The sequence below is a fragment of the Cryptomeria japonica genome, chromosome 4 (genome assembly GCF_030272615.1).
Source record: "Cryptomeria japonica chromosome 4, Sugi_1.0, whole genome shotgun sequence".
NCBI lineage: Eukaryota > Viridiplantae > Streptophyta > Pinopsida > Cupressales > Cupressaceae > Cryptomeria > Cryptomeria japonica.
In genome coordinates this window covers 503,175,544-503,247,632 of record NC_081408.1, presented here as the reverse complement: position 1 = coordinate 503,247,632, position 72,089 = coordinate 503,175,544, and the positions used below count along the sequence as shown (strand labels likewise).

General features: G+C 35.6%; 2 protein-coding genes across 2 annotated transcripts; both read right to left on the bottom strand.

The window, feature by feature from the left end:
- Nucleotides 1-46,426: 46,426 nt before the first annotated feature.
- LOC131053453 (uncharacterized) lies at nt 46,427-47,155 on the bottom strand. Its single transcript, XM_057988062.1, has one exon. The coding sequence runs from the start codon at nt 47,153-47,155 to the stop codon at nt 46,427-46,429; it is 729 nt and encodes a 242-aa protein (XP_057844045.1).
- A 189-nt stretch (nt 47,156-47,344) lies between these two features.
- Nucleotides 47,345-50,689, bottom strand: LOC131053454 (uncharacterized). The gene has a single exon (XM_057988063.2). It carries the CDS (start codon nt 50,687-50,689, stop codon nt 47,345-47,347), a length of 3,345 nt encoding a protein of 1,114 aa, XP_057844046.2.
- Nucleotides 50,690-72,089: the final 21,400 nt, after the last annotated feature.

The window sequence follows — 72,089 nt, the reverse complement described above, 5'->3', positions numbered from 1 at the left end:
CTAATGCTAGCCAAATCTGGTGCTAAACTTCCCCAAGATTTTGATGTGAATAAATTGACACAAGAGAAAAGTGACCCTCCCCCTAATAATGAACAATAGGAGGACATCTTTGGTCTCCGCATGAATGACACATCAATTCCCAATAACACCATAACCAATCAAGAAACTGGCATACCTAGAAGAGATGAAGTAGAAATCCTAAATAACATTCAATTCAATGAAGATACAAGAAGAGCTAGAGATGAAACAAGAAGAGATCCCAATCCTCCTAGAATGCAAAATCATAGTCACGCAAGAACAAATCATGTTGATAACCCTATCATGACTCTCACACAACAACTACAAGCAATGCAAACACAAATCCAAGAGATGCAAAGAGGAAATATTAGACGATAGTCACTTCAAGAAATCTGTCTATATCCTTTTGATAGAAATCTAAACATGATACCATTTCCTATAGGTTTTGAAACTTTGAGATACGAAAAAATATGATGGAAGCACTGACCCTTAAGATCATATACGAGAAGTTTGCACAATGAGTATGGAGTTTGCACATGAGGATACCTACTTAATGAGACTATTTCCGAAAAGTTTAATTGGACTAGCTATGGAATGGTTCTCCAAACTTACACCTAGAATTAGATCATTTTTAGCATTGGTGGATAAGTTTGTTTCACAATACTCCTACAACATACAACATGAAGTAAGAATGCTAGACATATGTAACACTAAACAAAAAAGTGGAGAACCCTTCATGACATTCTTACAACGATGGAGACGCCTAGCATCACGACATCCTCATACATTGCTAGAGTACGAAAAAATGGACATATTCATCGACAACTTAAATGATCAAATGAGTTATTACTTAAAAATGCAAGGAAATCAAAGCTTTGGAAAAATGGTTGATAATGGAATCAGAATGGAAGAAGCCATGATAGAGAAGGGTGAGTTGAAAATATACAAAGAAGGAGTCCATCCTCCTAACAACAACAATAATGACAATCACAATGATAAGCCAAAGTTTTGGAATAGAAATCAAAATGTCGTCAACGATGGAATAGTAGATAACAACAATGTGAAACTAAAGCAATCGGTTTTCAATTTATCTACTCACTCAGCATCATCACAACAAAAAAACAATCACCAAAGAGCAACTATCAAAACTTTCTTTCGAAGACAATTCACAAACATTGGTGAACCCCTTGGATCAACACTAAAGACACTTCTTACAAACAAATTGATCACTTTACCAGAAGAAAGGAACTATGAACCTCAAATCAAACCACCTTGGTGGAATGATAATCAATATTGCGATTTCCATCGAAACAAGGGACATCTCACAGATAATTGTCAAAAGTTGAAACATGTCATACAAGACTTAATTGATAATGGCGTAATAACTGTGGATGGACATACAACAAATGAATCTCATACCGCCTTTAAAACTCTACTTCCAAACTATGAGAAAGGTGAGTCTTCAACAACAAACAATGGTAAGGGTAAAGCAAAGGTAAACTACGCGCATACATATGACAATGTGGTGAATGTGATTGTAGTTAAAGAAAAACAAAATCAAGAACATGCTCAGGCTATTACAAGAAGAAAAACCAAAGTTATTTTGTCGGGTCCTGTAACAAACACATCATCCGCTACAAAAAAACAATACAACCTAGTGGAGCAATTGCAAAAAACACCCGCACAAATATCCATCTTGGAGCTTTTAAAGCTTTCACCCGCACACAAGGAAATTCTTGAACGAGCATTAGTAGATACCACAGTATCCAAAGATCTCAATATTGATCAATTCCAAACCATGGTGGGACACCTCACAACCCCTCATTGCTTATCATTCACTGACAAAGATGACATGTCCTTGCAAAACCCTCACAACGCTCCTTTGCATATTGAAGTCCTTATTCACAAAATGTGAGTTAAGTGTGTTCTAATAGATGGTGGAGTTGGCCTAAATATTTGTTCATTAAGTCTTGTTCATGCCTTAGGATATTCAGAAGATGCAGTTGATGTCTGGAAAAGGATCACTATAAAAGCCTATGATGAAGAAGAACGTTCCTCCAAGGGAATTGTGATATTACCAATCAGAGTGGGACCTCTAAAAAAAGACACAGCATGCCAAGTTCTAGACTTGGACCTATCATAAAATGTGCTCCTAGTGAGACCATGGATACATGACTTGCAAGTTGTCCCATCAACCTATCATCAATGTGTAAAATTTCCCTACGAAGGACAAGAAATCACAATATCTGCAAATGCAAACCATTCTAATATTGCAGCAATCTAAAAATGGGTCAAGAAGTAATTGTTCCACATAACAGGGAGGTATCATCTTCGAGCACACAATCCAAGGAACAATCATTTGCATGTATTTTATCAAGCATGGAAAAACAAATGCAGCTAAGAGATCAGGGGAACGGAGAATACTCAATATCACAATTACCACTTTCTCCTAAATCCTTGGGAAAACCATCAAGCTCTAAATAACAACCAATTGTAAAACATCTTCCGATATTTGATGGAGCATTTATTAGTGTTGGAACCTTATCAGAGGAGACAGAAGACAAAGATGTATTGCAATGGCTATACAAAGATGAAAAAGTTCAACAAAAGGTCAACAATGTCAGAATACCTACAAAAAAATATGGAAAAGGATTCAACATTCTTCGAAGGATGGGATACACTAGAACAGACCCTATAGGAAAAAGAAAAGAAGGTATCTCAAAACCTATTCAACCTCATATGCAACAAACTACAGACAAAATAGGTTTAGGGTATGGACAAGTCACTATACCGAAAGACACGTCTTTTAGTCAACAACAAGAGGAATATGAAAATAGACAACAACAATTGGCAATTGAAAGGGAATAAAAATTTGCTTAGCAACAAGCACAAGCAAATAAAAAATGGCAAAAGAAGCAAGCTTCAAATCAATAAGAGAAACAAACTAAAAACATCTCTCAAGCAACATTAAATCTCAATCAAAGTAAACATGAGCCTAGTACTAGTTCAAAAGAACTCATAGAAAAGTTGACAAAACTCAATCTCAGTCCTGAAGAGGTTGAATATGAGAGAAGGAAAAGTATAACCAGAAAAGCAGAAAAAATGCTATATGACCAAATCTGTAGACTACAAGCTGCAAGTGATATAAATTCTAATGAATGGGAATGGGATTCCTATCACTCTGAAGAATCAGTTGAAGAAAAATGCTTTTAAGGAGATATAGAAGTCGATGTAGTTCACATGTATGCAGGACAAATGTTAGGAACTAGTTCACTTGAATTAGAATCACATTTGGCTGACTTAGACTTAACCGAGGATGATCAGGAACTTCTTATGTGAGATCATTCTAATGAGAGTACCATTCTAGACATCGACACACATATTGAAAACTTTGATACATCCATCATGACCCTTGAAACCCTCGAAGCATCCCAACCTGAAGATCCCCTACCTCTAATCCACCCTGAGCTTATTGATTAGGAAAATGAAGGACATACCGCCATTGATACCTTTCCAAATGACCATGCCATATATGTATATCTTAATGCAATCAAACCTATAACAACTCTTACCAGGAATTTCAGCAACGCATCTTCCAATCAAGTGGGTGCCAAATCTCCTAGTCACAAAAGTGAAAATAAAGAAAAAAATATCAAGTCTAATGCTGAAAACCATTTATTGGCAACATTAGATCAGAAAAAAGTAAAAATAAAGGATGCATCTAACGATGAAAACCTCCTTGAGGTACCGAAAGATGGGAGATTTGACACTTTACCTGAGCACTATCAAGAAAGATCATCCATTTTGATCGAACCAACAGAGGCAGTTAATATTGGCACAACAGAGCAACCAAAGATTCTTCATCCAGTGACATATTTATCAGAGGTAGAAATGCAACAATATGTGGAATTCTTCAAACGACGGCAAATCAATTTTCCCTGGTCCTATGCAGACATGCCAGGGTTAGATCCAGAGCATATTATGCATCACCTGAATGTTAATCCAAGAGACAAACCAGTTAAACAGAAGTTAAGGAAAATGCATCCTCATATTGCTCTCCTAGTCAAAGCAGAACTAAAGAAATTACTGGATGTCAGATTCATCAGACCTATAGCATATCCTCAATGGGTATCCAACATCATTCCTATTTCAAAACTAGATAAAAGCATCAGAATATGCACAAACTTCAGAGATCTTAATAACGCATGTCCAAAGGATGACTTTCCTTTGCCTAACATCGACATCATTGTAGATTTAACTATGGGACACTCCATGTTTTCTCTAATGGATGGTTTCTCCAGATACAATCAAATTAAAATAGCACCCGAAGGTCAAGAAAAGACAGCTTTCAAATCTCCTAGTCGCAAAAGTGAAAATAAAGAAAACAATATCAGAAAAAGTGCAATAAAAACAGACGGTGAAAACCTGGCAAACAGGCACTATCTGTCCGCTATATCTTCCATCTATTAGTTCATGCATCTTTTCACTTGCATTCATTTTCCATCCGCGCTGACCATCATAAGCCTTTTTACATACCCAGACATCCCAGGTGGCTTCTTGCCATGGTTTGGATCATTGGATATATCATAACAACTTTGTTTCTAGGCTTGGGGCAAAATCCTACACCTAGCTGGGGGCAAAACTCTTGATCATTTTGAGCTTAATCAAACAGGTAGACCAAACAGTTAGACAACTCTTACCAAGCAAGAAAACTGAGACACATCCAACATTCAACACGAGATCAAACTATCAACTATCAAGCTATCACAAAATCAATCTAAGCACATCACACGCTTTTTAATGGATAATATCTTTTTGGATAATGATTATAACATGATTGTTCAACTTTTCTATATTGCTTTTCGCTATCATGATTTCCGAGTGACTCCAGGATGTCATTGACTAGAGGAATAAGGAAGGAACATGATGTTTTTCTTGTCTGCTGTCTAAAATATTAATAATTAATATGTGCAAATTTATCTCGGGACATGATCATCGAAGTATCATTGAAGACATTTCCAATTTGTGTATTGAAATGATTAATACTGCTTTTTTTATGCAAACAACACTTAGGTCATCTCAGTTCAATTATACCTCGATGGTTGTGCTAACTTGCTACATCAAAATCTAGGAAAATAGTGCTCAGGTCATCATGGTTTAATTATACCATCGATGTTTGCACTCACTTCCCACATTTCAAAAGCTCAATGATGACAAAAATGCAAAATAATCCAATGACTAGTCCGATCGTAGCTTTGCATTCCATTGCATTTCATTTGCATTTTAGCTTGCATTTCATTCTTGCATGGGATCACAAAAGCTCCTTTTATCCAAGGTTAAATCTATCACAGGAATCATCAAAGTATCATCACAAGTGTATACACAATCAGAATGATGACTCATATCTTTCCAGATATTGTCAACCCAACATAAATCTTATGCTATCTCTCTCAATAGAATCAACAATCACAATATCCAAAAAAAATTGTAACTTGATATCAACAAACTATCAGTTCTTTATCTAATCAACCTTATCAAATCAAATCAATCAATCAAACCTAATCAATTTTGATCATGTCTTATACATGATGTATCCTTCCTGAAACCAGATGATCTGATTCTGATTCATGTCTTATACACGATGTATCCTTCTTGAAACTAGATGTTCTGATCATGTCTTATACAGGATGAATCCTTCCTGAAACTAGACGCTTTGATCATCGTTGTCTTATACAGGATGAATCCTTCCAGAAACCAGACTGAATCTTGATCTTATCAATCTAATCAATCAAGATTTTTCAATCTTACCATCTAAGCAATCAAGCTAATCAAAGAACTCGCATTTTCATTGAAACACAGTTGCACAAATCAAATCAAATCTATCAAGATATCAATCTCACAAAAACTCCAAGGATCAATTATCTTAATTGATCTCCTAAGGGGGCATCATCATACCATAATTTAGCAATCAAGAGCTGGGACATCCTATCAAACTAATATCATCAAAATGAGATTATTCTTTGAATCAGTGTGTTATCACACCTAGCTTCAAAGAGGGGTAAAATGTATACACCTAAAAATGGTTTGAAGATAATTAATTAAAAAAGCAATTATTTAATTAATCTCCCTCACCAATTTAATTGAATTCACTAAGCAATTTGATTAAATTTCTCTTTCATCTACTTATTAATAAATGTAAGGATTTATTTAATAGGTTCATTTCATTTCACCCCTTTAATTAATTAATTCAAATTAATTAATTTACTCCATCCAAAATCATTTCTTCTAAATCCCCCAATTAATTAAAACAAATCAAATTCATGAGTTGTTGAGATTAATTATCCTTTTCCTATTATTTTCTCCTAACTTATACCACTCCTAAACCTAACCATTCCTAAACCAAACCCATTCTACCTACCCACCATGTCCCCTTTCATCTAACATCTTCTAGAACCTTTGTGACACTTGTCACTAAGTGTTCCCTTTCATCTAACCCCTTCTAGAAGCTTCTTGACACTTGTCACCATAGAGATGACAGATGTTCCCTTTAATCCAACCCCCTTTGCCAACTTCCTCCAATTTAACCATTGATATCTTCAGATCAATCTTGACCATTGATTCTTGCCACCTCACCCCTAGCCTTCGAAATCCTATAAATAGACCTCATTTTGAGCAATACGGATCCCATCTCATTATCATCTTATGCATTGTTGTTATAGGCATCTAGCTTCTAGTTTATCATTCTTAGCAATGCTATCATGTTCAATTTTAGCTTAATTGCATCTTAATCTTAGATTGTTTTCTAGATCAATCATGAACTCATATAGCTTAATCATTCTATTCTTGCTAGATCATGCATTTTCATCATTCAAATCCTCCATCTAAGTGTAGTCAAGTCACTGGAGTGTGCATAATCAGATCTGAGAGCATTTTTCATACTCGCATTTACTAGGAGGCAATAAGTCGATTAGCTATGGTTTTGTCTTTAATTGTTTCAATTTACTAACCATTGCTTGTAATGATTTATTGAGTGCATTGTGTTTGCAGGTACAGGTATACTTCATAGAGCATGACATTTTGGCGCGCACTTGACTGGAAGATGCATTGCTGAAATTCCTGGTAAGAGTTGTTATAGGTTCGATTGCTTTAAGATATACAGATATGGCATGGTCATTTGGAAAGGTATCAATGGAGGTATGTCCTTCATTTTCCCAATCAATAAGCTTAGGGTGGATTAGAGGTAGGGTATCAATGGCGGTGTGTTGTACAATAGCTAAATCCTTCTCGTACGAGTTTCTGCTTTGGAATTTCCTAATTGTTCTAGCTCATTTCTGTTTCGTACAAGTCAATTATGGTCCTTGTGTGAAATCTCATTTTATGTCATACTAACTGGAAAAGCATGTCGTACGAGTCTCTGGCTCTGTGATTTTTTAACAGACTGCATGTTAGGGTTTTCTGATTTTAATGCGAACTTCACTAATGCTAACCTTGACTGGTTTGTGAGCTTTTTGACAGCATAACTCTTTCCTCTAGAACAATTGATGAAGAAACGCTTGTCAAAGACAAATTTCAAAAACACAAATGACTACTAATGGATCTATTTTGCAGGTTGCCTAAGGATTGAACAAAAACTTTTTGTATTCTTTAAGATTTTTAGGCACACTTCAATTTGGGCTTAAAGAAATGAACAACTATGTCTTGCATGTCTTTGATGATAGGCGAGTATGCTCTCACCTTGCTTCGGTGATCAGAAAGCTAGACTCATCTTTTGCTTTCATTAGTGCATTTCTTTAGTAGGCCTGCCCTCTCGAGGAGTAATAACTCTTAGCCATTAAGGTCGATGAGAGGGGAATGACCTAAGTGGGAATTACTAACGCCAAGTAATCCAACCCACTATAAAATAAATGTGTTTTAGATAAAAATCAAAGCAACGATAGTGCTCGGGAATAGCTCTCCTTCGTACCTTTGGGTATATCAAACCTTGGTTTTCAAGGCTGCGAGACCTCTTAATTGAGTTTATACCCCGACGCGCCGAACGGATCCCTTACTAGTGCCAGTTAAAATAGAAGCTACCTGATTCACCTCCAAAAGGGTGATAATCTTTGTGCAAGAGAGATAGTAACTCTCCCAAGACACTTGCCATATCATGCCCCCATTAGCATTGGAGTCAGATAATACGGCGTTGAGAATCCATTGCGTGAGACTCAGCGATCGTATTCTGATTAGCTATTGGGTGTGTACCTAAGTCAGCAAGCAAAGGTTTTCATTCTTAGCCAACTTCCTTAGGAGTAGTTTTTTAGAGTCTGGTGCTTCGTGATATTTATAATGAATGCAAGTCTCATACATACATATAGTTGATTCTTAAAAATCATGAATATGATTACTTAAATAATAATAATAAACTCACATTAAAGAACATTTAGATATGGATTTAAGAGATTTTTGTCTTATCTAATTGTCTATAAGAAATCGTGTAACTTATTAATTCCCACTAAGCAATCCTTTTTTTTTGGGTTATTTTCTCGTCTATGTAAGATCAATAATTTGGGTTCTTATCATAATACAGGTCTAGACAAGAAAAAATTAATACTCAACTTTTAATTATGCAATACAAAAAATGCCAAATATTTCAAATATTTATTATTATTAGCATGTCAATCACCTTTGAGACTTAATATTAGAACTACTATTATATTTTATTTGTTATTATTAACAACTGTCTAATACATTTATCATTAACTTATTTATTTTCACAATTTTAAATTTCTATGTTTTCGATATTAAATTTTTATCATTTTATGTTTTTAATTTTAAATTTTTATGTTATGTCAACATCTTTCATTATTTATTTATATTATAAATATTATACTCACTTTCATAAATAAACTAATAAACTATTTGTTTAACAGCAAAAAAATATTATTCTTATTATAACTAGGTAGCTAAAACAAAATTTAATCACTATATAATATTTATTATATATAAAATAAAATTTTAAAATTAAATTCATATATTTAACAAAAATATAATTATATATATAGAGACTAATAGACTTTTAATTATTCAAAACAAGTTACTATCATTAAAAATGAAAATAAATAATTTAATATATCATGAGATTCCTATGTGACATCATATAATAGCAAATAATATTAAGATTAACATTTTAAAAGTGGTTTGATAGAACATGAGATCAATAAAATAATTTTGATAAATAAATATCTTGTAAAGATGGTAAAAGACTATACACAAGATTTGCTTACATAATCTTGTCTAAAAAATATTATATAAAATTTAACATATCATTAGGAAGATTATAATTCTAGTATTCACCATACACTAATTAGCACAAATCCCCTCTCTCTATCTCCTTATCTCTCTATCACTCATATATCTCTATTTCTCCCTCTCCCTCTATATCTATCTCTTCCTCTCCATCTCTCCCTCTCCCTATATACTTATCCATGTTTTTATGTCTTTATCACTATCTATATCTATTGCTCTACCTCTTCCTCTGCCTCTACCTCTTCCTCTCTATCTCTCTTTATCTATATCTCTCTATTCTTATCTCTCTTTACCTTTCTCTCTATCTCTCTAATATATTTTTTCCTTTTGCTTTCTTCCTCTATCTTCATCTTTACTTTTATCTCCCTCTTCCTCTCACTCTATTTGCATCTGTAGTTTTATCTATTTGTATCTCTTATCATATTTATATTATTATATTATATTATATTAATATAAATGTTATATTATATTTAGACTAATATATATCCATATACCCTTACGTTAAGTGCTTTCATTACAAGTCGAGGATATGATCGCTCCGTTCAATAGTTCTTCTCCTCCATATCAACCCTCTCCCTATCATAAGAGTGCCTTCGTCCCTCTCTTCCCTGCTCTCCTTTCCTCGAGTCATTAATCTTCCTTTTGTGCCCTTCAATATATTATTCACCGGCTAATCTACTGACGTAATATCATTCCATAGTGATCTCAACTTTCAGTTGCCGCACCCCCCCTAGGAGTGAAGCATGCTTTCTGGCCCCAACAAGCAGGGGGCAGGTGTCGTCCCTTCCAGCCAATAGATAGAAACTTGTCCCTTGTCCCTCCCCCCCATAGGGGGCAGGGGGGCCTGGGCCCGAGGTAGGTGTCACTTGTCCCTTTGTCCCTTCCTTCCAATTAAAAAACTTGTAGTTTCCTAAATGTCCCACCCTTTCATCATAATTATATTGCGTTGTGTCGTTGTTTCACCTTTCACATTTCCACTGGCACCACCAACATAATAGATTAGGCCAAATCTTTTTTTTAAAAAGCAATGATCTTGTAAGTGAGATGGTTTTATAACAAAAAAAAAACTCAATACAACCATAATAACAAATTGATCATTCTAATAATTTAAAAACCTCTAATAATATATACTAGCTCTTGCACCAAAAAGAGGTGCAATAGTTACGTCAATAGTAAAATATAATTTGAATAGTATAAATCACAAAATATAAAATCTGTATTTGTGAAGTGACAATTATTTGTAATATAAACAAATTGATTAAATCGAAAAAAAAAATGACAGTGGCATTCATTAGAGTGGAATTTAAAGAAAAAATGTAAAATAGCTCATTGAAATGGAAAGTGGTTTCCAACAACATAAGAACTCAGTTAGAGGATTCATAGACAAAATGATTTATTTATTTTACCATAATGACACCATCCAAGTTGAAGTCAACATAGTCAATTACAGATTTACACGATTGGCAATCCTTATGAGCAGAGTCTCGTTACCTTAAGTTTTAGAAAAAATGCCAAATTTGTTCTATTTAAAGACAACTTTCTTCTTTATTAAAAGGTTGAACAATATTCCCGTAGAATTGTAGGGGGGCTTAAAATAGTAGTAATTAATTCGCACAACAAAGGCAAACTGAAAGGCAAGCTTCATTGAAAACTTACTATTGGAAGAGCGTGGGTATTTATTGTTTGTGTCATGCTCCTTGGTCGGACAGTCTAGTTTCTCTTGGATCATGTCCAATTAAGCTAGCACGGTTCATTTTAACATACCAACATTAAGAGGGTTTTCCCCGGCCACCCTAATTCCCATGAATATAGATGTAAACCCTAAATATAACATCTACACAGAAACCACAAAATTACTGTGTTCTTCCCTTCTGTTTTCTTTTCCGTCGTTGTGCTTCATTGCAAAACTCTCTACTTTTACGATTTATTGTTTATAAACTCATATTGGAACCGTCCTTCTGAAATCTAGTACCACTGTGCAAGGAAAATACAAAAATCTCAAAATCGTTGCAGATTCCTCGTGATGATACTGTTCCCTTATTGTGTACGTGTGTGTAGATCTTGGGTTCAAGTCACACATTATACCACAAGTAAGCTTTCTCAATCTAACAAACGCTCCAGGAAGTAAGCAATGACTCTAAAGGAGCTAGAAAAGAAATAGGAGAAACTTCGCCATCAAAGCACACAAATACTTTTCTAAGATAATTCTTTTTTTCTCCTCATGTACCCGTCAAACATCTTATAAATTACTTACTTCTTTTTCCTGCTTTTCATTTTCTTTTTAAATTGATTTAAGACTCTTATAACATCACGGTCTACTTTAGTATAATTCTTCTTTTATGTGCTTTTCATTTGCCTAAGGGTTCGAATGTGAAATTTAAGCTGGAAGCCCCTGTATACAAAATCAGAATCCCCAAAAATGCTTCATCACAAAAACTTATCCATCCCCGCCCTCGATCTTACAATAGGTGAGCGTTAAACATGTATTTTAGGCAGACAGTTATGTTTTACTCAAATCTTTGTGCAACACATAACTATTTTTCCTCACTGAAACTGAATATTCAGATTTACCCCTATATAATCTCGCAAATGAAACAACTGCTTGCAAATTTATCACGAAAGAAAATCTTATTTCGCCACAAAAAACGTATGGAAACCAAAAAATAAAGAAATATAAAGAACAAACAAAAAAAGCACATCTTTGATTTTTTCACTGCAAACGACGCAGAGGTGATGCACCAGCCATGAGCAAAACTAGCAGCAGGGACAGGTCATTATTTTGATTATTACCGGCCCCCGCGGTTGGGGGGAGTCGATCTGTAAACCGATTTGTTAACAGTACACGTAAACGGCTATTCCTGGCTCCCGGTTTTTATGCTTACTCCAGAGATGAAAGTGAACACATTCACACAGCAGCAGCCATTACAGACTTAAAGAAAACAAGGAAATATAAATTATAGGTTCGCTTATATGGAAATTATTACATATAGTTCTTCGCTTGTTTCAAGTCTTTAATAGTCGGGAGAAGAGTTAAAAAACAAGAAAGCATGCAGATCTCACACGACTTCTTGCGAAGAGGAATTTTCAATGCTGACGGATGGCGAAAACCGGTGGGAACGAATTTTTCAGCGCGACTTTCCCCGAACGCACGGCATTAGATTTTTCTGGCTGTGCGCAAGACATTTCCGGTGGGCAAAGCCCACGTAATACAAGCCTATCGGCTAAAAATAAAATCTCTAAACGCAAGACTTAATAGTTAATTAATAGTTAAATATTAAATACGTCTGACAATTTTCTGCACTGTGGAAGAACGGGAAATGGGGTTACAATTGGATTGCAATTTTGAGGGGCCCACATTAAGTGTCCAAACCTAGACTGTACATAGATAGTGAGAAACTCGATTTCATGAAAAATAGCTTAAACAAACAAATATAAGAATGAAACCCCTAGGAAAGCGGAATATCCTCTAAAAGATGGTTCATTGTTTTTCTTGCAGCTTTTGTTGCATCTATAGTTGTAGTCTTTGCTGGTCCGTTTTGTAGTTGTTTATTTGCAGGTCTACTCTCTAGTCTCATAATTTTTTAATTGAATTAAGAGAATAAAATTACAAAGCTGCAACAGAAGAAAAAAATTCACGTTACAGAGCTGCAATAACAGCAGATAGTTTTAACTGGTCTATTATTTAGTCTCATAGTTGCTAGTTATTTCATGCAGTAACAGAGCTGCAATAACAGAAAATAGTTTTCACTGGGCTATTCTTTAATCTCACAATTGCTAGTTATTTCATGCAGTTTTTTACTGCAGATACTTTGTAGTCACCATTTATTCGGTGAAAAAGAAACTTCAAGTGTCTCGTTTTTATTTGCGTTTGTCAAGAGTATAGTGAAATTACACTACATTAGTTGTATAATATTATTCCTATACCGTTCATGTCAACAAACTCAACGCTTGGAAGAAGTCTTTTTGTAGTCATTCTTGGACCTCTGCCATCAATGACGGACGGAACCTCAGCATAAAAACACACAATTCATTTTGGACAATAATCCCATGGCGATTAAAACAAGATATCTGAGATGTCTTAAAGAATGTAGTAATTGCTACTTAAGAAAGGTATTACAAGACGAGCTTTGGGAATTTACTGTACATAGCAAGATTGACGCTCATACCACTTTACAAGCTTAATCGCTTCCGATTCAAAACCCAGATAACCTTTTTGTGAAAATATGTAATCACAAACACGTATAGGCTAAAATAAATCTAATACAAATCAAATAGACAAAGGAATAGCCTCCGAAACTTCATAATAGAGTAGGATTCATTGATAGACAGTAAATAAAACAGATTCACGAATATGCATTTACCTGAATCCAAGCTTACTGCATCTGAATCCCTTCCAGCCGATCGAACGCTACCATCACATTCCCAGTGTTGGCAACTGAAAGCTTACGATGCTAAACTTCTCGGGGCTAGAGAACTATGTATAGAACTGCACACTTTATGGCACTAGCTAGGTAGGTAGACAGTACCATAAAATATTACTCACGTTGTTGAGAGTTGTTCCAATGTCGCTGTCGATCCTTCTATGAAATGAACGGGTTAACTTTTTTAATCAATGGTCAATATCGCGTAAGAACCGATGCAAGACGATTGCATGTGTTTGTACTGTCCGATGAGTTTCTTGCTCCACGTAATATGGTCGACTGGTGCATTCCTTTCCTGCTCCCGACGGTACACTGCATTTGCCTCCGTTGCTTTTGTCCATGATCTCCTCCGTTGATTTTGTCCTCCCGCAGCTGGCTGTACGTGCAAATACGCCATCAACTCCTAAAAAGTTATGTTTAACCTGTAAACTTGTGAAATACTTCATATTAAAAAATGACTTTGGTAGAACATTTTTATTACGTTTCAAACTTGTTTTATGTGGAATTTGAATGCTTGGTTAAAAATCTTAAAATATAGGTAGTCGGATCTCCTTTCCCATGTCAGCCATTTATATTATGTACGTCATTTGTTTTATTTGCCCAATGTGATGTTTTTTTAAGCATACAGTTAATGAATAATAGTAGAAATCCTCAAACTAATGTTGAAATTTTAATCAAATATATCTCATATTTAAATTTTGTATGTATTGAAGCATCTAGATAAAAAAATATATAATTGTGAAAGAAATAAAATTTATATATATATATAAAAAAAATTTAATAAAAAATATAATTATATTATTTTATTTTAAATATAAATTTAAATTCTTTTAGTATATATCCAAATCTTTTTTCATTTATTTTTGTAGTGATTTTATAGATTGATTACTTAAACGTTATAATAAATGTAAAATGTAAATAATAATAATAAAATTGAGGTAAATAAATATTAGAAAATTAAATGAAAAAAATGGATATCAATTTACATAATCTAAATTTATTTAATATAATGCTTATATTCATTATTATATATATATTTTTTATTACAAATTTATATTATGCCGATTGTGAAAAACTCAAAAGTAAAATTAGAAATAGACATTTGAATAGCATAATGAGATAATAAAGAATTAACTTAGAAAATACGAGTTGTGTTGTGTGAACAACATAGGCTAAAAAAAATTGATCTGTATTATTCATTGAAAATAATTTTATGTTCAACGTACATATATAGAAAAATTACTCTCAATCTTCACCGATCAAGAAACTTATAAATTAGTAGTTCTAAACTTAGAGTACCATGCTTTCATTTTTTTTTAGTCTAACACTGCATGAGTTGTAGTCTATCGTGAGTCCCTATGACCTCCTCTATCTCTCACTTTTGCCCCCCTTCAATTTTATCTTCACATCTCTCCCTCTCTCTCTATTTATATCTCATTATCTACCTTTCTCTCTTATTCATTGCATCTCTCCCTCCACCTCCCATGCTCTCTCAAAGCTACATATATATGCATCTCTCTCTATATATATCACTTCACATATATCCATCTTTCTATATCTCCACATACCCCTAATTCTCTCTCTATTTCTATCTCTATTTTTTCCTCTCTCTTCCTCTCCCCTTCCATCTACCCCCCCTCTCTCTCTCTCTCTCGAGCCTCTCTCTTTCTATCCATATCTCTCTACCTCTCTCATTATCTCTCTCTCATCAACTCCATCTCTTTTACTCTCCATATCCTTCTCCATATCCGTCTCTATCTCTCTATATCTCCCTCTATCCATATCACTCTCTCCCCTCTCTATCTATTAAGTCATCTTTCCCTCTCCCCCCCTCCCTATCTATCTCTATCTTTTCTTACCTCTCTCTCTCTCTCTCTCTCTCTCTCTCTCTCTCTCTCTCTCTCTCTCTCTCTCTCTCTCTCTCTCTATTTCTACCTCTCTCAATTTCTCTTCCCATATATCTCTATCTCACCTTGTTTCTATGTTCCTCTATATCTCCCTCTATTTCTCTCAATCTCTATTTGTCTATCTCTGTTTCTCTATGTTTGTATGCATCTCTATCTATCTCATTGTCTCTCTCTTTATCTCTCCCTCCCCCTCTTTGTCTCACCCAATCTCTACCTCCCTCTATATCCCTTATTTATATCCTATCTCTTCCTCTCTCTCTCCCTCTCTCTTCCCATGTATCTCTATCTCTCTCTTTCTCTTTCCATATATCTTTCTCAAATCTCCCTCTTTATCTCTACTTCTCCTTGTTTGTATTTCTCTCTATCTATCTCTATCACTCCCTTTCTCTCCCCCCCTCTCTCTATATCCTTATATCTCTATTTCTTCATCACCCTACCTCGCCATCTATATTCCTCTCCCCGTCACCCTCTTCCCCTCCCCCTATATATCCACCTCCCTCTTCCTTTATATTTCTCTATCTCTCTATATATCTATATCTTTATCTCTCCTAATGCCTCTTTGCATTGATTTTTGTCCCTCTTTCTCTCTCCTTCTAACTTATTTTCTACCGATATATTCATTTGTCCCCATATCTCTAGACATGCCCGCTCTCTGTTTCCATACATTTATTTCCCTGTGTCTCCCTCTTCCTCCTTTTTAGACATTTCAACAATATGATACCACAATCTTTTATGTAAGACATTAATTGAACCAACATTAAACAAACAATTTGTTTGCATTGTAAGTGTCATTCACATTTAATGTTCCATTACATACCAATGCTGCGAAATTTGATTGTTATTTTCTGTGGTCGTTAATAAATCAATAAATCGATCTCCCCAAACCTTGTTGTCATTGAAACAGCAGCTGTACGCCCCATTGCACACCACGAGTTCGAGCCTAGTGATAATGATGAAAAAACTTCCATCGCGATCCTTGTATCTACTTTCAAACCATTCTCGAGTCGCTAATTTATTTTGTATGTGCGCCCATCGAAAACTTTTTCCCCTCTAGATTTGAGGTTTCTCCCAGCCAGAAGTAATGGCATGCAGGTTAGGCGTGGGAACTAAAAATGAATGGTGATAGGTAAGACGTATTCCTCTTTCTTAGGTAAAATGTCCTACTCTCCCATATAGGCAGACATAAATGGTGTCCAGTTTTAGTTATGACATCCCACGTTGTACTGGTCTGAGGGATGGTGGTCACTACCCAACAAAGGTAAGACGATGCACACAAGTAAGACGTATTCCTCTTTCTTAGGTAAGCTGTGCTACTCTTTGTATAGGCAGACATGAATGGTGTCCAGTCTTAGTTATGGCATCCCACGTTGTACTGGTCTAGGAGATGGCGGTCACTACCCAACAAAGGTAAGACGATGCACACAGGTAAGAATTATTCCTCTTTCTTAGGTAAGGCGTCCTACTCTCCCGTACAAGAAGACATGAATGGTGTCCAGTCTTAGTTATGGCATCCCACATTGTTATAGCGGTCACTACTAGACGTATCTATTCTAGTTCTAAAATGGTAGTATGGATTGACTAACACATTGCACGTTTTACATTGTTGATTCTATTGATTTTGTAATAAATGATTGCGATTGACTAACATAATGCTATCACACTGGCCGTCACTACCCAACAAAGATAAGACTATGCACACAGTCTATCCATATGTGGCTACTGTTCAAGGGTTTTGTCAATTGTCTAAGGATTTGTGTTAATGTTATTGTGATTTCATTCTGTTTCCCTCTATTAATGAGTAGGAATTGTAATCCTCCTCCTAATTTGGCTCTGGCTATTTAGCCATTTTCATTGTGGAAAATGAGCTGCAATGGCTGCAGGGTTGCAGTGATGATTAAAGTTTGCAGTGGATCGATAGCCCACAATCGCAAGCCAATGCTACCATTTTTGAGATCTTTCTAAAAAACAATACAATTTAGCCCATGGCTATTATGTGGGAGAAATTCCCACCGAGAGCATCATGCCTCGCTGTAAAGTCCTTGCCGATAAAAAAAAAGGGTTAAAAAATTCCGTGCATTCTACAAACACAAACTTTCTGAATCACTTTGGCGCAAAAAATTTGGCTATTGAAATTCCTGATATGATTAGGTTTAAAGTATTTTTACGTGGAATCTTTGCAATGACATTATGTTGCAAGGCTTGAATTTAGCTCATTAATATTGTCACGGGGCTAGGTTTTCCCGTGCGGCACCGACGATCTTTTAGGTACTTGTCTGTGAGATCCAAGCACTTCCAAGAACTCGTACTACGCCTGTAAGCACTCTCAAGCTCCAGAACCTGCACACACACACTTGCACAACACGTACAAACTTGCACAATAGAATCCTTACACAATAACACAATGTTGGGGCAATAAGATAGCTTTATTGATCTGAAGAATGGCCCCTGGCCCGGTCTACAAACAATTCCAACTATGTCATTGGTCACTACCTCGAGTACTTCCCCAGCATCCGATTACAAGTTCCCACCCCTGGATCAACGTCCACTCTTGAAACACCGGTACAGATACCACTGCACCTCGCCCCTGGCTGTAGCTTCTCACGTAGACTCCTGATCCACAAAGACCCTATCTCCTTTGGAACTCAACCTAGTGCACCACTGACTCTCTCATGAGCCCGCAATGACTTACCCAGTACAAGACCCAGGCCCCCTCCCTGAACAGGGACTCCAAGTCGCTCTGCTACTCTGCTGCTGCTCCTACTTCACCTCTACTCTGCAATCGTTGTGAACTCCTTTGCTCACTGGAATGTTGTTTTGGTCCTCCTTGGATTTCTCCACCATGAACCTTCACCTGTGGGAAAGTAAAGCACAATGCAGATACGTTCTCTCATGAACGGTTGGGGTACTTTGCTTCCCCCTATATAAGTTTTTCATCTAGTTTTCACACATCTATAGCTTGGCAATATCCATATGTCCATCACCACAACTTCCACCTGCTAAGAATAACAAGGGACTTACAACCCCAGAAGCATACTGGTCTCCCCAAGACAACAGCCCCTTACATCCTCCCCCACTTAAAATAGGCGACGTCCTCGACGCCGGCAACACAGTCCCAGACTTATGTTGCAGAGGCCTCCAACTTTGTTTACACTTAGAAGGGGAGGATGGAGTTCCTTTCCAAGAACTCCAAAACCTTGGCTTCATATTTCCAGAGGTTCTCAGCCTTCTCCCAAGTCGCCTCTTCTTGGGATTGGCCCTGCCAATGAACTAAGAACTCCCTCCACTCCCTGTTTCCAAATCCTTGCTCCTTTACAGTGATCACTTCCTCCACATCTAGTCCTGACCTGTCCTTGACAAATGCTGGTCGTCGGGTTGGTATGTTCCTGTTGTTGTCCTCTTTATCATGATGATATGGACGGAGTTGGCTGACATGGAAAACATTGTGGACTCTAAGATGCACCGGTAACTTCAGCTTGTATGCAACTTTCCCAATCTGCCCTGCGATTGTGAATGGTCCGTCAAATCTGTGACCAAGTGATGCACTCAACCCCTTGGGTGTCTTAAACTGAACTGGGTCCATCTTGAGAAAGACCTTGTCACCAACTTTGAACTCCACATTGCTCCTCCCCGAGTCTGCATAATGCTTCATTCTTTCTGCGGCCTTGACCAAGTTATGCCTCGCATGATCCACTCGATCTTACCACTCCTTCAACCTATCTTTTGCATCCGGACAGTCCTTGACATATCCACTCAAAACAGTATGAGGAGTTAGTGGCTGTTGACCTGTAGCCAATTCAAAAGGTGAATACTGACTCGATGCACTCTTCTACATGTTGTAGCTAAACTGTGCTGGGTCCAACAACTTTGGCCAGTTGGATTGGTCCGACCAAACAAAGTGCTTCAGATAGTCCTCCAGAACCCCATTAATCCTTTCGATCTATCCATTTGTCTCTGGGTGATGACTCGTTGACATGAGCAACTTTTTCCCTATTAGCTTGAACATCTCCTTCTAGAAATTTCTAGTAAAGCGAGCATCCCTATCACTAATGATACTCAACGGAATGCCCCAATACTTCACAACATTCCTAAAGAAGTAGTCGGAAACATCCTCAGCTCCGCACGGTGCCTTGCATGGTACAAAAATAGCATACTTCAAGAACCTGTCAACCACGACCATGATACTACTATACCCATCCACTTTTGGCAACCCTGTGATGAAATCCATACTCACGCTTGCCCACGGTCTTATTGGTATGGGTAAGGGCTGCAACAAACCTCTCGAAGATTTAGTTATCACCTTATCCTGTTGACATATGAGATAGCTCCTGACATACTCATCCACATCTTCCCTCATGTTCTGCCAGTAGAAGCCTCTCTCAACCAATGCAAGGGTTCTCGTCTATCCTGGATGGCCTACCCACAGACTATCATGACATTCATTGAGAACTTCCCTCCTCACATTCTTCCACTTTGGAAGGTAAACTCGATCCTAGGTGAACAACAACAACCCATCCTTGATGCTGAACTTCTAAGTCCTACCCTCCTTAGCCTGTTTGTACAGCTCTGCCACCTGAAGATCCATCAGGTATCCCTCCTTGATAGACTCCAACACCTCGCTAGATAGTTCCACTTGGCTAGCCCCGGGTCGTGCCTCCTGGTCCCCTTCAATAGCAGCTAACTGTCCCTTCTTGCTTAGAGCATCTGCTACCACATTCTTCTTTCCTAGGTTGTAGAGAATCTCAAAATCAAACTCTGCTAAGAACTCTTGCCACCTGGCTTGCTTTGGAGTGAGCTTTGCCTGAGTCTTAAAATACGTTGAGGAAACATTGTCTATCTTCACCACAAATTGTGTTCCCAAGAGATAGTGCCTCCAAGTTCGAAGACAATGAATGGTCCTGGTCATCTCCTTCTCATGGGCAGGGTAATTCCTCTCCCTATCCTGCAAATTTCTTGACTCATAAGCCATTGGATGTCCATCTTGCATCAACACCCCTCCGACTGCAAAGTCCAAAGCATCACTTTGAACCTCGAATAGCCTCGTGAAATCAGGCAATGCCAACACTGGCACCGACGTGAGTCTCTCCTTGAGTGTCTCAAAGGTCGTCTGACACTTGTCTAACCACTTCCACTTCTGGTCCTTCTTTAGAAGTTCTGTTAAGGGGGCAACACATCTAGAAAACCCTTCAACAAACCTCCTGTAGTAATTCGCCAAACCAAGAAATGACCTCACTTCATGAATATTCTGCAAGGGTTCCCAATCCCGGATTGCTCTTAGTTTCTCTGGATCAGGATGAATGAAACCTTTTCCAATTATATGCCCCCAAGAAGTGCATCTCTTCTTGAGCAAACGCACATTTCTCCTTCTTGACAAAAAGCTTGTTCTCCCGGAGCAACTGAAATACTTCTGCCAAGTGTTGCTTGTGCTCCTCCATGTTCTTACTGTAAACTAGTATATCGTCTAGATACACCACCATAGACTTATCCAACAGAGGTCGGAACACATCGTTCATGAGTGTAAAAAATGTTGTGGGTGCATTGCATAGCCCAAACGGAATCACCATGAACTCGTATGACCCATACCTGGTCACACATGCAACCTTCTCCTCATCTCCCATTGCAATCCTCACTTGATAGTAGCCCTGCTTAATATCAAGCTTACTGAAGACCTTTACCCTAGACAATCGGTCAAAACAATCAGCAATAAGAGGAAGGGGATACTTATTTTTGATGGTCAACTTGTTTAGGGCCCTGAAGTCGATACATAAACTCAATGTTCCATCTTTCTTCTTCTGGAACAACATGGGCGCCCCATACGGAGAACTTGATGGCTTGATGTAACCCGCCTCAAGCAACTCCTCCAACTGCCTCTTCAGTTCTACCATCTCAGGACCAGATAACCTATACGGAGCCTGTGCTGGTGGCTTCGCCCTTGGTACCAATTCAATCTTGTGATCTATAGTTCTCCTCTCTGGGAGTTGAGCGGGTAGCTTGACTGGCATAGTGTCCTCAAACTCTAGAATGACTTCCTCTACTTCAGGTGGAATGGGTGTCTCCTACACATCTTCAAGTTCATCCCAACCTCCAAGTAGCACTGCCAAAAACATCAGTTCCTTACCATGCTTCTTGGCCACCTTTTTCATTCCCAATGCTGAAATCATCGAAGCCTTCCCAGACTGTCGCCTCTCTGTCATGTTCACCAAGCATGTCTGCTTCGGATCTAAAAACACCAACCAATCTAGGTGAGGTATCACCGCAACCTTGCCGATCTTCAAAAACTCCTGACCCAAAATCAACTCGAAATCATCCATTTCGATCATTGTCAGATCCATGCAACCCTGCCACGAGCTGACTTTCAGTGGTATGTCCCAGACAATACCATGTATCTTTTTGAATAGGGAATTCACCGCCTTGAAAGAGCATGCATCTACTTGCACCTTCAACCCCAGATCTCGAGCTCTCCCAGTTGAGATAAAGTTGTGAGTAGCTCTTGTATCCACCATAGCCATTGTGCACTTCCCACTCAATTGGGCCTCCACGTAACACAACTTGTTGCGGTTCTTAGGTTCGACAGCCGTTGCCTTAGGCTGCTCGGTTGCATTGACTGCACCCAAATGATGGATCACTCCCATCACTGCAATCTGACCATCTTGGTCTGTTGACATCTGTGTAGAGTTCAACCTCTGCTACTGCGAACATTCTCTCGCCCAATGATCTGAGCCTCCACAGATGAAACACCCACGCCCTCTCTTATCAGTCTTTGACTCAGCGTCTCTCAAACCTTTGTTGGAACCTTTACCAGATGAGGACTTCCCTGTCCCACTCTGTTTACTACTAGAAGTGTCCCCCTTTCCCTTAGACTTTCCATCATCCTTGGGCTGGAACTACTTCTTATCTTTCTTTGGTGGATAGGATCCACTCGATGCACCCAGTGCCTTTGACAAATCCTTGTAGTCAACCAGTCGATCTGTGAATGAAATGGCCTCCTCGACATTTGGAACCTTCAGCTTTTGTAGCTCGTTCTGAGCCCACAGTACCAGACCCTTCAAGAAGTGGTACAACTTGAGATCTTGATCCATATTTGGAAATTCCAACATAAGGACCCGGAAAGCTTTGATATAATCTCAAATCTTCCCTGTTTACTTCAGGTCTGAAAGCTATTTGAAGGAGGTCCAACTTGCATTCTCTGGCTTGAACTGCTCCTTGAGTGCATCCCGCAACTCATCCCATGTGTCTACCTTGACTACCGGCCTACTAGCCTCCATGTCCTGAAGTCTGGTCCTCCACCAAAGCTTTGTTGCTCCAGTGAGGAATCCTGTGGCCGTCTCCACCTTTTCTTCGTCCGTCAATCCCCTCATGAATTTCAGGTACCTACCCATGTCGAAGAAGAAATTCTCCATGATCTTGTCATCTTGATCACCCTCATACTTTTTAGGTGGTGTCACTCTTGCACCCTTGGTAATCCCTACTTGAGAAACACAACTCTTGACAAACTCGATCTCTCGAAGAGCCTTCTTCAACTCATCTTCGAGTCTAACTCGTTCTTTCTTTTCATGTCCATATAGGACCTGGAGACCCTTGATCTCGCCTTTAGCAATGTCCAGTCTTACCTCGGTGGCCTCCGCACACGCCGGCAACTCCATCTCTTCCAAAGCCTCCAAACAATTTCTCACTTCAAGAAGTTGCTCCTTTGTCTTGGACCTCTCGTTGACATGACTATGGGGCGAGCCCTACTCCCCCTCTAACTCCTCGTCAGCATCCCCCGCTCTTGACTTCATCATGACTACTGTAAATTGAACTCCCTTTTAGTGTGCTAGCTTGGGGTATCAAAACCTTGTGCTATGATACCAACTGTCACGGGGCTAGGTTTTCCCGTGCGGCACCGACGATCTTTTAGGTACTTGTCTATGAGATCCAAGCACTTCCAAGAACTCGAACTATGCCTGTAAGCACTCCCGAGCTCCAGAACCTACACACACACACTTGCACAACACGGACAAACTTGCATAGCGGAATCCTTACACAATAACACAATGTTGGGGCAATAAGATAGCTTTATTGATCTAAAGAATGGCTCCTGGCTTGGTCTACGTCTACAAACAATTCCAACTATGTCATTGGTCACTACCCCGAGTACTTCTCCAGCAGCCGATTACAAGTTCCCGCCCCTGGATCAACATCCACTCTTGAAACACTGGTACAAATACCACTGCATCTCACCCCTAGTTGTAGCTTCTCACGTAGACTCCTGATCCACAAAGACCGTGTCCCCTTTGGAACTCAACCTAGCGCACCACTGACTCTCTCGTGATCCCGCGATGACTTACCCAATACAAGACCCAAGCCCCCTCCCTGAACGGGGACTCCAAGTCGCTCTGCTACTGCTCCTACTTCACCTCTGCTCTGCAATCGCTCTGAACTCCTTTGCTCGCTGGAATGTTGTTTTGGTCCTCCTTGGATTTCTCCACCATGAACCTTCGCTTGTAGGAAAGTAAAGCACAATGTAGATATGTTCTCTCGTGAATGGTCAGGGTACTCTGCTTCCCCCTATATAAGTTTTTCGTCCAGTTCTCACACATCTATAGCTTGGAAATATCCATATGTCCATCACCACAACTTCCACCTGCTGAGAATAACAAGGGACTTACAACCCTAGAAGCATACTGGTCTCCCTGAGACAACAACCCCTTACAAATATAATACTAGTATACTTATATTTAAAAAATATATGTAAAATATGCCGAGAGATATTTAATGATAAAAGAGAATCATATGTAAAATAAATGTTCTTCTAAAATACTAAATATCAAGGAGACAAATGGTGAGGGTTCTATTTTATTTGGAGTAATAAAATAATACCTCCACAAAAGCTTAAACATGGAATATTTCATGCATTTACCCACATGTCAAATTATTTCAAAAATGGATTTTTGTTTACAGACATTTTGATGTCGTTGAAGATGCCTCTCGGCATAATAAACATTTAAAAACTATAGGAAAAGAACTTGCTCTGCTTGTCTTAAAAGACTTCATAACTTTTTACCAAACCAAATCGCTTTGTTTACCATGCCTTTCTGACTTTAAGGTTCGTTGTTGTGCCAAACCATAATATAATGTTGGTTATGCCATCAAGTGTCTATTTAATTTATATTTTCAAACCATTCAAACTTATTTACTATTTATTTTAATTTTTTATTTAAAAATAAATAATATTTATTTCAAAGTATTTTTGGAAATTTATTTAATATTGATTATTTAATTAAATTATTAATTATTTTAAATTAATTTTTTAAAATAAATTAATATATTTATCTTTAAATGAATATAGGTAAAGTATACGAAAGATATCATATTTATTAACTAGCACTTGCACCTTGGTGTGCAATGGGTATGCTGAATTGTTATGGAAGGTCAAATAGAAATTTTTTTGGTCTATTATTTGCATACATTTTTGTAGTAAATGAGGCAATTATGTAGTACATGAGGTCAATTGAGGAAATTTATAAAATAATGTTGTTTGTACAACAAAGGCATCAATGGGGAAGTGATAATTAAACAAGAAGATAATCATGCTCCATTACGATCTGGAGTCATGTTATGTTTGCAATAGGTAGAGAGGGAGAGAGAAATAAAGAGAGAGAGAGAGAGAGAGAGAGAGAGAGAGAGAGAGAGAGAGAGAGAGAGAGAGAGAGAGAGAGAGAGAGAGAGAGAGAGAGAGAGAGAGAGAGAGAGAGAGAGAGAGAGAGAGCGGGGGGGGGGGGGCGGTAAGGAGGTAGATTTAGGGGATAGAGATAGGAGAAGATGGAGAAGGATATGTAGAGCAAGAGAGGGACAAGATAAAGATAGTAGAGATAAACATATAGAGAGGGAGAGATATAGTAATAGAGAGATAGGTAATGAGATAGAGATAGAGGGTGAGATGGAAGAGGAAATAGTAAGAGATAGAGCTAGAAAGGTAAAGATGTGTCAATATAGAGGTCTTGGGAGAGGGAGAGGGAGAGGGAGAAAGGGAGACATGTCTAGAGATACAAGGGGAGATACCGAGAGGGAGAGGGAGAGAGGGAAATATGTCTAGAGATACAAGGGGAGATACCTCTAGGGAGAGTGAGAGGGAGAGAGGGAGACATATTTAGAGATACAGGGGGAGATAGAAGAATAAACATTGGTATAAAGAGCTAGAGAGGTAAAGAGATGATGATGATGTGTGTGTGTGTGTGTGTGTGTGTGTGTGTGTGTGAGAGAGAGAGAGAGAGAGAGAGAGAGAGAGAGAGAGAGAGAGAGAGAGAGAGAGAGAGAGAGAGAGAGAGAGAGAGAGAGAGAGAGAGAGAGAGAGAGAGAGAGAGAGAGAGAGAGAGAGAGAGAGAGAGAGAGAGAGAGAGAGAGAGAGAGAGTTGTATTTGAGTGTCTTGTGTTGTGTTTGAGTGTCTTGTGTTGTGTTTGAGTGTCTTGTGTTGTGTTTTATTAATATATTATCATATTCCCCATATTAGAGAAAATTCAATTAGCAAAAAGTTTATAAATTTTGGTGTTCCTTTCAAAAATATTAAGATAAAATATTGTTGACTAAATCAAGCTTTGCACCTATTGAGATTAATTAGACAAACTATATTAGCTTATACCACAAAGATTAATTAGATAGACTATATTAGCTTATATTAGATGAATCACATTACTATTAATGAGATCTAAGGTTTTATGCTCAAGAAACCATACAAGTATATGTATGGTGTCCATCAACTTTATATAAATTGTAGAAAAAATATTCATTAGAACTCTTAGGTCTTTGGAGGAATCAAATAGACTGACAGAATTAAGGTTGACAAAATTATTAAGATGGTTTGAAGAACATTATTCAATGGTTTTCTAAGCTTTGTATTTTCCTAGGCCCTTAATGTTTGAACGATACAAAATTAGATGTGATAGAAATTTTATTGGAACTAGATTTATATTTTTTTATTTTTCATTCCCTTTTTTGAAAATGCATTATTATTTTGACATTTTGAAGTGTTGGAGGAAGTGTGGGAGGCCACATAATTCCAGCCATTAGATTCAAATAGTTGAAGTTTAAATTTTTTTAATGGAAGCACAAATTCTACAATATAAATATTGGAAGCTAATTCCATAGTCATTAGTAGACTCATTATTCCTTTGAGAATGTTTAGTTAAATTAGTTAGTTGTTTCTTAGCCCATATTGATGCATAAGTGTTGTAAGTGGCAGTTACCTTGTCAAAATAATGGATAAAAATAGGAGCTAGGGATTAGAAGTATTCAATGGCATGCTCCTTAGGGTTCACATAAATAGTTTAGGTAAGAATTTATCTTCATATGTAACATCTAGACATGCATTATTAAAAGATTATAGGTGAATATTTTGATGAACTTTTTCATAATATAGCTCAAATATAGCTACAATAAAGTCAATGGGCAAGGGTTGTGTAACAACCTCACATGTAAAAGACGTGCAAAGTGAAGGATTAAACACGCTATCTAGTTAGAGTTATGATTTTCTTCTTAAGTTCATCAAACTATTTGACTAGCGTATTGAGGGTTTAGAAGTGTGGGTAGTAGTAGTAGAAGAAGCTTGGATAGAATGAATGGTGTATAAAAAGAGTGAGAGGTAAGAAGGAACGAAATGGTAGTAGAAGAGAAAATCATTCTATAAATGTAGAGTTGTCATAGAATGACAAGGAGGAATGGTAGTGTTTATATGAGTATGAATAAACACTATCCAAGTTTAAACTAAGAACTTTGACTTATAGATATGTCATCAAAATTTAATATTGTACACATCCATAAAATTATTATTTCACTAGTTTCAACCTAAGCATATACCTCATTTGAACCTTCCTCAACTACCTTAAACTCAAATATTCTTTGCTAATTTGTATGCTGCACTGCAACTACAATTATTTATGATATCAACACTAGTAAGAAATATGTAGCTACATTGTACATAAATGTATAGTAGAGTAGTTGAAAAAACCTCTGAGGAAATTCCCCATCCTTTTGGGATAGAGTGGGAAGGTTGTAAAGTCTAGCTTTAAACCTTCCAATTGCCAATTGCAAAGTCTCTAAAGCTTTTTCAATAAATCTATTTTGTTAATATCCTGTACTCAGGATGTTCCACGACACAATATTTCTTTGAGGCATTCTGCCAAACAATTCACCTACCTTGTCGATGATTCCACATCTTGCATATCCTACAATCCTGGCATTCGGTTAAACAATTTTTGGAGGCATTTTGTCAAGCAGTTCGCGTGCCTTGTCTATGCATACACTTTCTGCATACACATCTAGCAGATCAATTGCAGCTACATCTGACTAAATCCCTCTATTATTTATCCTTGGATGTCCATGCCCTGTTCGAAACCTCTCATTTACGCACAGGCTGGGAGGATGCTGGAAAAGTTTTCAGAGTTTAGATTTATACCATCCAATCGCATTTGGTTGTATGTTTCTATATCATTTTGGATAAACTAATTTTCTGCATTTCCTGCAATCATGAAACAACATTTCCTTGAGGCATCGCTCAAACAGTTCACATGCCTTGTCTATGCTTCCACATTTTGCACTGATGTCTACCTAAGCAAATTCCAATTATAATATCTGACGATAATCCCCTCTCTTCCATAGTTCGATGGATTGCCCATAGCCGGTTTTGAAGCTCCCATTGTCGCTTCTTACAAAACATTTTTAGGTTCAAAATGTTAAGCAATGGTATTATTTTAAGCCATCATAGGCATCCACTTGACGTCGCGCGGGAATAGACTAAATTCAAACTTAACAGCGACTACTGTTCGAACGGGAACAAATAATGGCGTTGGCAATAGGAACGAATGCTGACGACAGAAACGGGGCCCACAGCTGTCACTTAAGCGGTCAAACCAGCTTCGAGTGTCTTCGTTTCAACCAATGAAAAATAGTGAAAATCAATGGTTCCGATGGGTTTCATCGCCTTGCATCCTGTTTAGACACTTCTGAGTCGTTGATGGTAGAAGTAAGCTGATCTAGTTCAGATAGGGAACACCTTTGGCATTATAAACATTAAGTTTTCATAATCCATAAGATCTAATTCAGTTGCTTCCTATTTGATTGTGTGTAAATTTTTGCATCAACATTTTGGATCACACTCCATGATCCATCATCTTGCATGCTCTCTAACTATTATCATCATGATGATGGATTACGGAGTGTGATCCGAAATGTTGATGCAAAAATTTACACACAATCGAATAGGAAACAACTGATTTAGATCTTATGGATTGTGGAAACTTAATGTTTATTAATAAATATGATATCTTTCTATATACTTTACCGATATTCCTCTAAAGATAAATATATTAATTTATTTGAAAATTTAATTTAAAATAGTAAATAATTTAATTAATTAAGATCATATTTATTCATTATTTCATTTAAAAATATTATAGTATTATTATTTTTAATTAATATTAAATGTATTATATTACCATATTGTTATTGATATTATTGTTTTAGAAATTATTTTTATTAAATTATAATTAAAATATGATTATATTATAATAAATTTTAATACACTTTGTTATTATATTATTATATTTTCATATTTTTGCTAAACTATTATTATATTCTTTTACGAAAGGAAAAAAAAATATTACATTATTATTATTATACTATCATATCATTATACTTTTATTTTATATTCTGTTTTATCCTTAAAGAAAAAGCGAATTTTATATAGTTATTAATAATATTATTTTTAAATTTATCATTATACTATTATTTATTATATTATAATTAAAAATAATAATAATTTATTTTTTTTCATTCGTGTGTGTGTGATGTGTCTAAATCTCAAATCATATTTTTTGTTGACATTTTAAACATTTTTATAGATTAGTTTTAATAAAATAAAAAAATCTGGAAAATGCATTTCTTACATTTTAATATAGAACAAGTTAAGGAATTTAAAAATATATTAATAATAAGAAAATAGATAGATAGATAGATAGATAGATAGATAGTTTTCGAATATGAAATTTCAATCCAATTAAATAATTACTTTTTGCGTAAACCACAAGTTTAAAATAAGGCCGTGGCGCTTTTAGCTAATTATAGATAAGAGAATAAAATTGTTTGATTGATAAATATTTAAAGAGGAATTTGCAAATACAAAAATGAGACTATTAGATTAATCAGTTCTAATAATTGAAATAACAAAAAAAAAAAAAAGAATAGGACTCATATTAAATAATTTCAATTGATAAAACCAAATAAAAAGTAAAAAACACTAGCATAGAGGACTCTAAGGAGAGACACATGTCATGTACTCAAAGAGTAGGGGAAAATATCTTAAAAGTTAATCAAATAAAATTTGAAGGTTACAAAAACAGATAAATAAAAAAAACAACTCACTTTGTAGCTTTAATGCGAATTTAATGTTTTAGTGCATTAGGGGAAGCGTACCTGTAGTCATTATAGCTAGCTTTGTGCACCCACATATTTTACAAAGTACATTAGATTTTGATGATTTTTTAATTGCTTTTACATGCAACTAACTGCTTATAACTATTGTTTTTTTCTTTTGGGTAGTAACGATGCATGTTGTGGGATCCATAATGTGTGCAATGGTCAAAAAGTACACATTTCAAAGTGTTGCTTGATACTTGCTTAAAGATGCCACAATAATTGTTCTCTTAAAATTGTCAATACTTATGCGTGAATGCCCCAATAGTGGTGTGCTATGGGTACCAATAAAGGTGCTGAATTAGGCCAATTATGATGCAAAAAAGCTAAAACTTGAGCGGTTATTGCTACATGTCAAATTTATTAATGGGGTTTTGGTTGTTAATGATTGGAGGGTTAAGTGTGCAAGGAGTGGATAGTTATTGGAATATGAACGATAATTGGTGCTCTTCCCCTAAGTGTTGTAAGTGAGTTTCAAAGTGGATGTTGTAGTTTTCAATTAATTTGTATTCATTTGTTTTTAAATTTTCATTTTTTGAAATTACTTCATTTCCTAGATTTTCACATTTTAAAATCACTTTGTTTAGATCATAGAACTAATTCTCTAATAGATACATTTTTATATTCTCTAATTTATATTTTTTAACTTCAAATTTAATATTCAAAGTATATTTTACTATCGACATGACCATTGTACCTTCTTTTGATGCAAGTGCTAGCTTCATTATTCTTTTAAGTTTTTAATTTATTGTCTCTATTGTATGGGATTACTAGTTTCTTTGGTTGATTGTATACAAAAACAAGTGCCATGTAGTGTCTAGTGATGCAAGGCAAAAGGGGCACAAGGCACAAACACAAGTTCAAACGTTAATAGATTAGTTCCAACCAAAACCAAACACAAATGAACTCATAACCTTAAGATGCATACCAAGAGAGATATAAATCAAACAATGAAGAGCACACATAAATGAAAAAGGGAAAGAAGAACCCCCAAGATGCTCCCAAAGAGGCTCATAGATGTTCCTCCCTGGTTCCTCTCCTCTCCAAGTCCCACATGAGTGTAGCTCTTAGCTTTTAGCACTATCCATGGATGTCATATGAAGATTCAAGATGGTTGTAAGAATGGAAACAAATTCTTATGAAAGTGTAAATGATTTGCTATGAGAAAGCTCCTAATTAATGCCTATGTGAATATTAGTATAATAACAATGCAAAATGTTTCCTCCTTTCTTTGAGAAATGAGGTCCTTTTATAGGGAAATATGTTGATTGAATGGCCCAGATTGACTGAGCTTGTGAAGGGTTAGGATTGATGGGTTTGTGATCCATGTGATGGCTTTCAACCCAATCCCATGATGGCAAGTGCTAACATGAGATGGCTTGAGAGGAGAGGGAAGAAGCATTAAATGCTTGAGATGACATGAAAGTTACCTTAGGAGGGTTTGGTTAGGCTTGAGTTAGTGGATAAAACTTTTATCTAAGGGTAATGCTTTTATCCAATGGATAAACTCTTGTGCAAGAGATAATGGAGATAACCATGGTGAAAGCAACGAATGTTTGAAGAGACCCATGAGTTGAATGAGGGTTGAGTTAGAGGGAAAGTCTCTAACCATGTGGGTAAGTTGAGTTAACCATTAATGCTTATGTAAAAGCCATAAATGGTTTGGAAGACTTTGAGGGTTAACTTGTTGAGGACATAAGGCCTTTAATGCATTTCAAAGACTTTGGAGGCTTTGAGAAGTGACTTCTCTTTGCTTAGGAATGTGACAATAATTAGGAGATGAATTAGGATAAATTGAAAGTGATTAGAAGAATCTAGAAGGGGTTTAGGAGGCAAGTGGGAGATGTAGGATTTTGCAAGTGGGTGAGAGAAAATAGAATTTAACTAAAATAAAATTGATTTATTTTAATTGTTGGTTGCAACTTGCATTTGTAGGATTTTGCAAGTGGGGGGATTTTTAAATAAATTTAGATTTATTTAAAAGGGGAATTTGATTTGTTCTTTTAAATAAATACTGATTTATTTAAATGAGAGGAATGAGGGAAATTAAATAAATTAGATTTATTTAATAACCGAGTTATAGATAGGGGTTTTAATTTAAATAAATTTATGTAATTTATTTAATTAAAATAGCAGAATGGGGCTTGAATGAATGAATTAAATTTGAATTTAATTAATAGAGGAATATTAGTGTATCAAATAAATATTAAATATTTATTTAATTTAGTGGACAAATTTATGTATCTACATTTGCCCCTCTTTGAGACAGTGCGGTTTATTGTGTTGTTTCAAAGAAAGAAAGATATGTATCAGAAATATGCCCTAGAAATGTTAATTTAGTGGGTGGTATATGCCCTTGAGAGATGGGCCAACTTTTTTTTAAAAATCAGGCGATCTCTCAAAAAAGAAAAAGAAGTTGGGGGGAGGTAGAATAGTAGAAATTTAGAAATAATGGCGAAAGAATGGGAGAAGATGGAGTAAATACAGAGAAACAACAAGCCTCAAAAGTACACGGGGGTCGGTACAAATGTAGTGTTTATGCTTTTGATTGATACTATACAATTGATCAAAATTGGTTGGACAATTTGGTGCAATCGGTTGAATTGCCCCGATTGAGTCAAAGTGTGATAATTGATGTCAGTTGTTCGCTTAGATAGGATGAAGTCTAAGTAAGTGAGTCAAATTGACCTGATGAGACTTAGACAATTGATGTAATTTCCCAATGAAGTCAAGGTATCTGAAGAAAAATACTCGTTGAGACTTAGAAAATTGATGTAATTGTTTGTTTTGATTGTCTTTGATTGGATGATCAATTGATAATGTTTGCATTTTAGGTTGTTTGTGACATTTGCCGGACTTAGTGTACCTATTGAGACTAGGCAATTGATGTAAATGCCTATTGTATCTAGGAGTGCCATAATTGATTATCTGTTGAGACCCGAAGATACTTGATCAAAAAGTATGTTGATAGTCTAGGTGTGCATGAGTCGATGTACCTGTGTAGACAGAGTAACTTGATTTTCTTATAGGATGACCTAAGATGGGAAACACAGCCCCTCCTGTTAGAAATGGACGGTGATGAATGTGGCTTGATTGGGTTGATGGGACATGATGTAGGGTATGTGACCCTGATGATCAAGATGGGGAGGGTGAGGGGGGATTCAATGTTAGATAGAAGGTATGGAGGACGTAGGACTCATTCTTGTGGAAGAGGATCAAAATAGAGTATCCATTGTCATGACTATGTATGAATGATATGCAGCAATATGGATTTATGGATGGATGGAATGCAACGAAATGCAATATATATAGATGAGATGAAATGGTGATCCATGGCTTATTCAGAGTGCTTAATTTTCATCATCGAGCATGGTAGTATCGATCTTGGCCGAGGTAGCAGAAACCAAGGTTGAGTATTTCACCTGTAAGCAAACATCATCGATAAGGAAAGTTCCCCTCCATTCTGGTTCATGTACAAATGGTCGAGCTATATGTTATAGTCAGTAAGCCATAGTGATCCATGACTGTATTTTTTCATAGGATCGCATAGCTTAGTGAACTTCCCACGTAGACACCATTAGTATATGCCCTAGAACTTCATTGGAACAATCCGCAGACAACAAACAAAGAAAAAGATATCAGGAACCATCCCGCCTACTCTGATCACTTGTGGATATCTTGGAGTAGCATAGGAACCTAATATAAATAAATAAAATAAAAAATTGACCAAGTGCTTATCAACCAAACTGAATTTTCTTGTCAAAGAAAATGTTACCACGTCTTATTTGTGAGGAAGGATGCATCCTTGTGAATATGGTTATGCGCAGATGTGTAATTTGTTGGTTGATTTGATAGGTGGTCATTATTTAAGGTGTTTCAAAATGTTGATTTCACGACTGTTGCGATCTATATATACAAGGAATAATATACTTTGCAATTTTTTTGAGTGATTTTGATGTTTTTGTCATGTTTTTGGATTTTTTGAATGTTGTGAATGTTTTTGGTATTACCTTTAGGACATTTTACAAATGTTTTTGGGTTTTTCTAAGATTTTATGAATGCTTTTGGTATTATTTTAAGACATTTTTGAATGAGAATCTCAATGAATTACAAGCATGGAGAATCCACTCCCATCAGTAGGTTAAGAAAATTGCCCCCAGTTAGATGTCGCTATGAAAGCGTGACGTGGGACACATGAAGTAATAACCCTGATTGCATATCAATAACAAGTCATGGTATAAATGATGGATGAATAGATGCAATGGATGTGATTGCAACAACTCTGAAAGACAATGGAGCCATAGCCTTTATGAATGGCACCTGTTTACCAGGTTTTCACCACTGTACTTACCCAAGGCACCACCGGAGTGGTTTTCACCATTTGTATGAATGATTTTTCTTTACTATTTTCTTGATTTTTTTGTATTTTTGTATTTTGTTCAGGGTTGTTTTCTGAATGTTTTTTAGTATTTTCTAATATTGGATGAGCCTGATGCTCTGCACAACTTATGTATGAAACCTTTTGATATGCATGTTGTTGACCAGATCTGCTAGTGGTTCTCCTTCTGAAGTTGCTAACTAATATGCCCCAGACTCGAAGACGGTAGTGATGATATATGGACCCAACCAATTGGATTCAAATTTGCCTCAGTGTTCTTTGTTTGGTTAATTGTGAGGATTCTCCCTAAGGACAAGATCTCCTACTTCAGATGTGCGAGGTTTGACCCTATGATAGTAGCTTATGCTCATGCACTATTGATAGGCCTTTAGGTGATTGTAGGTAGCTTGTCGCTTTTCATCAAGCAGTTCCAAGTCCTCAAGATGTGAGACTCGGTATCCTTCATCATTTATTAGACTATGCAAGGAGACCCATAGAGATGGTAATTCAACCTCAATAGGTAAGATGGCTTCTCCTCCATAAACCAGTGAGTAGGGGGTTGCACATGTAAGGGTTCGAATGCTAGTTTGATATGCCCATAGTGTTGGATACATCATTGACTATCTTTTTGAGGATCCTCTTGATATATTCTTATTGGATGCTTCTGCTTGACCGTTGCCTTGTGGGTAATATGGGGTGGAAAAATGGTGTTGGATATGAAACTTTTCATAGAGTTCACAGACATCTTGATTTTTGAAAGGGAACCTGTTATCTGTGATGATGGACATGGGTACACCATACCGACAGATGATGTAATTAAGTATGAATGAGGCAATCTGCTTGCCGATGACTTGGGTGAGTGGAACGAATTTTATCCACTTACTAAAGTACTTTGTGGTGGTAATGATAAATTTATCACCGTTGGATGAAGATGGATGGATTTTACCCACAAGGTCAAGTCCCCATTAACAAAAGGGTCATGGTGTTGTGATAGGTTGTAATTCCTATGCTGGGGCATGTATCAGATCTCCTGAACTTGGCACTTCTTGCACTTTCTGACAAAATAATAGGAGTCCTTCTCCATGGAGGACCAATAGTATCTGGCTCGCATGATTTTCTTTGCTAGTGAAGGACCAATTGAGTGATCCCCATAAATTCCTTCATGTAACTCTTCCAAGGCTTTTGTTATCTCATCTTGTTCCAAACATCGAAGGAGAGTACCATCAAGACTTCTTCTGTATAGGGTTTTGGCAATGATGGTGTATCTAGCAGTTTGGCGGATGAAGGTTTTTCGTTGATTGTTTGATTGGTTAGGGGGAAGTGTGTGGTCATGTAGGTAAGTGAAAAACTCACCATACCATGCGGAGTCAAAACCAATAAGGTGACATATCATTTTAGATTCAGGGATATCATAAGTAGGGATCCAAAGCTATTCTACCAAGAACTCATAGCGTGTCGAATTTTGTGGAAGATCCAAGAGAGATGCGATTGTAGCCATTGCATCGCCAGCTCAATTATGATCTCTTAGTATTTTCTCAAATATGATAGTTGTAAATGATTCTTTGAAACTATCCACCATCCTTTTGTACGACATGAGCTTATCATCCTTTTTTTGGTATTCATCAATGACTTGTCGGATGACCAACTCAAAATCTCCATATACTTGTATCTCTTTTAGATTCCATTGTATGGCTAATCTGAGTCCTATGATCAAGGCCTCATATTCTACTATATTATTTGTGCATGGGAAAGTGAGTTTGTAGGACTTCAGGATACTGTCACCTTGAGGTGTAATAAAAAGAATGCCTGCCCCTAAGCCATGTCTAGTGTATGAGCCATCAAAATATAGCTTCCAGGGTTGTGTAGCTATGATCACAAAAATTTCCTCATCTGGAAAGTTGGAAATAAGAGGATGGTCACCTTTGAGTGGTGCATCAACCAATTGATCTGCAATAACCTTTCCCTTGATAGCTTTGCGGTCCACATACTCAATATCAAATTCACTTAGGATCATAACCCATTTGGCCAAGCGGCCTATCAATGTTGCCTTGCTGAGTAGGTACTTTAGTGGATCTATCTTGGCAATAAGTTGTACCTTGTGTGTTAACATGTAGTGCCTTAATTTGGTGGTTACAAAGATAACTGCTAGGCAAGCTTGCTCAATAGGTGTGTAATTGAGTTCATAGCATACCAGTGTTTGAGAGATGTAGTAGACAACACATTCCTTTCCTTCTACATTATGATGTGCAAGCAATAGATTTGGCCTTGGATAAGATGAGCTTTGTGATCCTATGCAAGAATGAAATGCAAGCTAAATGATAATGTAAATGCAAATGAAATGCAATATTGTGATCGGACCAGTCACTAGCTTCTTTCATTTGTCATCATTGATCTTGTTAAAATGTGGGAAGTGAGTGCAAAAATCAATGGTATAATTGAACCATGATTACCTGAGCACTACTTTCCTGGATTTTGATATTGTAAGTTAGCACAAGCATCGAGGAATAATTAAACCAAGATGACCTGAGTGTTGCTTGCATAAAATAGGCAATATTAACCATTTCTATATGCATATCAGAAATATCTTTGATGATACTCTGATGATCATGTCCTGAGACAAATGTTCACATAGTAATGATTAATTTACAGACAACAAACAAGAAAATATCATGTTTCATCCTTGTTCCTCTAGTCAGAGACATCCTAGAGTCACTCAGAAATCATGATAGCGAAAATCAAGATATAAAAGTTGAACCAAATTGTTAAAATCATTAGTTAAAATATATCATCCATTGAAAAGTGTGTGATGTGTGTAGATTGACGTGTGATTGTTGATGGTTTACAAAATTGATCTTGTGTTAACGTTGGATGTGTCTCCGTTTTTGTTGGACAAGAGTTATCTAACTGTTGTTCTACCTATTTGATGAAGCTCAAAATAATGGAAACTTTTGCCCCCATCTAGGTGCAGGATTTTGCCCCAAGCCTAGAAACAAACTTATTATGATATAACCAATGATCCAAACCATGGTGAGAAACCAGCTGTGATGCCTGCGTATGCACAAAGGCTTTATTGGTGGATATGAACAACACTGATGGAAAAATTAATGCAAGTGAAATGATGCAGGAACTAATAGATGGAAGAGCTAGTTGACAGATAGAGCTTGTTTGCCAGGTTTTCACCATCTATTTTTATTGCACTTTTTCTCATATTTGATTTTTTTTTCTCTGTTTTTGCTGTTTTTGTATTTTCTACTTTTTCACTGTTTTTTATTTTTTCTACCTTTTCAATATTTTTTATTTTTATTTATTTTTTATTGTTTTTTATTTTTCTGCTTTTTCACTATTTTTAATTTTTTCTAATTCTTCACTATTTTTTATTTTTCTGATTTTTCACTGTTTTTTATTTTTCTGCTTTTTCACTGTTTTTTGGATTTTGCTAATTTTTCAGACATAAAACTTCTTTAGATGCATGTATTGATGGGTTCCTTGAGCTAATCACTATCCTGTGTTGATAGCTGATATGCTCCTAACCCAAATACTGTTGTGACCACAAATGAACCCAACCAATTTGGTTCAAACTTCCCTTTCTTTTCTTGATCTGCCTATTTGCGTGGATTTTCCTTTAGTACTAGCTCTCCAACTTGAAAGGCTCGTGGTTTGACCTTGTGATTATAACTTAAGTACATTCTTTGTTGATACACCTTCAAATGATAAAGGAATATTGTCTTCGTTCATGGATCAATTCTAACTCTTGCAATCTAGACACTCATTGTTTTTCATCAAGGATAATGTCTTATAATGATACTCGTAGAGAAGGTATCTCTACTTCTATTGGTAGTATTTATTCTAGTCCATAGACAATAGAGAAAGGTGTGGCGCCTGTTCGTGTGTGGAAACTGGTATGCTAGGCCCATAGAGAAGGGTTCAATTGAATATGTCAATCTCTGCCAACATCATTCACTGCCTTTTTGAGGATTTTCAGAATAGTTTCGTTTGATTCTTCTGCTTGCCCATTCCCTTGTGGATAGTAGGGTGTGGAAAATCTGTGTTGGATCTTGAATTTCTCACATAGCTCTTGTACATCCTAATTCTTGAATGGTCGCCCATTATCAGTGATAATGGTCAATGGTACACCATAGCAATATATGATGTAGTTCAAGATAAATGTAGAAATTTATTTTCTTGTGATATTTATGAGAGGTACTACCTCAATCCATTTTGTGAAATATTTTGTAGCTACAAGGATGAATTTGTGACCATTGGAGGGGTTATTTTTCCTACTAGATCAAGATCCCATTGGCAGAAAGGCCAAGAGGTTTCCAAAGAATGAAGTTCTTGTGCTGGTGCATGAATCAAATTTCCATGGATTTGACATTGTTTGCATATTTTAGCTATTTGAAAAGAATCTCATTCCATGGTTGGCCAATAATAGCCCAAGCATATGAGTTTTTTCAAAAGGGTAAGACCACTTAAATGAGTGCCAAAAATTCCATTATGGACTTCATTTAAGGCCTTAGATCAGATTCTTCTTTCTTGAGACATCTTAAGAGTGTACTGTCTAGACCGCGTTTAAAAATAGTCTGTGACAAGAGTATAATGGGAGGATTGGCGGACAAAATTTCTCTTTTGATTCTTTGAAAAGTCAGGAGGGAGGATATTATCTTTTAAATATGTATAAGTTTGGCCATAGTAGGAGGAATCATGTCCAACAAGGTGACAAATAGCTTGGGAATCAGGACAATTATGTGCAGGGTAAAACACCTCTTCCACTAGGAATTCGTAACGCTCTTGATTTTCCTGTGTCTGAAGGAGAGAATTAAGTGTTTCCATGGCATTTGTTTATTTGTTGTCATTCCTCATAATTTTCTCAAAATTTATTTCAACAAAGTATTTCTTGAAATCATCAACCATCTTCTTATAAGGCATTAGCTTTGCATCATTTGTTTGATAATCATCATTGATTTGATTGATGACGAGTTGAGAGTCTCCAAAGACCTAAAGTTGTGTAATGTTTTATTCTATGGCCATCTTTATTCCTGTGACCAAAGCTTCATATTCTATTGTGTTATTGGTGCATGGAAAGCTCAATTTGTATGCTTTTGGAATTATGTGACCTTGTGGCGTGATGAGTAAAATGCCTGCTCCTGATCCATGTTGTGTATATGAACCATAAAAATATAATTGCCATGTCTTTGTGGTGACCGTTAGGATATCAGCATCTGGGAATTCAATCTATAAAGGATGATCATCATGAAGCGGTGCCTCTGCTATTTGGTCTACAATGACTTGTCCTTTGATAGATTTTTTGTCCACATACTCAATATGAAACTCGTTAGGATCATGATCCATTTTGCTAATCTTCCTATTAATATTGCCTTGCTAAGCAAATACTTCAATGGATCAATTTTAGCAATCAAATTGATGGAATGAGATAGTAGATAGTGTCTTAGGTTTTGAGAAGCAAACACTACCACCAAGCATACTTTTTCTAGTTGATGAATAGTTGAGCTCATATCCCACTAATGTTCTGTTGATGTAGTAGATGGCTTGTTATTTTCCTTCATTATCTTATTGTGTGAGCAAAACTCCTAATGATACTTTTATAGTCGATACATATAGTAACAACAACTTTCCTTGAATTGGCGACATAAAGACTGGTGGTTGCATGAGATACGCCTTGATCTTGTTGAATGCTTCTTCACATTGATGGTCCCAATTCAAAATAACATTTTTATGCAAGAGATGAGTAAATGGCTGACATTTATCTGCTAGCCGAGCAAAAAATCTTTTGATTGGCTGTAGTCTTCCTTGGAGTGATATGAGTTGACTGATATTCCTGGGAAATTCCATTTCCATAGTTTCTTTGACCTTGGTTGGATCTACTTTGATACTCCTAGCTGAAACAATGTATCCCAATAACTTACTTGAAGTAACACCAAAGACACATTTCTTGGGATTGAGTTGAAGCTTGTACTATTCTAACCAATCAAATATATTTTCCAGTATTCCTATATGTTCCTCTGATATATGATTTGACCAATATGTCATCCACATAGTCTTCCATGAATGTATGCATCATGTCATGGAATATAGCTATCGTAACTCTCTAATATGTAGCACCTGTGATCTTTAGTCAAAAGGGCATGACGTTCCAGCAAAAAGTACCCCATGGACATGTAAAAGTTGTCTTTTCTTGATCTTCAAGTGCTATTTTAATCTAATTGTACCCAAAGAAACCACCCATTAGAGAAAACATGGAATGCCCAGCAGTTAAATCCACAATGGTATCAATGTTAGGCAAAGGAAAGTCATTCTTTGGACATGTACTATTAAGATCTTTGAAGTTTGTGCATAGTCTGATATGTTTATCTGGTTTGGAAATAGGAATGATGTTTGATACCAATTATGGATATGCAAGAGGTCTAATGAATCCTACATCTAGTAATTTCTTTAGTTCTGGTTTGACAAGAAGAGCGATATGAGGATGCATCTTCCTTAATTTTTTTTTAACTAGTTTGGCTCCTGGACTGACATTTAAGTGATGCATAATAAGCTCTGGATCCAATCCTTGCATGTCAGCATATGACCACGCAAAATTGATTTGTCATCATTTGAAGAAATTCCTATATTGTTGCATTTCTAGTTCTCATAGAGAAGTCGTTGGATGTAGAATCCTTGGTTGCTCTGTTGTCCCAATGTTAACTGCCTTTGTTGGTTCTATCAAAATGGATGACCTTTCTTGATAGTATTCAAGTAAAGTGTTAAATCTCCCATCTTTCGGTACCTCAAGGAGGTTTTCATCATTAGATGCATCCTTTCTTTTTACTTTTTCTCAGTCTAATAATGCCAGTAAATGGTTTTCAGCATTAGAGCTGATATTGTTTTCTTTATTTTCACTTTTGCGACTGGGAGATTTCACACCCACTTGACTGGAAGATGCGTTGTTGAAATTCTTGGTGAAAGTTGTTGCGGGTTCAATTGAATTAAGATATAAGGATATGGTATGGTCATTAGGAAAGGTATCGATGGCAGTATGTCTTTAATTTTCTCAGTTAATAAGTTCAGGATGGATTAGAGGTAAGGGGTCCTCAGGTTGAGATGCTTTGAGGTATTTAGGGTCATGATAGAGATTCCAAAGTTTTTGATATGCATTTCAATGTCTAGAACAATACGCTCATCAGAATGACATCTCGTAGGTAGCCCCTGATCGTCCTCAATTAAGTCCAAGTTGACTGAATGTGATTCTAATTCAAGTGAGCTTGTACCGAATGTTTTCCCCGCATACGCATGAACCACATTGATACCTACATATTATTCAAAGCAAGTTTCTTCAATTGAGTCTTCAAAATGATAGGAATCTCATTCCCATTCATTAGAATCTGTGTCACTTGCTGCTTGCAATCTGCAAATTTGTTCATATAGCATTTGATTTGTGTCTTCTATTTTTCTTGCTATATCTTTTCTTCTCTCATATTCAACTTCTTCTGGACTGAGATTGAGTTCTGTCAACCTTGCTATCATCTCTCCTTGATTTGTACCACCTTCTTATTTGATTTGGTTGGGAATTAATGCTGCTTGAGAGGTGCTATAGTTTGTTTTTCCTGTTGAGTAGAAACTTTCTTCATTTGCCATTTCCTGTTTATTTGTGCTTGTTGTTTAACATATGTTTCTTCCCTTTTAATTGCAAGTTGTTCTTGTCCTTTTTCATGTTCATTTTGTTGTGGGCTAGAAGATGCATCCTCTAGTAGATTAACTTGTCCATACCCTAAGCTGGATTTATCTGTAGCCTCTTGAATATGAGGTTGGATAGGTTCTGAGATACCTTCTTTTCTTTTTCCTACAGGACCTGTTCCAGTGTATACCATTTTCTGAAGAATGTTGAATCCTTTTCCATATTTTTTAGTGGGTACTCTAACATTGTTGATCTTTTGTTGGACTTCTTCATCCTTTTATATCCATTGTAGCACATCGTTGTCTTTTGTTTCCTCTGATAAGGTCCTAGCACTAACAAATGCTCCATCAAATATTGGAAGATGTTTCACAGTTGGTTGTTGTTTAGAGTTTGATGGTTTTTCATAGGATTTAGGAGAAAGTGGTAATTGTGATAGTGAATATTCTTTGTTCCCTCAATCTCTTAGATGCATTTGTTTTTCCATACGTGACTAAATTGAGGCAAATGATTGTTCTTTGGATTGTATGTTTGAAGATGATGCCATCCTATTATGAGGAACAATGGCCTCTTGAGCCGGTTTTAGATTACTCCAATATTGAAATGGATTTTAGTTTGTTGAGATCATGATTTCCTGCCCATTGTAGGGAAATTTTAGGAACTGATGATATGTTGATGGAATAGCTTGTATGTCATGTATCCAGGGTCGTCCCAAGAGTATGTTGTATGATAAATTGAAGTCTAGAACTTGGCATGTTGTGTCTTTCTGCAAAGGTCCCACTCTGATGGGTAATATCACAATTCCTTTAAAGGAACACTCTTCTTCATCATATGCTTTGATTGTTATCTTTTTTCAGGGATCCACTACCTCTTCAGAATATGTAGACCACAGAAAAGACTCATCATAGCAAATGTTTAAGGCAACTCCCCCATCTATTAGGACATGTTTAACGTGCATCTTGTGAATGAGGACTTCAATATGCAAGGGAGCATTATGGGGATGTTGTAAGGACATGTCATCTTCTTCAGTGAATGATAGGCAGTGAGAGGTTATGAGATGTGCCACCATGGTTAGGAATTGATCTATATCAAGATCTTTGGGCATTGTGGTATCTACTAGTGCTTTTTCAAGAATTTCTTTGTGTGCAAGTGAAAGCTTTAAAAGTTATAAGATGGATATTTGCATAGGAGTTTTTTGTAGTTTATCCACTAGACTATATTATTTTGCAGAGGATGACGTGTTATTTGTAGGACCCAACAAAACAACTTTGGCTTTGCTTCTTGTGATAGCATGAGTAGGTTCTTGATGTTGTTTTTCTTTAACCACAATCACATTTACGACATTGGCATATGAATGAGCATAGTTCACCTTTGCTTCCCCCTTACCATTATGTGTTGTTGATGATTCACCCTTCTCATAGTTCGGAAGCGGAGTTTTGAAATTTGTATGAGATTCATTTGTCGTATGTCCATCCAAAATTATCACTCTATTATCAATCAAATATTGGATGACATGTTTCCATCACTGACAATTATCTGTGTGGTGTCCCTTATTTCGATGAAAATCGCAATAATGATTATCATTCCACAAAGAGGGTTTCACTTGGGGTTCAAAGTTTCTTCCTTCTGGCAAAGTAATCAACTTGTTTGCGAGAAGTGTCTTTAATGTTGACCCAAGTGGTTCACTAATGTTTATAAATTTCTTTTGAAAGAAATTGTTGAAAGTTGATTTTTGGTGATTGTTGTTTTGTTGAGTTGTTGCTGAGCGAGTGGATAAATTGAAAACTGGTTGCTTTGGTTTCCTATTCAAATAATAGGAAAAGGATAATTAAATTTCAACAATTCATAAATTGATTTATTTTAATTAATTAGGGGATTAGAAGAAATGAATTAAATGAGGGAGGATTAATTTATCAAAGGGGACTATTGAAATGAACTTATTAAATAAATCCTTAGATATATACTAATAAGTAGATGAATGGGGAAATTCAATTAAATTGGGAAGGACAATTAATTAAATTATTGCTTATTTAATTAATTATCTTTGGACCATTTTTAGGTGTATACACTAATAATAGAAGTTTTTCAATATCTAGATGTATCTAAGACCTCTATATAATGAGGCAGTTGTAACTCATTCTCTATCAATTAGTTTAACCCTTGATCAGTTGATCAAGAATCTCTTGTTATCTCTAGAATAGTTTATTTGTTTAAACAAGGTTATTATCAAACTAGTTAAGGCTAGGTTTGACCTTTTCACACTTAGCTTAAGTTTACTTTTCTCTCTAAGTTGCACTTAAGGGTGGGGGTTGGTTAGTGTAAACAAGGTTATTATCAAACTAGTTAAGACTAGGTTTGACCTTTTCACACTTAGCTTAAGTTTAGGCTAGTTGAGCTAGTTGTCTCACCTCATGTGGTGTAGGAACGTATCCTCCCTTGTGGAGACACCTTGTGCATGCACACTTGCCACTTTCTCATACACTTCCCAAGTGAGCTACAAGTGTTCCATGATTGGAGGGTTAATCAATGGTTTTGTTCAACCATCTCACCTCCTTATCCTTGCCTACTTATGCAAGGGTTCATTCTCATAATTATTGAGCAATCTAGAGCAATCTTAATTCACTAGATTGACTTCATTCATTTATGCTTGTTGTTAATTTCTTAGATTCTAGAAAATCATTACAATAATAATTGTTAAACAAATGTTAAAGTGTAAACTCCTTTGACTCACTTGTCCCTTGTATAATGACCAAGGTATAGATGGTACATTTGTTTTAATAAATTTTAATTTATGATGTAAACCTTATCTTATACTAATTATGCACATCCACAACAACTAATCATGATCTACATTGTATGAATATTTATCTTGAGTCAAATATGATTATAGAATTAATCTTAGGTCAAATCCACAACTTAAAAGATTATTTGGATATTTTCAATGTTTACTTTTAAAATAGATCTAGTGTAACTTGATTAGCTAGTACTTATTGACTTAACATAAAATATGTTGATTTGTTTGCTATGATGTAAAAAATAAAATCCAATCTACTTTTAGGATTCTATGATCAATTAGCTATTATTCAACTACTTCATTACCTTTTAGAGAGCATTATCATTTTATCTAAGACTAGTTTCTAGTGAAAAAATTGTGTATACTTCATAGTTGCTTGTATTTTTTTGTGTCAATCTTTAATTTCAAATCCAAGGATTGACAGTGAACATCATCACTCAATAAACTCTCAAAAGTATTTTTAAATACTACCTTTTATTTAGAGGCAAATTCTTGACAATAAGATTGGTAAATTCTATACATTAAAAATTACACAATTATTTTTTTTATTTTCAAATTAATTTCATGATCATATCTTCATCATTTCAAAAACTATAATTAATGTTGTTAAATATATTTATTGATTATGTGTACATTTGATTTATTTACTCTCAATTATTTTGTTCCATTTCTTTTAAAATTGAATTTAAAATATATATATTAGTATTTAATACTTAATTATATACATTTGATTGATCAAATCTAAAAGACAAATATACAATATAAATAAAATTATATATCTTATATCTATAATTAATATTAAATAAACTATAATGTTATACAAAAACTATCTATATTAATAGTTTTAAAAATAAATACTATTAAAAAAAATTTTAAAAAAATAAAATAATTTATCTAAGCACTATTAACATTAACACACTTTGAAAAGCCTGAATACCTTCCATTGACACATCGTACTTCTCTAGTGTTGATTTCATTCTCTCCCAGTTTTCACGCAACGGTCTGTTCTTTTCATTCCATTTTTCTTCTTTCTTCCGACTTTTCATTTCGGCCATCCGCTCTTTGCCTACTTTTATATCTTCTTTCATCTCATCGGACACGTGTTTCTCTAATTCTTTCATTTCTTTCTTCAACTCATCAGACACGACTTCTTCTAATTCTTTCATTTTTTTCTTCAGCTCACACAACGATTTCTCTAATGCATCAAGTTTCTGTTCCATGGAATTGGCCAGTTTCTCTACGCTACCATTCTCACTGTTTTCATAGCTAGCCGCCTTCGTATTCATTAAATGATTTACGATCACTAGCAGTGAAGGTGCGTTTGTTTTAAGATCACCAATCTCTTTCCACTTCTGCAAAACATGGGATAAAGATACCTTTTATCATCTCTAATGTCGATACGATTTTCAAAATTAATTTCGCATAAAACATAAGTAAAATCGCAGACTAGCATACCTTTGTGACAACATTCATATTATCCTGCGATTCCCAACAAATAAAAATCCAGGTGATCAATTGTACTTGCCATCCAACCAAATTCTTCGCTTCTTTGCTTGCAGAGAAAATGTAACAGACCAATCTGTGGTAATTGAGAAGGCGCTTCCACTCGCGAGGATGTTTTCTGCAGTCTGGAGAATCTTACGGACCAATTCCATTTTGTCTTCAGTTTTTACTCGGACTGCGTAATGAAGAGCCGTTCTACCATCACGATCACGTTCTCTGAGAGGGTGTGCACCGTGCTTTAATAGAATTTCTACTGTATCTATGTATCCATTGCTTACTGCCTTATGGAGTGCTGTCTGTGCGAGGAAATCTCCTCTGCTCAAGTATTTTTGTCTGATTTTATGCCTGGAAAGGAGCTCTTCAAGAATCTGGACATTTCCTTGTGAAGCAGCAACATGCAATGGATTTAGACCGCTGCGGTCCATCAGATCATCATTTGGCCTATCTTTTTTCAAATATGCTGATAATAATTGCTTACATAGAACTTTGCCCTTGCATTTTCCTTCAACTGCATCATATAATGGGTTTCGGCCGTCTCTATCTTTGGCATATATTAGATCAGAATTAATGTTAAGAAGACCTAGGCAGAGCTCCTTATGTCCATTCAAAGCCGCATCATGGAGTACAGTCCTATCTGCTTTGTCGCGCTTGGCGATCATGGTTTTAACATCCAGAGAAAATTTTTCGCCTATTATGACATAAATAATTTTAATTGCTTTATTTTGATCATCGCACATAGCGGCCAAATGCAAAGTTGTTTTCCCATCTTCATCGGTAGCTGGCTGCTTTATTCCCTTTGTAAACAGCTTATGGACGATATTTACGGAACCAAGAATTAGAGAGTTGCGTAGGAGTTGTTCCTGATCCACTTTATTAAAATAAGCTTCTGGCTTTTTTAACTTTGATAGCAACTTCGCTGTTGATACCTAATCCATTTGGGGAAGAGCTATATCCAAATAAGCTTCTGGCTCTTCTGGCTTCAATAACAACTTCGCCGTTGTCTCATAATTCATGTTGGTAAGAGCTTTACCTAAATCAGCTTCTGGCTCTTTTGATTGTAATAACAACTTCATTGTTGACTTATGATCCATATTGGTAAGAGCTACACCTAAAGGTGTGTAGCCTCTATTGTCTTTCAAATTAAGTGATTTAGTGGCACGTGAACTTTTCAGCAGTGCGTCTATGACTTCATCAAACCTTCCATCAAGTGCGTAGTGCAGGGGTGTCATATTCCTTTCGTCTTGAGCCGTCACTGAAGCACCGTGATCAACAAGAAGTCCACAAATGCGTGCGTTTCCTTTCTCTGAAGCACTGTGAAGAGCAGTCCTCCCTCTCTTATCTACCGCATTGACAAATTCATATAGATTTTGCTCATTACAACTGCGTAGCAAAGCTCGTGCAATATCTATCCCAACATCTATATCTTTATCAAAACCTCCTTCAAATGCATAGTGCAGGGCTGTCATACCCTTTTCGTCTTGAGCAGTCGCTAAAGCACCACTACCAAGCAGCAGTTCACAGATACATGCGTTTCCTTTCTCTGAAGCTCTGTGGAGAGCAGTCCTCCATCTCACATCTGTAGCATTAACAAATTCATAAATACTTTCAGCGGGACACTTGCCTAGCAAAGCTTGTGCAATTTCTGTAGCCACATCTATATCTTTATCAATCCCTCCTTCAAATGCATAGTGCAGGGTGGTCATACCATCTTTGTCTTGAGCAGTTACCGAAGCACCACGATCAACAAGCAGTTCACAGATAACTGCCTTTCCATTCTCTGAAGCACTATGAAGAGCAGTCTTTCCGCTCTCGTCCACGGCATTTACAAACTCATATACACTTTGCTCCTCACACCTACTTAGCAAAGTTTGTGCAATCTCAATACCGACATCTATCACTTTATCAATCCGTCCTTCGAATGCATAGTGCAGGGCTGTCTTACCATTTTTGTCTTTGGCAGTCAATGAAACACCGCAATCAACAAGCAGTTGACAAATATGTGTGCTTCCTTTCAACGAAGCGAGGTGAAGAGCAGTCCTCTGTCTATTATCTGCGGCATTGACAAATTCATATTTACTTTGCTCATTACAACTGCTTAGCAAAGCTTGCGCAATCTCCTCTACCACATTTTTAACTTTACCAATCCCTTTTTTAAATGCACAGTGCAGGCCTGTCATACTATTTTTGTCTTGACGAATCACTAAAGTTCCGCTATCAAGCAGCAGTTTCAAGATACGTGTGTTTCCTATGTGTGAAGCCCAATGAAGAGCAGTCCTCCCTCGAATGTCTGCGGCATTGACAAATCCATATATACTTGCCTCATCACACCTGTTTAACAAAACTTGTGCAATCTCTATACTTCCTGCTTTTACTGCATAGTGCAGGGCTGTCATACCCTTTTCGTCCTGAGTAATCACTGAAGCGCCACGATCAGCAAGAAGTCCACATATTTGTGCATTTGCTTTCTCTGAAGCGCAGTGAAGAGCAGTCCTCCCTTTCTTATCTGCAACATTGACAAACTCATACATACTTGTGTCATCACACCTCCGTAGCAAAACTTGTGCAATCTCTATAATCCCTCCTTCAAGTGCATAGTGCAGGGCTGTCGTATCCTCTTTGTCTTTAGCAGTTACTGAAGCACCACGATCAAGAAGCTCTTCACAGATACGTTTGTTTCCTTTCTCTGAAGCGCCGTGAAGAGCTGTCCTTCCTCTATGACTTGACGCATTGACGAACTCATACATACTGTGCTCATCACATCTGCGTAGCAAAGCTTGCGCAATCTCTATTCCTACACCTTTAACTTTTTCAATCTTTCCTTCAAATGCATAATGCAGGGCTGTCATATTCTTATTGTCTTGAGCAGTCACTGAGGCACCATGACCAGTAAGCAGTTCACAGATACGTGCGTTGCCTTTTTCTGAAGCACTGTGAAGAGCAGTCCTCCCACTCTTATCAGTTGCATTGACAAACTCGTATACACTTTGCTTATCACACCTTCGTAGCAAAGTTTGTGCAATCTCTATGCCCACACCTATAACTTTATCGATCCTTCCTTCAAATGCATAGTGCAGAGCTGTCATACCCTTTTTCTCTTGAGCAATCACTGAAGCACCCTGATCAACAAGCAGTTCACAGCTACGTACGTTTCCTTTCTCTGAAGCGATGTGAAGTGCAGTTCTCCCACTCTCATCTGCGGCATTTGCAAACTCATTTATAGTTTCCTCATCGCCCCAGCATAGCAAAACTTGTGCAATCTCTGTGCCCACATCTTTAACATTATCAATCCCTCCCTCAAATGCACAGTGCAGGGCTGTCTTACCTTTCTTGTCTTGAGCATTCACTGAAGCACCGCGATCAACAAGCAGTCTACAGATACGTGCGTTTCCTTTCTCTGAAGCGCTGTGAAGAGCAGTCCTTCCTCTCTCATCTTTAGCATTGACAAAGTCATATACACTTTGGTCCTTACACATGCATAGCAAAGCTTCTGCATCCTCTGTTCCCACATCTTCGTTTCGAAATTTCGCAACTGAGTGTAAGACCGTTTTGTTTTTGTACTTACCAACTGCATGGCATCTTCCAGGCTGCGCACCGCATTGCAATAGGACGTCTACAACAGCTAATTTCTCTTCTTCTTCAATATCATAATATTTCTGCTTTGCTACAATAACTAAAAGCTTGTCTAGGACACCGTAATTACGCGTTTCATCGCTGTAATTACGCGTCTCATCATAGCACCTCCACATTGCTTTATTTTTCAGCATCTCGTTAAACTTTTGTGGGTTGTCAGCCGCCTTCTCCGCAGCATGGCGTAGAATTTTTTTGGCGCAACTGCCCTTGCAATCATGCGCAAGTGGTTCGTGTATGATATCTGTTAGGAAATCGGAGAGATGTAACAGAATGGAGGTGGCAATCATCAAGGCATTCTGACTGGTGCTTTTTGCCTGCATCTCACGTATGTCTAGAAGGCTTGTAAGAGAACAAGTTTCTACAACATAGCCCGCAAAACTGTCGCACACAAAACACCAGAATGGCTCAGCAACATCTCCCATCTTTGCAGAAACCGGAAGAAAATATTCGTCACCTTCAAAGTATGTAAACTTCCACTTAGCACTACCCATGAATTGCATGACGTCCTCTTCTTCTGTTACAATTTTAATCATCCCTGATAGCACTTCTTTGACTGAATCTTTCCCAGAATACTTCGTCTTTCCTGAATTTTCACGTGCTTTTCCTCCCTCTTCCCCAAGTCTTCTCGCTAAATGACCCATCATTTTGTTCATTTCTTCAAAATTGGCCACATCACTGATAGTATGTTTCCTCTTCTCACATCCCCGACGTTCATGGTCTCATAATTTGTCCAAGAGTTTAGCAGCCAGTAAACTACTTCATAATTCCAATCATCCACGCACAAAAATAATGCTACTTCTTTTCCTCGTTCGCTGAGAATAACGTCAACGTACGGATCACCTGAAAACACTTCTAAATTTTGTTAAAAATAAACAGAATTGTATGCACCACTTGAAAAAACGTCTTGAGTAATACTTGCACGTAATACCGTCTCTAGCTATTAGATGATGAGCTTCAAATAATATTTGCGAAAGTTTTGTTGAGTTCAAATTTAGATGTTTTATTTCCCAAAGGTATTTTTAATTTAATTTGTGTTAGGTTCATCATTATTTTTATTAGAGATGATTTCTAGTTAACTTATTGTTCACTGAATTATGCAAGTGAATCTTGATATAAATGTCATAAATATTTATTCCAATCATCTTTTGTTTAGACAATAATGACAAGTGACTATAATTGTGGTGTTGTTATTCTTGTCACTAAGATTCAAACTCCTACTAGGGTTTTACTGTTGAGTGTGCTTGTCTAGAATGAGGTCCTTTGTATATGGTCTCATCTATTCGTTGCTACAATCAAAAGCCCCCAATTTAAGAATAATAATAACCTTCTTTTATTAATGAATTAATATGTAAATGTGAGGACTGTGAATTAAATTTATAATAGGTTAATGCACTTAAGTATGAATGTTTCAATATTTCATCTACATCATTCTACTCTTTCGTGTTTCAAAATCCAAATAGTTTCTAAAAGAGTATTGATAAAAATGAAATTGAAATTGAAATGAGGATGGTTACTAATGCCCACAAATATCCACAAAGGGTAATAGGACTGAAGATAAAATCTATTATATTAGCTTTGATGAAAATACCTAAAAAATCTCTAAATAAAAAATAAAATAAACTTTATAGGAATAAAGATAAAAAATTAAGTTAGTTATGAAAGAAATCGATAGGCAATTTTGTGAGGAAAACTATGTCATACTATGCATCTGCTTAATTTTGACACCTTTTGTTCGTTGTCACTAGCATGTGAGAGACTCATTTTTTGGTGAGGTCTAGGTATGTGAAGAACTATAAGATGCATACTTCAAGCCAAAAAAATGCTTGGTTGAAATGAAGAAATAGGTTATAGTGAGCTACCATCAAAGAGGAGTAGAATGTCCTCTGGCATCAATGTTTTGAAAGGAGAGCTTCTATTAAAAAAAATTAATTCTCTTTTAAGTTTTTCAACAAAGTGGATCTTCTAAAATGAAGAACCCTACTGAAGAGAATTATTAGAACTTCTTGAAGAAGAAACATCTAACTTTGATACAATAGGAAAGGAAGAAGGAATCGGATTTACCTCCAAATAATATAGGGCATCAATGATATCCGATTAATTGGGAATCGACACCCATGCCGATTAATTCCCCCCAAAAATCATGTTTTCTCGGTCAACGTTTTTCAACGAGATTTAATGGGGAAAAAATCGCGAACCCTAAAACCCGATGATATGGCACGAAAAGCAAGAAAAAAAACCGTGAAAATGAAAAAAATGTCGTGAGAACTCCATAAATCTCGTCGCATGGCTAGGTATTTATGTTACGCGACACGAACAGCCCACCATTAGCCAAGTATTAATGCTATGCCATCACCAATTGCAAATTTAATATCCTTTTAAAAAAAAAAAAATTGCAAATGTTAGAATTTTTTTTGGAAATTGCATATTGTTGAGTTCTGTTATGAACATATTTGTGATTTTCTTTGTTTTTGAATTTCATGTTTATATACAGTATATTCATATTAACAGTTAATATACAATATTACAATATACTATTAACTGTTAACTTATTGTTAATTTAGTGATTGTATATTAACAGTATATTAATTGTTAACATGTGTTGTTATACAATATACTGTTAAGTTGTCAACTTAACAGTTAATATACAATATATATACTGTATTTACTATTAATATTAACATATATTTACAGTATATGATATATATATTGTATATGATATTTACAGTATAATAACAGTAATATTACTGTATTTTTCTAAATTTAATTATTATTGTAAATTTACTGTTAATAATTATTAGCAATAGTATTACCGTATTTTCTGTAATTTACTGTAATTTAATTCACTGTATTACGGTAATTTAATTTACTGTTATTTAAATTTAAATGTCATTCTCTCTGAAGTTATTAACATTTAATATTCAAAAAAATGAAAATTTAATATAAATGTGTTCAAGTGTCTATTTTATTTGCCTACAATATCACTGTTCTATGAAAATGCCCTAAAATATTTTTTAAAAAGTAGTTTTTGATTGTTTTTCTGCAATTTTTTACGATTTTTTTGTAAATCTGATTTTCTGCCAATTTTTTGCCGATTTTTTGAAAAAAAACCTATTATTCTGTTTTGCCGAATAATTCCCCAAACGATTATTGCTTCTTTGCTCCATACAACTATTGGAAGATAGTCCAAGAAGTGAATGGTCATTCTATTTCATCTACATGATATAAAATACCATAAAAAATTGTAATACATATTAGTCCATAAACAATTTCATTGTTGTTAAATCATGCATTATTTTATTCATAGCCACTTAACTTAGGAACAAGTCCAAGGACGTAGGGTAGTATATTTTACTCAAGGTAGTGATTCTTTATCCATTATTTAAAATATAATTAGTTCTTTTAGTTTAGACTTATAATATAATTATTGAATTTAATTATAGAATATATCATGAAAACCCATAAAATGGAGATTTAATTTAGTTCTTGATTACAACAACCCTATCCCATCAACCCTCTTTCCAATCAATATCTAGAATCCATCAATCCATGCACCCACCTCCAAATTCAAAGCTATTAATTCACCAATTAAAATCCCAACCCTTACCTACAATATTACAAATTCATAGGCATTTATCCTAAATCCAACTTGACACCTATAATCCATTGCATCCTAATAGAAACACATTACCACAATAGTCATAATGGTATTTTATCAAGATATTTATATTGAGACAAGAGGATCCTAACTATCAAAGAGAACCATCATATTTTTATATTGTATACCAATGCAAATATCCTAGCAAATAAACTTTACAAGGTAGGACACTATGAGAATATCATGACTAAATAATCTAGTTTGGATACATCATATGTTCATTTGCATGATACCTAAAGTAAAATAATTCAAGATTCACCCAAAAAAATAAAAAAATTTAAAAACAAATTTAAAAAAACATCCATAAAATAATAAATATAATTACCATCCAAAGGAAAATCCCATTTCTTATGCTGCTTTGTTCAAGTACCCTTATCAAAAATCATTCAAGGACATCATATGAAAGTTAATTATCTATGTGAATCTTACAATTGGGGTCAAGTTATTTCATCTAGTCCACCATATCCACACTACCCAAACTAATTATCTTGGATCAAAACATGTTAATCCTAATATGGTGTATTTCTTAAAAATATCTCTTTAAATAATTTGGTCAATATATACCCTCTCTGCACCATCAAATTCATCAACCATTCAATTCAACCCACCTTATCATTGTCACTAGGCTTGGTTCATCCTCAGAATGACAAATTAAATCAAACCATTGTCCAAGCAAATTCTCAACATATAGAATGTTCCCAAAAAAACTGCATCCATATGGAGGAACACAGATTCTAAAATTCCTTAGTTATAATCTTTCATCCATATAAAAACATCCATTATATGTGTTTCTTATCTTTCTATAATTATTGTATCTCAAATTAGTCCAATCAATCATATTTGGGATATGTCTTTCTCAATCCTCGCATTATTCTTTGTGATGCATCTTTTCCACATCAACAATTCTATCATCATAGAAAAATAAATCCTCATCATTAATCCTTGGGTCCCCACCCACCATCCCATCTTCCCACACACCCTTAGCTTCAACATTTCATTGGATACCAACTTGTTTTTTGTGAATGTTTTATTGCTTGTATGTAATATTACTTTGTGTTTTTTTCCTCCAGTCCTCTAGTGCTCAATCTATCACATTGTCACAGTCTCCCTCATCCTTCATATGATAGAATGCCTTAACAATGTGTCTATTGGATAACTCAAATAATTTTAATGTTTTTGTGTGTATATGCATATGCACATAATGCATCATTTTTATGATCCATTATATCATAGTACATAGCACTAAATATTAGATCAAAATAAAAGGTTTTTTCTACCATGCGAAGTTACTCTATCAAAACTTTATCCATCACCTATTTTCATAATTTATTATCATTTATTCACAATACAAATTTCATGTCATTTTCTTGTATCATATTCTTGTGAGGTTTCATCGTCCAACATGTAAATCCTAAAATCTAGAATCCTTTCATCCAATTCTCCAAGTGGCATCAATCAATATGCCCTATCCTCATCTATCATCATATCTATATACATGGCATGTACAACATAATCCCAACATGATTTCTCTCAAGTTATATTTTATTACTCTCGGCAAATATTTTTATCACCTTTATCTTTTTCGAGACCTCTTGAGCACTATTTTTTATACCATCTCTCTTGAGGGAGTATCACTTTCATCATCATCCCTAAGTAACTCAGGTAACCTCCCATCAAACCTTTACTTCACCCTACATTGTATTCTTCATGGACATGACATTTTTCCAACATTATACAAAAGAGGGGAAAAATATAGAGACCAAAATATTTCCTTAGTTTTCCTAGTCCTAATCAATCAATTACATCGGTAAGGCCAAATGCCCTTCATTCAGGGTCTTCCACACTTAATGAAATCATGGCATTATCTAATTATCCTAATTTTCCATTCCATCTCATAAATAAGTAAATAATTTTTATTTTTAACATATTTTCCATCTCAAACATGATTAAAAAAATTAATATTATTAATATCTAATTATGTCAATGTTCCATTAACCTATTCCAAGAATAAAGAGAACCTAAAAAAATTATCCTTGTGATTTGATTAAGCTCTACACCAAACCAAAGAATAAACTCCTCCTAGAAGTGTAAATGTCCCTCATTGCCCTCATTGTCACAACTACTTACTAAATTTAATAAGTCTATCCTAGCCATTTATAATCCAAAACATCTATCTCAACCCTCCATTCTCTTCCTGATCTTGGGAAAATCCTTTCAAGCATCCTCCAACATTTATCTAACCATTATATCTCAACCATCTATTGTCCTCTCAAATTTTTTATAAATTAAAGTACATCCTCATCCATTTCATATCCATCATCACTTGAGCTAAGTACATGTTGTCAAATAAAGATATGCTTAGAAAATGAACATCTACGCACTAACTAGTTATTGGAGCAAATCTTTAAAAAATGTATTCATTTGTAAAACTTGGTTTGGTTTTTGATATTTCTAACTAAAGTAAGTTAGGCTTTTGATAGTGCCCAAAACTTGGTATAGAAAAAGGAGGTTACGAAAGGGGTACCTATGACAAACAAAAGAGAATCTAAACTAGAAATATTAATTTCAAGAAAAAAATAAAACTACATAGAAAGCAAACTAACTACAACAACTATGGAAGATCAATTGAAATCAAATTTGGAACTAAAATTCACCCTAAGAGGAGCATCTTGAGAGGGAGAGACCTTTAAAGAATGACTTTTTCATTTGAAAAAAACCATCGAAGGAGCAAAACTTTTACAAATAGAAAATTTAGGAATATGGGAGGAGGCATCATTAGAATAAACCAGTAGTGGCTCCACTCAAATGAGAGGTAGTTTTTGAGGGAACAACATCATACAAGAAGGACTAAGAATCTATAACAATTGAATGATGAGGAGAGCCACTTGAAACATAGGAAGCTTGGGAAATAGAAGAAGAAACAATACCCATGGTCATCAATCCAACCAAATCACACACTTGAGACTAAGAGTTATGGATGACTGAAGGGGGAGGAGAGTTTCTCAAGTGGCAATAAGTTTGGGTACTAGAAGAAGAAGAAACATCCAGGGCCACCAAACTAATTGAAGCAAGTGGGGAGGGAGATGCCAATTCAATTGAATCGTCCAAATTATCATCTAAGTTATTAGGGAAAATTGTGAGATGGATCAGAAGAGCACTCTTCTACTAGGTAGAGGAAGACTTGAGATGAGAACCACAAAGACACATAGAGGCCACATATCCTTTAGCAAAATAGCAACTATAGATGACTTCATAATAAATCATTTAATTTCAAGGATGCTCATTCACATATAGAATACTCTCACTCAACAAAGGCTTAAATAAATAAATATCCATGAGTATACGAGCATATGAGGTACAAGAGAAGTTATTGGTATTTAGGTCCACCTTAAGAAAATAGCCTGGCGCATTACCAATAGATTCATAGGATGACATACACCAGAATTAAAGGGGGAGATAGAGAAGTCTTTCCTAAACAAAGGAAATATCAATAGATTATTATAATGAGTTAAAGGAGAGTTACCAAGGATGAATAGAGAGTGGATGAGGACTTCATTTTCAATATTTCATGATTAGGATGACATGATTTTTAGGAGAGGCAAAACTTACAACAAATAAATTATGAGCACAAGGGTAAATATCACTCTTACCTTCAATCGCAGGGCCCTAATTCTAAAACATCTATTTATGCAAGTCTGATAGAGTTGTTCATAAGTGATAGGAGCTACAAATCAATCATTTACTTTTAGAAGAAGGGATATTATTAATCACCTCCTAACTGAGAACCACCACAAGGGCTATGGAGGCAATGGGAAGGCATTTCTGGGGAGCACTTTTTATTGTCTAATGAAAACCACTAGAAGGGTTATGTAGTAGCTCAAGAGTCAAGAGAGGAAGCTTTAATTGTAAGGGGTTTACGAACCTAGGCACAACAATTGAATTATAGAATTGGTGTCTAAGAGAGCATCAACCATAGTAGGGCTAAATAATAATAGTTTTTTTTTTTCAAAATTATATCCACTTTTTTAGAAGAAAATTACATTTGAAAATTTTATTCAAAACAAAAGACCAAATTCATTTGAAAAAATTTGATAAAATTTTAATTAAAATAATTATAATAGAAATTATTCTTGATTATTGTAATTATTTTATAAAATATTTGTAATAATAATATATAAAAAAAATTGTGTTCCTTAAAAGTATAGATGCAAATATTTTAACAAAACATATTTGAATTCTTTTTGTAATTTTATTTTATTTGTCCAAAATGTTAAGTTACATGGAATACATGCTCGTGGTATGTTCTCTTGTATTTTAATCTCAACATTGTGCAATGCTTACAATAGCCACTTACCCTATAATTTTTTATGTGACAAGGATACAATTGACTAATTAATTGCCCATTTCTCATGTTTCTTGTAATCTAAAGATATTTACACTTAAACAGAAATTTTATATGATTTTCAATGTTGCTACATTCATGACATATACTTTAACATGTTCAAAATAAAATCATTTGTATATAACATAGACATTTGTCTAACTCTTTTTGACTATTGTCACATAGCACGTTAACTTACAAGGACATCTACTCTCACCTATATAGAAACAAATCATACCACACCAACATTGCTCTTCAAACCTACTTCTATGTAGCCCTTGTTTTGTTTGGAAAATAGTTTATTTTATTTAAATTCAATACCACACCAGCATTGCCCTTCCAATCTACTTCTATGTAGCCCTTGTTTTGTTTACAAAATATTTATTTTATTTAAATTCATTACATATATATTTTTTAAATTCATACCACACCACATTGCTCTTCAAACCTACTTCTATGTAGCCCTTGTTTTGTTTGGAAAATATTTTATTTTATTTAAATTCAATACCACACCACCATTGCTCTTCAAACCTACTTCTATGTATCCCTTGTTTTGTTTGGAAAATATTTTATTTTATTTAAATTCAATACCACACCAGCATTTCTCTTCCAATCTACTTCTATGTAGCCCTTGTTTTGTTTACAAAATATTTTATTTTATTTAAATTCATTATATATATATATATATATATATATATATATATATATATATATATATATATATATATATATATATATATATATATATATATATATATATATATATATATATATATATATATATATATATATATATATATATATATATATATATATATATATATATATATATATTACTTTCAAGAATATAATAAAAATTACATACTTGCATATGTCTCTTTAACAAATTTATTTATTTTTTAAATTTTTTTTAGATTGCAGGAATCAGGTATAGCAACGCCTATAAACTATAGTGTGTCACCAAACTTTTTAATGTGACCAGTGATGCTAGTGTGACATGTCCTCCGGTACCACATGGGTTGGGGGGAGACTAGACCTCATGCTTCACCACTCGAAGCTCTCAGCGATCGAGCTAGACACCCAACCCCTTTCAATAATTTTATTTATTATTCTTATTTATTTTAAATTTTAATATCATTATATTTAAAAATTAAATGTGAACAACAAATAATTTTATAGCAAGGGGACAAAGCTAGTTGGGAAAAACCTTGACTGATTAGGTGCTTGAAAACAGGGATATCATGCTCATCTCATAGATCAATCGAAGAAAGAGGCCCAATCTTTGAATACCTACTTAGGTGATAGCTCCCTTTTCTCTCCTCATGTGGATGATGAATGGATCTAGTGGTTCAACCCCTCTTGGGCCTTCTCGATAAAGACAGTCTATCACAACCTAGTTTAAGATCCTAAGGACAACTTCAATTGCTTGTGCTAGGCCATTGCTCATTGAAGAATTTTGACAATCGACAATCTAGATAGAAGGGATTTCTCATTGGTAAATAGATGTTTTTTATTCTATAAAGACCTTGAAAGCATTACCCATTTGTTCCTGCACTGTCAATTAACTAAGAATATTTGGAATGAGTTGCTTGAGGATCTTGGGATGTGCTAGACCTTCCTAAAGAATATGAAAGACTTTATTGAACAATGGTACCTCAATCCCTACACCCACCCAATTATCAAAAATCTTTGGCTTCAAATTCCCCTTTTCATGGCCTACAATTTGTGGAAGGAACAAAATAACAAGGTGTTTAGAGATGAAGCAAGGGCTAAGGTGTTATTTCACATCATAAAGAATACTTTAAGGAGAACATAAATGCGACTCAAGTGGGGAACTCTAAAGTGATGCCAAGCTTACTAGACCTAAGACTAAAGTAGAGATGGTGAATTAACCACAGTCTTCTCAGAGTGAATTGGTAAATTTTGATCTTAAGGAAAAGATGCATCTAGAATCCTCTGGATAAAGGCTAGCTAAAGTGTAATTTTGATGGTTTTTCAAAAGGAAACCCTGGTTTATCTAGTACAGGTAGTATCATAGGAGACAGCAAGGGATTTATGTTAGAAGGTTATTGTGTTAATCTGGGGAAAGGATCAAATAACAGAGTGAAGGCAATGGTTGCTTGGAAGGGTCTCTCATGCCTCCAGTTTCACAATGGATAAAATGTTATCCTTGAAGGAGATTCAAAACTTGTTGTGGATTGCTTGAAAGATAATACAAAGGCTCCTTGGGAGATAAAAGGCATAATAGAAAAATGAAAAAGACTATTGGGCCTCTTTAGAAAAATTAAAATTCAACATAATTTCAAGGAAGGAAATTGACAGTCAAATGAAGTCGCTAATTTGGGCTTAACTCATATAGACTAGTGTTTCTTTAACTATAAAGAGAGCTTAGTTGGATTAAAAAATATTCTGGCCAAGGAATGGGTTAAACCCTTCTTATGTGAATCAATCAATTACTTCAGGACTTAATGACTATGTGGCTACCTCCCCCTTACCCATTTGTAATGCACACCAATATTTTTCAAATTCAAATTTCTGGCCCGATAATGTATGAGAGGGTGACTAGGGTGTTGATAGGTTGGATGATTTGGATGATGTGTTGGATGCCAATTAGTCAAAGTAGTAATGAGTATGTCATTAATTCAATGTGCAAAGTTGAAAGTACGGTGCCTTTTCCTTCTTGCCTTATTTTAACTATGAAAGAGAAATTATTCATTGGAAAGGCGACAAGCTAGCTTCTCAATGTGGCATAATTTCCCATAATGTGACAATGAAATCTATCAAGCCAAAGATAGCCTTTTTAATATATATCTTTTAACGAATAAGGAAGGTTCTAAAATTTGTAGTTTGTTTCTCAGTCGCTTTCAAACTTTCAGTTTTTGCACTATGGGGAATTCTACCAATATGGGTGACCCTCTAAAGAGAACAAAGCCAAAAAGTTACAAAGAGGTCTAGAAGAATGAAGAGGTTTCAGATCTCTTTCATAGAGCGAGCATTACTTCCTTCTTTTTGGCCATGAAAGTCTACAACATGGCTTTATCAGTGAGATTCTACAATTCCTGGCAGAATGGCGAGGTTTCTGTTGGTTGTATCTCCTTTGTTGTGTCACCTGAGCTCATTGTTGAGCTTACTGGATTGCAGAATGAAGAAGAGAAAGTGGAATGAAGAAGTTGTGGAGATTACAAACCCTACATGAAGAATTTCTTTAAGAAAGGTGAGCAACCAGTGGTGGTTCAAAATGGGGGTGGTCGTTATGTTATCCCTAAGCCCTATCCTATTATTAGCTACTTTTTAATGAAATGTTTCACTTTGGAGGTTCACTATACTTCTGTGAATCCTACCATTTTTCTATTTTGAATCATATCAAGCATGTTGATAGGATTAATTTACCCTATTATCTTTTTACTTCTCTGGAGTCTAGCATTGCTAATGGTGCAAATCCTTTGCTGCACCAAGGGCTCATCTATATCAGGCAAAATTATGCCTTTGACCACTCCCCTAATCACAACCATTTACTCTCCCTACCTAGTAAATCTAAACCTGAGGAAGAAATTTTTGGGTCCTTTGTAAAAATTGAGTTAATTTAGACCGATCCCATGTGCTCGCCTGATAGTACTCCTATGGCCAAATCTAAGGGAAAGAAAACCACAAAGGAACATGAAATAGAAACCTTGAGGTTTCTCTTCTCAAAATTAACCCTAATAAGAGGAAATTTGAAACCCTTGAGAAAAGACCTATTAAAGCTAGAAAGATTGACAAAGACTCTTTCAAGAAAAGCATTACTATTGACCTTGACCTACAGGACTCAAAGAAGGATGAGGAGAGGTTGAATGAAAGAGAGAAATAGGAAATTAGCTCTAGAGACAAAAGGTCTGCTCGGCTATTGGCCAAGGATAAAAAGGTTCAAATTGAACCTAAAGTGCCTAGCTATGAATTTGTGGAAGAATTCAAACTTGAGGAGGATGATGAATCTTCAAATGAGGATACAAATGATGAGGAATGTAATGTAGAAGAGGATGAATAGCAGGAGCAATATAAGGAGGAGATGGAAGCAAGGAGTTATTCCTCAAAGGATAGGGATGATTCTAAGAAGGCTCCCCTGCCTCTAAATTCCCAGGATGATATTGATATGGTGCCCTTCTCTTAGGAGATGCTTCTTGATGTGGACAAGGACAACAATAAGAAGCTACAAAATCAAATTATGGAGCTGCAAGTGAGGATTATGAACCTGGAAGCAAAAATTGAAGACTATAGGCAATGATACAACCAAATAGGTGACTCTTTTTTCTCTATGTGTGCCATCAGTGATGGCATTACCGGTAAGGTGGCAATGGGGTTCATTTTTGGACAAAGCAGGATGAAAAATAAGGCCAAGAAGCTATTAAAGTAGGGGAAACTAGACAAGCAAAATGAAAAGGAGATCACAATAGTGGAGATCTGGTATGAACAAGTGCAAAGGCTAAAGTGTAATTGCAATCTTATCAAGAATGATTGAGCAATTTGGTCTATGTTTTTGGTCTTTGATTATCCTTAGTATAGTGAGTAGTAGGTATTTTATGCATCACTTAAGGAATTGTCTTGCATGCTCTAAGCATCAAACTCTTATTACCATTGGTTATATTGTTAAGGTTTTAAACTTTTTATATCATCTTACTACTAGCATATGTTAGGTAGATGGTGGTTAGCTCAAGCTAGTATGTTTAGTTACATGAACATGATGATTTTTTACTATTTTTTAGGGAGGTTGGATTGTGTGCTTATGTTGGTTGTTTGAGGTGAGACCATATGTCCTTGCTCTCTGATTATGCTATGTTGTAGGATTCAAAGCATTCTTTCTACTAACTTGATAATAATAATAAAAATTTGTCTCTTTTAGACATTTTCTTCCTACAACTATAGATTAGGCCTCAAAGTAACTATTTAGTGTTAGAAATAGATTTTCCAATTAACAAATAGTGATCTTTTCTATAAAAGACCTTAGTGTGTCTGCCTTGTGAAGGAAATTTATTGGTGTTTGTCACCTTAAACCTAATAACTTTATATATTATACTCCAATAAATCATAGTTCTCAACAATAGGTCTTTGTTCACTTTTACAAATTATGGATTAGGATAATTATAAAAGGTTCTTTATTATTCCCAGCACATATTTTAATTGAAGATTCATGTGTTGAATTTTGAGTAAGATATAGACTTATGTAATAAGTATGAATGTAGTAGATGGCTTAGTTTTCACCAATCAAACTATAATCAAACCTTTCCAAAAAAATAAACTTTTTATTTTACTAGACCTAAGCACTTATTTGTCATTTATACATCTAGAGTCTAGTTACAAAGCAGGATAAGAAACTACATGTAATTTCTACAATTGTCTAAAGAAATTTTCTCCTAAAAAAATGAAATGAATTATTCAAGGGGAAGGATTATTTTGAAGTATTCTTTCCATCAAAATTTTATTTCATTTCCAAAAGATCTTGGATAACTATCATTTTAGCTTTTGAAATAATTTAATGATAAAATTAAATTAGAATGAAATTTCAAATACAAGATATACAAATAGACATAATAAATAATAGATAGGTAAAAAAATATTAACTTCTTTCCAAATACAAACATACAAATTATTAATAATACAAGTATTTATTATTAATTACTTTCTAAAATATATATTAATATTTAATTAAATTTTGAATTAATTTGTTAGTATAATTAAATTAATATTATTTATTTTTCCTGCTTTACCAAACTGAACTATATCAATATAGGAAAAATTCTTATTGTTATGCATCCTTGATCTAGGTAATAATTGTGTTCTATTATTTTAGAAATTAGTGGCTTAACAATTAACTAATAATTTTAAAAAAACCAGATGCATGTTTTCATAGAAATTTAGTCTTAAAGAAAGAAAGAGTACCAGAAATTTCAGTTTGAATGAGAAGCATGCACCCCAGACACCCTTTGAAGTTATTTCCCATTTCATAATTATAACCCAGACCAGTCATCCAACCATCCAGCAGACGCACTCTGTCCCATCTTTTTAAAAGATTTTTCTTCTTGATCGTCCCCAGTCCATTCTTAGCTTCCTCATAAGTTGCCAGGCGCCAACCATTTGGAGTACTATGATAACTCCTTTGAACCTTCTTGAAAGCCCTACCTACTTTCTCCAAAGACTCGGCAGTTCCCAGGTCACCTTGCTTTGCTGGATCAAAATCCATCTGAGAGCTAAACGTTGAAATTGTAGGAACCAAAAAGAAAAATTAAGATAAAATACACGTAAAGAGAAACAAATCCAACTTTGTTGTAATACAAACAGCAACAGCATATTCTTCTCATATTGGAACCCTCCTCCTACTCCTACCACCCCGTTCTTCTGAAATCTAGTACCACTGTACAGGGAAAATACAAAAATCTCAAAACCGTTGCAGATTCCTTGTGATGATACTGTTCCTTTATTTTGTACGTGCGTGTAGATCTTAGGTTCAAGTCGCACACTATACCAAAAGTAAGCTTTCTCAATCTAACAAACGCTACAGGAAGTAAGCAATGGCTCTAATGGAGCTAGAAAAGAAATAGGAGAGCTCCGCCATCAAAGCACACAAATACTTTTCTAAAATATATTCTTCTTTTCTCCTCATGTACCCGTCAAACATCTTATAAATTACTTCTTTTTCCTGCTTTTCATTTTCTTTTTAAATCGATTTACGACTCTTATAACATCACGGTCTACTTTAGTATATTAATTCTTCTTATATGTTCTTTTCATTTGCCTAAGGGTTCGAAAGTCAAATTTAAGCTGGAAGCCCCTGTATAGAAAAACAGAATCCCAAAAAATGCTTCATCACAAAAACTTGTCCATCCCCACCCTCGATCTTACAATAGGCGAGCGTTAAACATGTATTTTAGGCGCACAGTTATGTTTACTCAAATCTTTGTGCAACACATAACTATTTTTCCTCACTGTAACTGACTATTCAGATTTACCTTTACATAATCTCGCAAAGGAAACGAATAGAAACCTAATTTCTCACGAAAGAAAATCTTATTTTGCCACAAAAAACGTATAGAAACCAAAAACTAGAGAAATATAAAGAACAAACAAAAAAAACACATCTTTGAATTTGTCACTGCAAACTGAAAGTGAACACATTTACACAGCAGCAGCCATTACAGACTTAAAAAAACACAAGGGAATATAAATTATAGGTTCGCTTATATGGAAATTATTACAGACTTAAGAAAGCATGCAGATCTCACACGACTTCTTGCGAAGAGGAATTTTCAATGCTGACGGATGACAAAAACGGTGGAAACGAATTTTTCAGCGTGACTTTCCCGCACGCACGGCATCAGATTTTTCTGGCTGAGCGTGAGACATTTCCAGTGATACAAACCTATCGGCTAAAAATAAAACCTCTAAACGCAAGACTTAATAGTTAATTAATAGTTAAATATTAAATACGTCTGACAATTTTCTGCACTGTGGAAGAACGGTAAATGGGGTTACAATTGGATTGCAATTTTGACGGGCCCACATTAAGTGTCCAACCCTAGACTGTACATAGATAGTGAGAAACTCGGTTTCATGAAAAATAGCTTAAACAAAACAAATAAAAGAATGAAACCCCTAGGAAAGCGGAATATCCTCTCTCAAATATGGTTCATTGTTTTTCTTGCAGCTTTTGTTGCATCTGTAGTTGTAGTCTCTGCTGGTCCGTTTTGCAGTTGTTTATTTGCAGTTGTTTTTTAATTGAATTAAGAGAATAAAATTATAAAGCTGCAACAGCAGAAAAAAACTCACGTTACAGAGCTGCAATAACAGCAGATAGTTTTAACTGGTCTATTCTTTAGTCTCATAGCTGCTAGTTATTTCATGCAGTAACAGAGCTGCAATAACAGAAAATAGTTTTCACTGGTCTATTCTTTAATCTCACAGTTGCTAGTTATTTCATGCAGTTTTTACAGCAGATACTTTGTAGTCTCCATTTATTCGGTAAAAAAGAAACTTCAAGTGTCTCGTTTTTATTTGCGTTTGTCAAGAGTATAGTGAAATTACACTACATTAGTTGTATAATATTATTCCTATACCGTTCATGTCAACAAACTCAACGCTTGGAAGAAGTCTTTTTGTAGTCATTCTTGGACCTCTGCCATCAATGACGGACGGAACCTCGGCATAACAACACACAATTCATTTTGGACAATAATCCCATGGCGATTAAAACAAGATATCTGAGATGTCTTAAAGAATGTAGTAATTGCTACTTAAAAAAGGTATTACAAGACGAGCTTTTGAAATCTACTGTTCATAGCAAGATTGACGCTCATACCACTTTACAAGCTTAATCGCTTCCGATTCAAAACCCAGATAACCTTTTTGTGAAAATATGTAATCACAAACGCGTGTAGGCTAAAATAAATCTAATACAAATCAAATAGACAAAGGAATAGCCTCCGAAACTTCATAATAGAGTAGGATTCACTGATAGACAGTAAATAAAACAGATTCACGAATATGCATTTACCTGAATTCAAGCTTACTGCATCTGAATCCCTTCCAGCCGATCGAACGCTACCATCACATTCCCAGTGTTGGCAACTGAAAGCTTACGATGCTAAACTTCTCGGGTCTAGAGAACTATGTATAAGACTGCACACATTATGGCACTAGCTAGGTAGGTAGACAGTACCATAAAATATTACTCACGTTGTTGAGAGTTGTTCAAATGTCGCTGTCGATCCTTCTATGAAATGAACGGGTTAATTGATAGACTGTAAATAAAACAGATTCACGAATATGCATTTACCTGAATTCAAGCTTACTGCATCTGAATCCCCTTCCAGCCGACCGAACGCTTTCATCACATTCCCAGTGTTGGCAACAGAAAGCTTACGATGCTAAACTTCTCGGGGCTAGAGAACTATGTATAAAACTGCACACTTTATGGCACTAGCTAGGTAGGTAGACAGTACCATAAAATATTACTCACGTTGTTGAGAGTTGTTCAAATGTCGCTGTCGATCCTTCTATGAAATGAACGGGTTAACTTTTTTAATCAATGGTCTCTCTCTCTATCCATATCACTCTGTCCCCTCTCTATCTATTAAGTCATCTTTCCCTCTCCCTCCCCTCCCTATCTATCTCTATCTTTTCATACCCTGCTCTATCTCCTTACATCTCTCCCCCACTCACTTTCTCTCTCCCTCTCTATATATTGGGTCCTCTCTCTCTCTCTCTCTCTCATCTATATCTTGATTTCTACCTCTCTCAATTTCTCTTCTCATATATCTCTATCTCACCTTGTTTCTATGTTCCTCTCTATCTCCATTTATTTCTCTCAATCTCTATTTGTCTATCTCAGCTTCTCTATGTTTGTATGCCTCTCTATCTATCTCATTGTCTCCCTCTTTATCTCTCCCTCCCCCTCTTTGTCTCACCCAATCTCTACCTCCCTCTATATCCCTTATTTATATCCTATCTCTTTCTCTCTCTCCCTCTCTCTTCCCATGTATCTCTAGCTCTCTCTTTCTCTTTCCATATATCTTTCTCAAATCTCCCTCTTTATCTCTAATTATCCTTGTTTGTATTTCTCTCTATCTATCTATGTCACTCCCTTTCTCTCCCCCCCTCTCTCTATATCCTTATATCTCTATTTCTTCATCACCCTACCTCACCATCTATATTCCTCTCCCCATCCCCCCTTCCCCCTTGCCCTCCCCCTCCCCCTCCCCCTATATATCCACCTCCCTCTTCCTTTATATCTCTCTATCTCTCTATATATCTATATCTTTATCTCTCCTAATGCCTTTTGCATCTATTTTTGTCCCTCTTTCTCTCTCTTTCTAACTTAATTTCTACCGATATCTTCATTCGTCCCCCTATCTCTAGACATGGCCCCTCTCTATTTCCATACATTTGTTTCCCTGTGTCTCCCTCTTCCTCCTTTTTAGACATTTCAATAATATAATACCACAAGCTTTTACATAAGACATTAATTGAACCAACATTAAACAAACAATTTGTTTGTATTGTAAGTGTCATTCACATTTAATGTTTCATTACATACCAATGCTGTGAAATTTGATTGTTGTTTTCCGTGGTCGTCAATAAATCAATAAATCGATCTCCCCAAACCTTGTTGTCGTTGAGACAACAGTTGTACACCCCATTGCACACCACGAGTTTGAGCCTAGTGATAATAAAAAAAATTCCATCGCGATCCTCGTATCTACTTTCAAACCATTCTCGAGTTGCTAATTTATTTTTTATGTACGCCCATCGAAAACTTTTTCCCCTCTGGATTTGAGGTTTCTCCCAGCTAGAAGTAATGGCATGCAGGTTGGGCGTGGGAACTAAAAATGAATGGTGACAGGTAAGACTTATTCCTCTTTCTTAGGTAAGGCATCCTACTCTCCCATATAGGCAGATATGAATGGTGTCCAGTCTTAGTTATTATATCCCACGTTGTACTGGTTTGAAGGATGGTGGTCACTACCCAACAAAGGTAAGACGGATTCCTCTTTCTTAGGTAAGGCATCCTACTCTCTCGTACGGGCAGACATGAATGGTGTCCAGTCTTAGTTATGGTATACCACGTTGTATTGGTCTAAGGGATGGCGGTCACTACCCAGAAAAGGTAAGACGACGCACACAACAGGTAAACGTATTCCTCTTTCCTAGGTAAGGTGTCCTACTCTCCCGTACAGGCAGAAATGAATAGTGTCTAGTCTTAGTTATGGCATCTCACGTTGTAGTGGTCTGAGGGATGGCAGTTACTACCCAACAAAGGTAAGACAACGCACACAGGTAAGACGTATTCCTCATTCTTAGGTAAGGTGTCCTACTCTCCCGTATAGGCAGACATGAATGGTGTCCAGTCTTAGTTATGGCATCCCACATTGTACTGGTCTGAGGTATGGCGGTTACTACCGGATGCATCTATTTTGGTTCTAAAATGGTAGTACGAATTGAATAACACATAGCATGCTTTAAACCATTGATTTTGTAATAAAGTATTATGATTGACTAACACATTGCCATCATGCTGGCTGTTACTACCCAACAAAGATGACTACGCACACAGTCTATCTGTATGTGGCTACTGTTCAAGGGTTTTGTCAATTCTCTAAGGATTTGTGCTAATGATATTGTGATTTCGTTTCTGTTTCCCTCTATTAATGAGCAGGAATTCTAATCCTCCTCCTAATCCGGCTCTTGCTGTTCAGCCATTTTCATTGCAGAAAATGAGCTGCAATGGTTGCAGGGTTGCAGTGATTATTAAAGTTTGTAGTAGATTGACAGTCCACAATCGTAAGCCAATGCCACCATTTTTGAGATCTTTCTGTAAAATAATACAATTTAGCCCATGGCTATTATGTAGGAGAAATTCCCACCGAGAGCGTCAAGCCTCGCTATAAAGTCCTTGTTGATAAAAAAAAGGGTTAAAAAATTCCGTGCATTCTACAAACAAAAACATTCTGAATCACTTTGGTGTGAAAAATATGGTTATTCAAATTCCTGATATGATTAGGTTTAAAGTATTTTTACGTGGAAGCTTCAATGCAATGATGTTATGTTGCAATGATTGAATTTAGCTCATTAATATAATACTAGTATATTTATATTTAAAAAATATATGTAAAATATGTATAAATGTTCTTCTAAAATACTAAATACCAAGGAGACAAGTGGCGAGGGTTCTATTTTATTAGGAGTAATAAAATAATACCTCCACAAAAGATGAAACATGGCATATTTCATGCATTTACCCGTCATTTGCGTGTCAAATTATTTCAAAAATAGATTTTTGTTTACAAACATTTTGATATCATTGTAGATGCCTCTCAGTATAATAAACATTAAAAAAGTATAGGAAAAGAACTTGCTCTACTTGTCTTAAAAGACTTCATAACTTTTTACCAAACCAAATCGCTTCGTTTACCATGCCTTTCTGACTTTAAGGTTCGTTGCTGTGCCAAACACTAATATAATGTTGGTTATCCCATCAAGTGTCTATTTAATTTATAGTTTCAAATCATTCATACTTATTTACTATTTATTTTAATTTTTTATTTAAAAATAAATAATATTTATTTCAAAGTATTTTTGGAAATTTATTTAATATTGATTATTTAAATTAATTATTTTAAATTAATTTTTTTAAATAAATTAATATATTTATCTTTAGAGGAATATAGGTAAAGTATACTAAAGATGTCATATTTATTAACTAGCACTTGCACCTTGGTGTGCAATGGGTACGTCGAATAGGTATGGAAGGTCAAATAGAAATTTTTTTGGTCTATTATTTGCATGCATTTTTGTAGTACATGACATCAATTATTTGAATACATTTTTGTAGTACATGAGGTCAATTGAGGAAATTTAGAAAATAATGTTGTTTGTACAACAAAGGCATCAATGGGGAAGTGATAATTAAATCAAGAAGATAATCAGGCTCCATTAGGTTCTGGAGTCATGTTATGTTTGCAATAGGTGTAGAGAGAGAGAGAGAGAGAGAGAGAGAGAGAGAGAGAGAGAGAGAGAGAGAGAGAGAGAGAGAGAGAGAGAGAGAGAGAGAGAGAGAGAGGATGGTAAGGAGATAGATTTAGGGGATAGAGATAGGAGAAGATAGACATTTTAAGATGGAGAAGGACATGTAGAGCAAGAGAGGGGCAAGATAGAGATAGAAGAGATAAACATATAGAGAGGGAAAGATATAGTAATAGAGAGATAGGTAATGAGATAGAGATAGAGGGTGAGATGGAAGATGAAATAGTGAGAGACAAAGCTAGAAAGGTAAAGATATGTCAATATTGAGGTCTAGGGAGAGGGAGAGGGAGAAAGGGAGACATGTCTAGAGATACAAGGGGAGATACCTTTAGTGAGAGGGAGAGGGAGAGAGGGAAACATGTCTGGAGATACAAGGGGAGATACCTCTAGGGAGAGTGAGAGGGAGAGAGGGAGACATATTTAGAGATACAAGAGGAGATAGAAGAAAAAACATTGATATAAAGAGCTAGAGAGCTAGAGAGGTAAAGAGATGATGTGTGTGTGTGTGTGTGTGTGTGTGTGTGTGTGTGTGTGTGTGTGTGAGAGAGGGAGAGAGAGAGAGAGAGAGAGAGAGAGAGAGAGAGAGAGAGAGAGAGAGAGAGAGAGAGAGAGAGAGAGAGAGAGAGTTGTATTTGAGTATCTTGTGTTGTGTTTGAGTATCTTGTGTTGTGTTTGAGTGTCTTGTGTTGTGTTTTATGAATCTATTGTCATATTCCCCATATTAGAGAAAATTCAATTAGCAAAAATTTTATAAGTTTTGGTGTTCCTTTGAAAAATATTAAGATACAATATTGTTGACTAAATCAAGCTTTGCACCTATTGAGATTAATTAGACAAACTATATTAGCTTATACCAAAGAGATTAATTAGATAGAATATATTAGCTTATATTGTTGCTTATATTAGATGAATCACATTACTATTAATGAGATCTAAGATTTTATGCTCAAGAATCCATACAAGTATATGTATGGTGTCCATCAACTTTATATAAATTGTAGAAAAAATATTCATTAGAACTCCTAGGTCTTTGGAGGAATCAAATAGATTGATAGAATTAAGGTTGGCAAAATTATTAAGATGGTTTGAAGAACATTATTCAATGGTTTTCTAAGCTTTGTAATTTCCTAGGCCCTTAATGTTTGAACGATACAAAATTAGATGTGATAGAAATTTTATTGGAACTAGATTTATATTTTTCTTCTTTTCATTCCCTTTTTTGAAAATGCATTATTATTTTGACATTTTGAAGTGTTGGAGGAAGTGTGGGAGGCCACATAATTCCAACCATTAGATTCAAATAGTTGAAGTTTAAGCTTTTTTAAATGGAAGCACAAATTCTACAACATAAATATTGGAAGCTAATTCCATAGCCATTAGTAGACTCATTATGCCTTTGAGAATGTTTGGTTAAATTAGTTAGTTATTTGTTAGCCCATATTGATGCATAAGTGTT

Excerpts from the sequence above, each read along its gene's own strand:
- LOC131053453 (XM_057988062.1), bottom strand. The coding sequence starts at position 47,155 with ATGTGCGATGATCAAAATAAAGCAATTAAAATTATTTATGTCATAATA.
- LOC131053454 (XM_057988063.2), bottom strand. The coding sequence starts at position 50,689 with ATGGGTCATTTAGCGAGAAGACTTGGGGAAGAGGGAGGAAAAGCACGT.